The 53,177-nt window shown below is 51.5% G+C and overlaps 2 protein-coding genes across 2 annotated transcripts; both read left to right on the forward strand.

Annotated features, from left to right (window-relative positions):
• Positions 1-7,878: 7,878 nt before the first annotated feature.
• LOC119035590 (spondin-2) lies at positions 7,879-12,205 on the forward strand. Its single transcript, XM_037126984.2, has 6 exons — positions 7,879-8,123; positions 8,538-8,763; positions 9,056-9,279; positions 9,356-9,547; positions 9,896-10,070; positions 11,450-12,205. The coding sequence occupies exons 2-6, from the start codon at positions 8,541-8,543 to the stop codon at positions 11,632-11,634; spliced, it is 999 nt and encodes a 332-aa protein (XP_036982879.2). The 5' UTR covers positions 7,879-8,123; positions 8,538-8,540; the 3' UTR covers positions 11,635-12,205.
• A 6,281-nt stretch (positions 12,206-18,486) lies between these two features.
• Positions 18,487-39,533, forward strand: LOC128628443 (transmembrane emp24 domain-containing protein 11). Its single transcript, XM_053672317.1, has 5 exons — positions 18,487-18,618; positions 30,905-31,005; positions 37,609-37,734; positions 38,444-38,590; positions 39,384-39,533. The coding sequence occupies exons 1-5, from the start codon at positions 18,495-18,497 to the stop codon at positions 39,531-39,533; spliced, it is 648 nt and encodes a 215-aa protein (XP_053528292.1). The 5' UTR covers positions 18,487-18,494.
• Positions 39,534-53,177: the final 13,644 nt, after the last annotated feature.

The following is a 53,177-nucleotide window of genomic DNA, read 5'->3' on the forward strand; positions in this document are numbered from 1 at the left end:
TGTCCTCTCACGGTCAGAGGCCATGCCCCTTGTGCCGACAGGCACAGGAATCGCTGTGTGAAGACCTGGTGACAGGTCCTGGAGGTTGGCCGTGTGGGCCTGGAGCTGGCTGGAAGCAAACGGAGATGTGGGTGGGCGATCACTCTGGCTGCCACATAGAAGGAGCACAGCCCAGCTTCCCCAGGGCCTTCACAGGATGGCACTGTCCTGACTCTTTTCCTGGCTCCACCTGACTCTGCAGATCCTGCCATCCCTGCTTCAGAGGCCCATGGAGGCTGAGGCTGCCTACCCTCCCCCTTACCCACCATGCAATTCCCCAGCACAACTTCTGCCTTCTCAAGTCCAGACCGTGAAGCCTCGTGTAGACAGGAGCCTGGTGCCCAGCAAAGGCTCAGCTGGGGTTGTCTCGAGAAGCAGCCTTCTCCTACTAGGAGTCAGAGAGGCCAGGAGATTCCAGCTAATAACTCACCAGCTGTGTGGCCTTAGGAGGTTACTTGGCTTCTCTGGGCCTCAGCTCCTCCTCCTCTGCAGCACGGGTCTGACAGCGTGTCTCTAAAGGGCCATGTGCGCTGTCTCACCCCTCGCGTCTACTGTTACACCGTGAAAGAAGCCACAGGCTGGGTCCCACCACACCAGTGACCTGATGCGCCTGAGAAAGCCCGAGGTGGGCTGCGGGAGGCGAAGCTGCGAGTGCCGGTGGAGGGCTCACCGGTGCTATACCCTCCATGTGGGCCTCAACTCTCCCCTCCCCTCCCCTTCACAACTCTGTAAGCCCTCTGGGTGCACAGGGCAGCCAGGCCAGGGAAAAGCTACGCACTTGCTGATGGAAAGAGCACGTTACTTCAAGAGAGAAAACATCAACAAGGCCTGGAGTTGTCATCCGAAACTCTGGCCAGAGGACAGTGCAATGCCATCTGTGGGCCAGAGGGGCCCTCTGCCCCAAGGCAGCCCAGCTCAGCCCAGCAGCAGTCACTGGCAGCACAGAGGAATTAGTGCTCACATCCCCCACGTCCCCCAGGCAAGAAGAACACCAGGAAGAGGCCAGTGAGCTGACCGCAGCTCAGAGACAGGCTGCAGGACTGACGTCAAGGTGAGACTGAGCGCCAAGGAAATAGGAGGGTGAGGAGCGTGTGCTATTTCTGTGTGTGAAATAGTTAACGGCTGAGCTGTGGGTCATGAACGTCTGTGTGCCAAATACAGACGCCACACTCATAAAGCCAAGGTGAAGGTCAGGCCAGAGCCAACCAGTGCAGACCCAGGGACTCTCCCTGGGTCTCCTCACAGCCAGGCCCCTGGCAACTGAGCAACACAGAAACACAAAGAGACGTGGATGCAGATACTGATCTTCACATTCCTCAGAGGGAAAACGTAGTATTTTCTATTAGGCCACGATGTTATATACTTAATCTAAAAAAGTATATTAATGAAAATGATCTTATTCTAATCCAATAAAATTTTAAATAACAAAAAATGTGGTACACACGTCCCCCATATTAAGTCGGTAACTAAGAGACACATTCCACACTAAGCCTTCAATAAAACAGGAAACCATATCTGAACATGCGAGCTTTCCGAAAAGCCACAAAAATGTAAACACGTCTCAGCTGAGCCAGGGGCTCAATGACACGTTCTCAGAAGCTCAGGGAAAGGAGCAGCAGGAAGGGACTGTGTGCCCACTGTAGAAAGTCAGAGTGAGGACAATAAAAAAACGCTTTGAAAAGTAGAAAGGGAATAATGAAGATAAAACTAGAAATTAAGCAGAAAACAAGTAACTAAAAGGAGAAATGATAGTGTTCTTTATAAAAGCAAATCAGAGAGACACCCCTTGCCCTGCTGTGGATGGTTAAACAATGGCAGAGTCTATTGAGAATCTGTGTGTGTTGGAATTTGGAGACCCAACTGTGACTAGGAATGACAAATGCCCACGGAGAGAAAGGACAGAGAGAATGCCACAGTACCACAGCTTGAAAACCTGGGGCAACCCTTTGAAAATCAAGGGCAAACAGGTCATTTTATAGTGAGTATCAATTGCCAAAATAACCAAACAGGGGAAACATGAACAGGCAAACACAAGAAACTGAAAAGGGGACTGATGGTGGATGAGTAAAGGAAGCTCCGCAAGCAGATGTTTACAATGTAAGGTGACGATCTAACCCTAAACTGGAAGAGAAGTTATTCCAGTGTTACTTTAACTTTTCCAAGACAAATTTAAAAAGACAAAATACTTTTTAATTAATCTCAGGAAACTAGTACAATTTAATACAAAAACCACTGATAAGTATGACTTATAAATGAAGACGAGGGAAAAGATAAGGACAAAATGAGCAAAGAACCAGGCAGACACTTGCAGGTCTGCCCGCCAGGACTCCACAGGTCTGCACAGGTCCAAGGGCTGCTCCGTGACGGACTGACCTGACTTCAGAAACGGCACAGAAGCTCCGAACCAAACCCCTAAGTGCTGACAAGCAATGTGACAAAACTCAGCAGTCAGTCAGTGATACAAACTGAAATGGAGAAAGAAGTGACTCTGCATACGACAGGGGCCGAGGTCCTTCTGCACAGAAACACAAAACTGTTCCAAGGAAATCAAATAAATGAAATAAACATCAAGAAACAATGGATAAACTTTCTGTGCTGATGGCATGATTGCAAACCTAGACACTTCCCTTGACCCTAATTAAGTTAAAAACCAATGGGAAAATCTGACACGAGATGAACATACAAACATGAGTCACTCCCTACCACTCCGGCACCAGGCTCCCAGCAAACTGAAGCAACAAAGACACGTGTGCACAGCGGTGACTGCGCAGTGGGGGGGCAGAGGGGCTGTGACCAGCAGCCCCAACAATAGGGAGACGCCAAGGCCAGAGGCATCCCTAGTTCCTGCGCCCAGTAGCCGCTCTGCTCCCATGGCTCAGGTGCAGTGCCCTCCACCCGCCTCGCCTGCACCTCTAAGGGTTCAGAAGCACCCCACCCGGCCTGCCAGAGGGTGAAGCAGTGAAGAACGGGAGGGAGTGGCTGCCCCTTCTCCAAGGCCGCATCTTGAAAGTGGCCCACGCCACCCTGAGTGTCTTCTCTCAGGGAAAAAGCTTCCATACTGGCGAGCTCTGAATTGAGTCTACATACAGGCAGGCATGCACGTGGGGTCTTCCCAGAAACCGCCAGACGGGCCAGACAACTTTCCGGCAAGGCTTCTTTGAAAGAGTTCCAGCCCAATTCTGTTCCAGGCAGGGACAGACAGGCTGTTGGTGTTCACCGTGAATGTGTGCTGTGGATTTCCAAGGCTTCTGCAGAGCTGGATAGTGAGGATGAGCGTAGGGGAAATCCACACACCCCATAGCCGGTGAGGATGGGGAGAAACTGGACCTTTGTGCACTGTGGGCAGGAATGTGCGACAGCACAGTCACTGTGGAAAAGTGCAGGGTCCTCAGAAAACTAGAAGTACAAGTGCTGCATTAGAGAGAAAACACAGCATTCTCACCTCTGGGTACTCACCCAAAAGACGGCAGGCAGGGACTCAAACAGGTGTCTGCACAGCCACGCTCGCAGCAGCGCTATTCACGACAGACACAACGTGGAATCCACCCAAGTGTCAGTGGGCGAATGAATAGATAAGCAAGATGTGGTCCATGCATACAATGAGATATTATTCAGCCTCAGGAAGGAAGGAAATTCTGGCACATGCCACCACATGGGTGAACCTTGAAGATATTACTCTAAGGCTTCCAGTCACAAAGGACGAATACTGCTGATTTCACTTACGTGAAGTCTGTAGGGCTGCCAATTTCATAAAGAAAGGAGGATGGTGGGAGCCAGGGGCTGCGGGTAGAGGCAAGGGGTGGGTGTTCAGTGGGGACAGTTTCAGCTTCACAAGATGAAGACGGGAGGATGGGTGGTGGGAATGGCTGCCCGAAAGCATGGGCGCATCGACACTGCCGAGCTGTGCACTTGGAAATGGCTAAACTGGGGAAGAAAAACAAACAAACAAAAACACCTCACAACTGGCTGCTCTGTTCTTAGCAAGATTCAGACAGTTTTCTTGGTAAAAACCAAAAATCCTCTCTAAAAATGCAGCAAGCCTTTGGTTAATCGTATACAGCGGGTCCTGAGTCAAAGTTGGTTGTTCAAGTTGTTTTGTTAGAACGTAACGACATGCCTGCGAGAGAACTCACCCTTGTTTAACATCAGTGAGCCTGGGGTACAACTGGTTTTGTCTTTGCTTAAACCTGTAGAACCTATGGTGACGTTGAGGACTCACTGTACTGAGAAAGTTGATTTTCATTATTTCTGCCTGTTCTCTCTTTTATGAAGGACGGCATTTTCAGAACTCCTGGCTTCTCAACTGGGTGAAGATGCAGTGGTGACGGTGGCTGGGCAGAGACAGCTCTGTGTTCCTGGGAGGCCGCTGCACAGAGGCAGGCAGAGTTGCATTCACAGCCAGAGAGGCACGTGGGCCAGGTCTGCGGCTCTGCAGTTTGGCCCCGCCTCTTTGGAAAAGTGGAGCTGGAGATCAGCGCCATGCTTGGCCAGAGTCTGGGTCCTCTGACCCCAGCATGGTTGAAGGGGTCATGTTTACAGAGCAATCTTGCAGGCAAGGCCTCCACTGGGTATGAACTCTGGAGTGAGAGGAGAAGGGGTGTGGGTGGCATGGATATGGGGTGCCCTTGCTCAGCATCTCTCTGATCCTAGACAGCAGAGGCTGCAAAGCTAAGCCCAGGACCCAGGATTCCCGATGGGTCAGAAGTGCTCAGAGAAAAACCTGAGTCCAGTGGAGCTGACCTGGGAGCTGGAGGGAGGTTGGTAGGTTCCCGGGCAGCTGGTGGCTTTGGAAGCTCAGCCCAGTCTGTCCAGCCCCCCACAACTCTGCAAGCAGCTTACATGTGAGGCAAACACCTCTGCCTACACTAGGAGAGCTCCTGGTGTGACCAGGCACTCCTCTGGCCAGGGACTCTGGAGGTCTCCCTGAGACCTGTGAGGGAGGATGCAGTGGAGACTCCTTTGGGTGAGGAAACTGAGAGTGCCCCACCTCTGTGGGCACAGGAAGAGTAGCTGAGATGGAGGGGGGGCTAAGGCCAAGGCTGGGAAGCATAGCCTGCAGGACTGGAGCAGCCCTTGGGAAAGCTGTGTGCTGTCTGCGGTGTCTGGAAGGAACATCCCTGGTAAATGTCTGCTGAGTGTGTGAGTGAGCAGACAAATGGGTGCTTGTGTAGCTGGCAGGTCCCCTTGGGAAGCCAGACACCAGGCCTGAGTCTGTACACTTGGGAGGAGCCAGCCTGTCCCCATGCCCAAGCCAGTCTCAGGCAGTGCCCTGAAAAGAGCCCTTGTTAGTCAGACCTAGAAGGGCCTTTGGCCAGAACCCAAACAGAGAGGTAAGCAAGGTTTCCCTAGTCCAGCTGGAAGCTGAGCCCCCTGAGGCATCCTGGGTCCTAGGCTCCATGGCAGGGCCACAACACAGAGCTCCCCCAGAGCCCCCTGTATGGTAGGCCCCTCCTCAGCGACTCACGAACTCCAGCTCCTGGATGCCGCACAGCCCTGAGGCTAGTCTGAGCAGCACACCCCCCACTTCCCCCTTGGGAAGGACTTCACAGCTGCCCCACACCCACCATGGCAGCACCCCTGGGTTAAAGACACCTTTTAAAACTACAAATGTCCCTTGAGGCAGTTCCCGCAGAGCTCACCCTGTGCTCACACTCATGTGAGCTGCAGTAGGTGCTGGGGTCGGGGTCTGGGGTCTGGGGAGAAGGGGATGCCTGCTGCAGCTGTTAGAACCGTGGGGGAGCGGTGCAGGTAGGGAGAGTTGGGGTGAGGAGTCCTGGCCTACGGTCACACCTGGAGCCTCATTCTCCTACAAACACCTCAGGGGTGACTGACCACAGAGTGACTTACAGTAAAGGACCCTTGCATCAGTGTCACCAGTTCACAACGCACTGAATAGCGGAGTTCCATTTACAAAACACATGCTGTCCATCCACAGTTCCTTTGCCCAGAGCCTTGGGGAACAGGACTTTTGTCTACTGAGGTCACTTCTGTGTCCATGCTGCTCAGCCCAAAAGGTGCTCAACTTAATCCTCAGCAGGAGCAGAATGTAGCACCTTGGTTTGCAAGGGGGAGCCCAAGGGTCAGTGGTCAGCAGCAGAGTCCAGGAATCACGGAGTGAGCCTATTCCCTACCAGCCGGGCTCCCCACCTGAGGCCCGGCCCAGACCAGAGGGCCACAGGGAACCTGTCCCAGGGTCTTTCTCTGTGCCCCTTTCTGAGCACAGTGAATAATTGGGTCCCTTCCCCATCCCACTGTGTCCCAAGGTCAAGGCATGACCTTGAGGAGGGGCATTCCACCAGGAAGGGAAGCCCTGGCCACCCTCCTCCCAGGGCCCTCTCCACCACTTGTCTCTTGGTCCCCCCTGGCAGTACATCCCAGGTGGGGCCCCAAAGAGCTGCAGAGCCTTTCCATGTGGGTGTGGGAGCTGGCGGAGCAGCCTCCTGATGATGTTGGGCTACCTTCCTGCTGTCCTGGGCCTCCTGTAAAACTGGGAGAGCCACTGAGCAGCCGCTGAGACCTGGATGGAGCCCGAGTGAATGCAGAGAGAGGGAATGAGGTGTGCCAGGCACTCTGCTTCTGTCCTCAAACCCTGGACCCCCGCTTCTCCAAAGAGAACAAGACAAGAGCTGGAAGACGCCATTTGCTGCTTGATCGCACTCCTGCTGGTGGGCGGGGTTTCCCAGAGCCGGGGGCACATCCACACGACCTACCGGCCACGAGAGCACAGCCCTTCCCCAGCGAGGGCCGCACAGACGGCGACCAGCACCACACACCTGTCTGACAGGAACGGGAGAAGGGAGAGATGGGCTCGCGGGCAAAGCCAGGCCACTTTTCTCACAAAGGTCTTCTTTTGGAAAAATGTACCTGTTTTTGTAAAACATGCTATTTCTGTTCCCATGTGGCAGGTTTGCTCTCATTATTTTTAAGGGAGTTGAGTGTTCTGGATGGTGCTGCGTAACTCACGCAAACAAAGGTTCTGGGCATGAGGGTCCTCCGTCCACGTCTGAGAGCCGAGGAGTCAGGCTGTGTTTGCCCAAGGGCCCGTAGCGTCAACATGCCCCCAGTCATTTCTCTGAGCCTGTGCTGCCGATCTGAAACACAGGTGACAGCACTCACTTTGTTTGCATTCTATTCTGGTTGATTCTATTTATTTTTTCTCTGGTTTTGAACACACCAAACACAAACACGGCTCCAAAAGTCAGAATGCTTCTGTTTAATGCCTCCCTGGGGGGTTCTGAAGAGCAAGACCACCCTTTATCCTTCCTCCTAGTTCCCAGACCTCGTGACTCAGGTTCCAGGAACATGTTCCTGACAGTGAGCAGTGACAGACTGCAGAATCTGTCGGTAGTGTCCTGCGTGCCAAGCACTCTTGACACGGTGTGCCTCAGAGGGAAGTGGGTCCAGGACCGTGGCCTCCTGCTCTAAGGGAGCCTGGCAGTCTTTCAGGAGCGAGTTCATTGGGGGTGGGGCAGCCTTTCTGGGGCTCATCCCTGAGCACTGGCCACAGAGTTCGGACCCCCTCAGAGGCTGGCGGCAGCAGCCCTGGCCAGCAGTGTGGCTGGCATGTCTCTGTGCGGCACTGTGCTTTGAAGGAGGCAGCTGTGTTCGAAGCAACCAGAGCCCTGAGGCCCCACTTCCCAGCTGGGCTCCAACACTCACGCTACCGTCAGGCTGCGACTGTGGCTGTAACCCGCTGGCTTTGGCACCACCTCCAGGGAGACACTAGGAAGGCCTGATGGGAAAGCAGAGCAGGAGGGAGAGGAGAGGGAGGCGTGGGCGGGAGGGAGGAAAGACAAAGAAAGGGGTGCGGCGGCTGGCAGACACCCGACCAGGGAGGAGAGTGACCTCAGCGCTGGAGAAGCCTCTGCTCAGCCTCAGACGCAGGACGGCCGGGCAGCTCCAGGGCACCAAAGTCCCTCTCTCTCTCCAACATCCTACTGTCCGCGCTCTGCAGGCCACAGGGGAGGACCTGGGGTCTCCTTGACCAGCGGGGTGTCATCCTCAGCACAAACTAGAGCTCTGGGCTCTTGCTGGGACCGTCCCAGGCCACAGCCCAGCTGCCTGGTTTCCTGCTGCTCCACTGGGTGAGTACGTGTGTGCACCTCTGTCCCCAACCCCTATATCACCTGGGCCTTCTGGCACTTTGCCCCGCCAAGAAACCATGTAGTCCTGGGCATAATGAGTCCGTAAGTTTGCCCTCCAGAGTCTAGGTTTCCTCGGATGGCGGTGCCAGAATTGTGCTACCGGGGATGCCGTGCCTGGGCACCAAGGCCCTAAACCTGCTGGGCACCCTGGGGTTCTAGAGACATGCCTGCAAGTCTAGCTGTAACCTGACCAGTTCCACTTTCCGGAATGGAGATCAGGCCCAGCCTGAGCCCAGAGGTGGAGCAGGGAAGGGATATTCAGGGGCTGCCCCCCAGGTCCCTGGCCGGCAGGCACACTGTAGGGTGTCTGGGGACCAGTGGTGTCAGCACATGGCCCTCTCCCTCCCCCCCTAGGTGATGGGAATGCAGACCCTGGCCACCACCCAGGGCAGGGCCCTCTGGGCTCTCCTCCTGGCCACACTCAGCTCTGTGGCTGGCCAGCCGCTAAGAGGAGACTCCATGTGTACAGCCCGACCCCTGGCCAAGTACAGCATCACCTTCACGGGCAAATGGAGCCAGACGGCCTTTCCCAAGCAGTACCCACTCTATCGGCCACCTGCACAGTGGTCTTCCCTGCTGGGTAAGCACAGCCCCAGCCACCTGATAGCGGCACCACACTTCAGCTTGGAGGCCCCCTTATCCAATTCACTTCAGTGCAAGAAATATTTGCTGGGCACCTACTGCATGCTGGTCAGTGATTACCCGGGCTCTGGGGTGGGCAGGAGGCCAGAGTTGTGGGGAGGGCTTCTGAACACTGGTCACATCAGCAAGATGCCTGGGCAGCATGAGGCCACAGGACATCCACATGTAATGGGTGGGGAGGCGGGGTGTGTCCACTCAGGATGGCTGCTCACACGACAAGGGGCCCGCAGGGGCAGCACACAGCTCCGACTACAGCATGTGGCGGGAGAGCCAGTATGCCAGCAATGGGCTGAGGGACTTCGCAGAGCGTGGCGAGGCCTGGGCCCTGATGAAGGAGATCGAGGCAGCTGGGGAGAAGCTACAGAGTGTGCACGAGGTGTTCTCAGCACCTGCCGTGCCCAGCGGCACAGGACAGACCTCCACGGAGTTTGAGGCCCATGCCAGGCACTCGCTCGTGAGTAGCAGATGGCGGGAGGGTGGGCAGAGGCATGGGCCATGCTGGCCACCTTGCTGAGAGCCTGGTCCCCCAGGTGTCCTTTGTGGTCCGGATCGTGCCCAGCCCTGACTGGTTCGTGGGCATCGACAGTTTAAACCTGTGTGACGGGAACCACTGGAGGGAGCAGGTCACCATGGACCTTTATCCTCATGATGCTGGGACAGACAGTGGCTTCACCTTCTCCTCCCCCAACTTCGCAACCATCCCACAGGACACAGTGACCAAGGTGAGGGGACAATGGAAAGGCCACTCAGGGCAGCTCCCAATGCTCAACTTTGTCCCTTGTTTGGATGGCACCCCTTCTCTAGAGTCCCAGTGAGCAGGGGTGAGGCCCTGCTCAGGAGGGAGCTGGCTGTGCTATAGGATGGGGGACACAGCGGTGGCCTGGAGAAGGCTGGTCCCTTTCCCAGGCTGTGGGCCAGGCACCCCAGTGCATATGGAGGCCCAGGCTGGGATGTTTCCACACTGCCCTGCTGGCCTCCACTAGCTCTTGCCTGGGCCACGCACACAGCAGGTGCAGGGAGGCTCCTGGGTTCCCAGCCCATGCTGACATCCCTTTCCCCACCCCCCACAGATAACGTCCTCCTCTCCTAGCCACCCGGCAAACTCCTTCTATTACCCACGGCTGAAGGCCCTGCCCCCCATTGCCAGGGTGACCCTGGTACGTCTCCGGCAGAGCCCCAGAGCCTACGTTCCGCCGGCCATAGACCTGGCAGGCCAGAGCAACGAAATCGTGGACAGCCTCTCCGGTAAGCCCAGGTCCCACCCCCATGTGGCATCGTTCCCTGCCTTCAACAGTTCTAGGGCTAGGCAATCAGGCTCCAGGGAGCTGCCAAGTCCGCCACTGGTCAGTGTGTGCCAAGGCACCTGCTCGGCCTCCACTGCCACGGGCAGCTACCGATCCCCAGCCCCCTGCACCAGGCTCTTACTTCCTGGTCCTAGAATAACGTTGAAAGGGAGTGTCCCTAGAGGGACCATCTGTGAAGTGGCAGTACACCTGATATCCACCAATCTCCTGGAGGCCAAGCCAGTGGCCCACATGTGACCCCACAAGGGGCAATGGTCCAGGGACCAGGTCCTGTCACGTAGCCCCACAGTGTGCCCCTGCCGCAGCCCCAACTTGTCATCGAGATCACCCAATTCTAAACCAGGCTCTTTGGTGTGACATGTCCACCACCAGGCTGGGCCAGGCCACCAGGGTGTCAGGAAGGGAGTCAAACCAGCAAGAGGCCGCTGGTGCTCAGACAGCCTGGGGCCACACGAACCTGTGTCCCTGAGCAACTTCAGAAATGGGTTCGGTGCGAGACCTCGGAGATTCTGGGGACTCAAGCTATACAAGGTGACGTGGGCTCTAGGGATTCGGAGAGTTCTGTAAGGATGGCTAGAACTCTGGGAGCTTTGGCAGTTGGTTGACTCAAACTGTAAACTGTAAACTCTTGCCCAACACTTGTAAGTGACAGTTTTTACACATCTATGGTCCAGAAGTGAGGTGGGAAGGAGGCCCCAGCCTCCCATCAGAAGTGTGCCCACATGGCCTGTGTCACGGCTGACAGAAAGGGCTTCAACAAGTGGATTCCTCTGTGTCCTCCATGGCAAAGGGGATGGTGGGGGTGTTAGTTGAGGGAGCACTGCCCACCAGGGTGGGAACCTGTGTACCAGGTACTAGGCAAGCACGGGGGCTGAGCTCCTGGCACGGTCTGCTCCGAAGCACGACAGTGACTGGGTTTGTAGCAGGAAGGCGAGACCCTCGGCGTGGGCCTTGCTGCAGCGTGTTTCACAACAGGAGTACGCCCCTCGCTCCTCTGGGTGTGTGAACATGGCTGAGAGTCCCCTGGGGCACCCCCACCATGGCATCAGAGTTGGTCTCCAAAGCCCCACAAAGACTTGAGCACACAGCATCAGGCTCTTGGCATTGAAACACTAACTCAAATCATTTTAGTGGTTCCTTAGGAGGTGAGTTTGGTGGCATCTTCCTGTAGCCACCTCCGAGCCATGCCGAGAAAAGCAAGCGTTTCCTCTCCATTCCAAAGTTTGGAGCGGGTCTCATGGATGAACACAATCCAGGGGTCCCCTCTGCCACCAGCTCCTCCTCCACGTGGCTCACAGGTCTCTTCTGTGCTTGCTCCAGTTCCAGAAACGCCACTGGACTGCGAGGTCTCTCTTTGGTCATCCTGGGGGCTGTGCAGAGGTCCATGCGGGAAGCTGGGAGCCAAGACCAGGACACGCTATGTCCGTGTGCAGCCCGCCAACCATGGGGCACCCTGCCCTGAGCTGGAGGAGGAGGTGGAGTGCATTCCTGACAACTGTGTGTGAGCCTAGGCCCCACAGGCCCAGTTGTGGTGCTGGGGCCACACACTGAGCTGGCCAAGCTGGCAGCTTCATCACCTCTGAGCTCCACTGCTGACCGACCCTGCGCACAGACATGCTCACGGGCCACAGGGGATGTCATGAACAGGGGCTTCCTTTCTGCAAGTTGTCCCTTGAGGCACCTCGTCCTGAGGTGCACCCTCATGGAGACTCACAAGTCTGCTCTAAGTCAGGTCCAGTGTATTTATCACTGTGTGGGCCACTGTCCTCAATGCAGAGGATGTGAGCACAGAGCCTGGGAAGGTGCCCTACAGGACAGCCACACACCTCAGGTCCAGGAGCCCCTTGCCCCTTGCGCTGGCTGTGAAATACCTCGGTCCTGGTGCCCAGATGGCCACTGGCACAGGAGCCCTGCACCACACCTGCTGCTTGAAGCGAGGCTGCCACCAGATACCCGCTGCTCCTGGCATCCAAACAGGCCATACCATGGGAGATAAATAAAGGGGGCAGGCTGGGACACCTCACCTGGCACTGTCACATGACTGATCTGTGCACTTAAATAAAGACTATTTCCTGATGTTGGTGGCTATCGTCTCGCATTTCTCGAATGGGCACTGGGCGAGGGCAGAGTGAGCAGACACAGGGTTGCCCACCAGCCTCTGGTGTAGGGTCTTCCCACAGACTTCACGAAAGAGAACCTGGCACATGTCAGAATAGCGTAAAAATGGTGTGCAGACCCACTGCACACACCCAGCGCGCACCTGGCGGCTGCTGATGGGACAAGATCAGGGAGTGTAGATAGCACCCCAGGCTGCAGAGCACCAAGGCCCTGACCTCACAGACGATCCTGGCCCTTGTCTGAGGTCAGGATTCACAACCTCTTGTTTCCAGTATGGACCCTTCAGGGGCTCCTGTGTGAGCGGAGCAGAGGCTGGGCTGGGACCTCAGATGACAGCGGGAGATGGGACATTGTCAAGCCATTCTTCCTGTTGCTTAGGTTCCTACAGAATCAGATCCACCACCCTCCTCTGCCCTGCAGGCCCTGCTTTCTTGTCCATCCTGTGGCAACATGCCTGGAAAGGGTTCCCCAGGTCCTGGTTCCAGCCTCTGCCCTCCACGAAAGTTCCCCCTTCATGTTGTCGAGGGTCCAGTGCCCCACCTGCACCACTGCACCAGGGCCACATGCCTTGCCCATCCTCCTAGCTCTCTCAGAAACAGGGTTTTCAGCTCCCCTACCTGATGCATCAAGTTCCTTTGGCCCCCAGGCTCCCGCCCATCCCCCCACTGGCCGGGCGATGCCCTTCCCTTCCCTGACACGCCTCCCCGCAAACTCAGACTCCTCCATCTGCTACTGATGCTTCTTCGTTGGCCCCATTCCTCTCTGCCCAACAGATTCAGATCCCCAGTGGCTACTTTGACACTTGACCTTAGGAAGGAAGGAATGAAGGCAGTTGCCGGTGACCATTTCACCCATTGGGGGAGGGGGATGGGGGAGGCCCAATGAGTACCTTAAACACGCTGCTGCCTGGACCCGATGCTAAAACAGACTGGTGGCAGGCATTTCACCAGAGGAAGGGACTTTTCTTTGGAATGTTCTGGGCATGTAATCTTGGGCACAGTCCTAGGAGGGCCCAGGAAGAGCCTGCACTCCAGGTGCATGGCCCCTGCTGTCCTGCAAAGCATTGCACTGAGTCTGTCTGCTCATGGGTGCCCCTGCCCCAGGTGTAAGCCTTGAAGGATCCCACTGAGTGGCTTTAGGATACAGGGCACACGCATGATGAGAGCCACACAGCACAGCTCAGGCAAGTGGCAGAAACAGCAAATATTTGCTGAATGAGCAAGGAACTCAATACTCTTCATCTGTTTGCAGGAGCCTGGACAATGAGCACCTAAAATACTAGACAACATGAGATGTATCTCTTTTTAAAGTAAATAATGCACTGATGAAGTGGCAGAGGTGGGGAGTTTCTCCAAGGCCATAACGACAAGCAGCCCCTGGGTAAGTGGTACATGCAGGAGACAGACTCCACTCTGGATGCCCTGCTGACCTGGGGTATTGGAGGCCCTCACCTCGCAGGCACCACCCCCAGTGCAAGAGCATGTGAACAGCTGGTCCTACAAGGGTATAGCCTCTCTTGTACTTGGCTCTATAGAGAAGAAAAAAATAGTCCTTGAAAATTCCTGAATGCAAGCCCATGTTCACACATGGGATCTGAAAGCTCCTAGTTAAAAGTTTTGCTTGAAATTTCTGGGCTGGTGAGACCCCTGGAAGAAATGATCATTAAGTCCTCCCTGGAGACCCCAATGGATTTAGGACTCAAAGATTTCCACCGTGACATGAACTCACAATCAAAACCGACCAACACACAAGGAAATCAGCAGGACACCTCTAAGTCAGAGGAAACAGCAAACTACAAAGTCAGACCCAAGAAGCCACAGGTGCTGCAATCACCATGTGCAGGGTGTGACTGAGCATGCGCTGTATTAGTCAGCCTGAGCACAGACTCCAGAGCCCAGCACAGCAATGGCCACCGGTTCGAATGAGATCACACAGACTACACAATCCAGTCAAATGACACAGGACCACAGACACTGCGGTGGAGACTCCTGTGGACACCCATGTCCATGTGCCCCTCCTTCCTGGAACAAGGGGCAGGTGGGACCTTGGCAGGGGGCTGAAGTGACAAGTGTTATTTGGTGCCAGAACATTTACTGCAGACCCCAAAACACATGTCAACAGGGAGGTGCCTTCACAGACACCACCTGAGCCAACACTCTGCGACACCCGCCCTGGAGAGTACCTAGGACCTCAGCCCAGTTAGAAACAACCTCTGTGGTGCTGGTGATGCTGATGAAGGTGCTGGTGCTGGTGGTGGTGCAGCATGCTCTTTCAGGAGGGTGGCTGGGGTCACCCTCACTGATGAGCCCACCTCTGAGCAGAGCTCTGAATGAGAAGAGGGGAGTCTCTCTCTGGTGATGAGCATCCCAGCAGGGGAACAGCCAGAAGCATAGGCCCTGCTCTGCTGTGGGGACAGCTCGGAGATCTGTGTGACTGGCACAGAGTAGGGGTGGCCAGCAGGAGGCCTGGTCAGATGGGCTATGAGCTTCTCCCCCAGTGAGGTGAGGAGTGGGGTGGGGGTCATGGCAGGGCTGAGTGAGAGTGGCAGCTCCGGAGTATAAAGTATACAGTGTCAGCCTGTCATTCTGAGAGCTGAGTGCAGGGGTGGAGGCAGGGAGAGAGAGCAAGTTAGAGACCAGGGCACTAACTCACAGAAGCTTTCTAGAAGCGAGGCTCCTAGAGGCACGAGGACAGCAGTAGAAGTGAGTGAGTTCTGAGTTCGTGCCGACACAAAGGCCATCCAGACACACGCAGGCTGGTGTCCAACATGACTTCAGAGAAGTCGAAGCCGCCTTGTTCACAGCATCTAGTTCAGGAAGGTTCTGGCCATCCGGGTCATCCCAGGGAGAGTGAGGGGATGAGTGGGGACAGGCCCATTCCGGGGGCTCTGGTGGACTGTGTGGTGCCACCATACACTGAGTTGATGAGGAGCTCCGGGACAGAAGGGGTTGTTCTAGCACCTACACTCACCTGCGGCCTCTCACAAAGGCTGGAAACGTGCACTCGAGGTTCCCGGGGGTGGTGGCTGGGCCTGGCATTGGCAGGACCCAGAGTCAGCATGTTGCAGAGGCAGCGGCAGTGGTCTGCAGGGCCAGTGCTGGAGGAGGGGGGACCTTGGGCATGGTCCGCTGGGCTCAGCAACACCAAGCACATGACTGGGGGCAGGGTTGAGCAGCTGGTGGCACTGGGAGGGGGTGAAGGCAGTGGGTAGGACATTGAGAAGTAATGGGAGGGGCCTCCTGGCAGAGATGGTGGACCGCACACTCCCATCTCACCCCACTTCTGCCTGAATCCCACAGAAGCTACAGAAAAGGCTGTTTGGAGGACACACTCGGATGACTGCTTTGGACATAACGTCTGCCCCAAGGTCCTTTTCCACACACACAGCAGGCCCTCAACTCTGGGTGGGAACCCCGTCTGAGACACTGTCCTGTCCATGAGGCAGAGGTGAACTCTCACTTCCTCCCCCAACTTCCAAAAATAAGCAAACAAAAAAACTGAACTGGGGCTGGAGCAAAGTGGAGCTGGGATGAGGCCCAACTATGCGAGCAGCTGGGAAAGACAGGGCTCCCTGGGGGCTGCGGCTGAGCAGGGGCGGGCAGCAGAGTCCAGAAGACAAGCTGGCACCCCCTTGCTGAGCGGGCCCTCAAGGACAGTGGTGTCCCTCGTTATTGAGGAAGAACAGATTCAGTTCTCTCTGGAGGAAGCTCTTTCAATTCCCAATGTGGGACTCAGGCCTCCCACCCAATCAAAATCAAGCAATTAGTGCAATCCAAAAGTCACTAGTTAAACAAGAAAACAAGCCACTATAATTGATTGAATGTCGGCAGAAAAAAAAACAGCAGATTCAGAGGCCTGAGATAAGCAAGTTGTCAGAAAGGAACAGGCACGGCAGTGGCCAGGCAACAAGAGGTGTCAGGAATAAACGGGCACATTTGGGGAGGAAGACTGTGCATGGACAGGGCTCTCTCACTGCTGCAGGGAGAGTTACGGGGACTTTGCCCAGAGCACGCCCGGAGAGAGGCAAAAAGGCGGGACATTTCAAGAAGATATGGAAGATGACATGAGCAGTGTTAAAATGTTTTAAATTGGGCACTCTGAGGATTTAATAGGGATAATGGAGAGAGAAGGGAGTATTTAAATAGAATACAGTTCCGAAGTCACAGAACTGGCTAAAATAGAAAGGTGTCTTCAGAACCAGAATGCACATGATATCCCACACGGGACAGATAAAGGCCCCACAGCCGTGCATGTGACATGAGACTGCTTAGCACCAACCAGAGAGGAGACCTCTGAAGGGCCCAGAGGAGGGGCAGACCGCCCCCAAAGGAGCATCTAGTGGAAGGACGGCCATTTCCCAGAACCAGCCAAAGGCGTCAGAAGGCTGTCAACACTCTGAACACGTGGAGAGGCTACTGACCCAGACAGAGTTGTGAGCTCAACACTATCTTTCAAGGATGAAGGTCTTTACACGATTTCAGATGAACCAAAACTGAGTTTAATAGCAAGATGACTACCCTGAAGCACCTTTTGAGGATGTGCTTCAGAAAAGAGTACCTCCTCTCTGTCCTCCAGAAAGGCTTGAAGGCGAAGACTGTCCAGTGGAAACAAACACCCTTTATGTTCTTCCATCAAAGGAGCCAAGATTAGGGGCAGATGATGGAGCAGGGAGCACCTGTGTCCACCTGAACAACTGCCTGCTTTATCTGATAGAACTATTTGGGACTCTGGAATCTGTGGAAGTCTTGCAACTTTCCGGGGAAGACTAGGAGGGTCAACATCAGCTCCTAGCACAGCAGCAGCTACCCCGTCCCCCACCATGCCAGGGGGCTGCAGCTGGGCACAAGCCCCTGGAGCATCCCACACACAGCTCGCAGGAACCAAGGTGGGCAAACAGGACCCTGTGTCCCAAGCATTGGGGACCTGTGAGCTGATGTTGGTTGCTGCTCCTAATCACAGAAATGTAGACAAAGGGAGAGCAGCCATTGTCGATGCACCTCCAGCCGCCCCCACCCCCTGCAAGCCCTGCCCCCTCCAGCTGAAGTGACTTGCAGAAGATTTAAAAAGCTGGCACCCTTTCCCTTCCCCCTTAATTTCTCACTTTTTCCCCTTTCAGAGCCAAACATTTATGGGAAGGTATTCAAAAACAACTGCACATCTGGGGAGCACTAGAAAGCGACTACAGGCCCAGGGAATGTCTCAGGAAAGGCCTCAGAAGGCCTGGGGTTTACCCCTCTGGTGGAGCTCCACCGAGAAAACCTACAACAATCAAAATCAAACAGCAATAACACAGAACAGCAAACCCTGGGAAAGGGGGAGAGGGTGATTTCCAGAGACACACCATTGGATTCAAATGTCTAGTGTTCAACAACAAAAAATCAGAGGACTACAGAGAAATAAGAAAGTGTGGACTATTCAAAAATAAATAAATTAAGGAAGCTGTCCCTGAGAAAGATCCAATGGCAGAGCTGCTTGGCAGAGACCCTCTTTACAGATGCTCAGAGACAGCATCCACCTCCACTCCCACCATGTGGCTACACGGCCTCTCAGTTCTGAGAAATGTTGCCAGTTGGGGCGGCCAGGTGCTGGGCAAATGGGACCTCTCCGGACTGTTCCTGCAGCTTTTTGTGAGTCTATAAATATTTAGAAATAAAAACCTTAAAAAATCTATTGGCTGCCTAGACTGAAAGGACCCAATGGATCACACTGGGCAAGTTCAACTCCTTTCTCTAAAATGAGGAAACCAAGATTCAGAGAGTTGCGTTCAGGGCAGGCCTCTGTTGACCGGAGCTGTCAGTGCCTCCCAGTCTAGCATGTCCCATCTCAGCAACCTGCTTGCTCCTTGGCCGCACTTCCACACCCACCTCCCTCCTCTCATTTCTCAAGGCCAGGACACAGCCTTCACATCCTCCTTCCTACCTCCTGCCAAGTCACGGAGACCACTGGCCATGTAGGTTTGGTCACCAGCCATCTGCTGGGCTCAGTCCTTTGCGGTTTGCTCCAGGCCCACATTCTCCTTCATTCCATTAGCATTCTGACGTCAGCATGCCTCGGAAGGCCCTGAGGCCCAGATGTCTTGTTCCCTGAGACTTGCTGCAATACCTGCTCAAGGGCAGCCACCACATGTCACGTCCCACAAAAATCAATGTACAAACTTAGCCAGTGAAATACAAACACTCAATAAGCAGCATCACTTGCAACTGATCCATTTCACAGCAAGTGCCCAGGGGTGTCTAAAGCAGCAGAAATGCAAGTGCTAACGTTTCTCTTAGGTTTCTGTTTTTCACTTACAACTGCTTTTTATTTCCACACGGGGGAACGGGAGGAGAAATGCATCATAGAAGACATTCCGAGTGACACGCTGATCACAGGTAGGTGCAATGTGCTCTTCTGAGTGTAGAACTAAGGAAGCCGTGCTGTGGTTTCATGCCAACCACTGCTGTACATTTTGTTTGTCAGTATCGGGCTATGTGGTTTCCTCTTGAGACAGTTTATCAAGTCATGCAAACGCAACATGAACATGGCCTTTAGAGTAAGTTGCCTAATTCATAAACAGGAAACCCAGATGCAACACCACAGACTCCAAGCTTGACTTGTTTTTCTGGCTGTCAGGTTTCCCTCAGTAAAAGATTCTGATCCCATTCATTGTGCTAAGTGTGGCTGAATTCTGTGGAGATGTATGTTCCAGACAGGTCTAGTATAGCAGACGTTGATGCATCCTATGAGTGTCTGTGTCCCACAGGCTGGGGTGCTGAGGGGCCCTGTGGGTGCAAGCCTGACCCTGCCGCCTGAGCCAGCTGCACACACAACCTGCCACCGTCATGGTGACTTCCACTCTCCACCCAGTTGCCTCACATAGTGAGCGTCACGGGCCCGCTGAGAAAGAAGCAAGTGTCAGTGCCTCTGAATTGCATAGAAAATCCAGTGTGTTTAATATTCAAGTTAGAATCAACATTAAATGCCCTGGTTTTCATACACAAAAGGGAAAGAAGGAGCAGGATGTAAGCCCAGTCACTGTCTATCAGTGCCGAGGGTGGACTCGTATGGCAAGTTCAATCTCACAGAGGGTGCCCGGCTCCCCTCTATGTATCTTGGCTACCACACTGGAGAGTTCTGCAAAGACTAATGCCCACCCTGCAAAAAGTCAAATAACGCATCACGTGAGGAGGCAAAGGAAGAGACTGCAATGTGAGACAGACTTTAGGGTCGAGAAGACTGCCAGGAAGACGTACAGAAAAGCACTGGGTGGTGTCAGCGCCTCCTCACTGCTGTCATGGTCACTGTGGCAAGAGGCTATGCTTGGGCCTGCAGAGTGTGAACAAGACCACCCAGGTTTAGGTCCCAGCTCTGCCATCTAGTAACTGTGTGCCCTTGGGCAAGCGACTTAACCACTCTGCTTCATCTGTAAAACAGGATAAATTAGTAATGATACCTGTTTCTTTGGTTGTGATAATGACCAAATCAATATTCGTCAAGCCCATAGGACCCAGCCAGACCCGCAGAGTGTACTTTGAGGGTTTCCTTGTATCTCTGACCCCAGCTTTTCCTCTCAGGGGTATTCTGATCCCTGGGCATGTAGCTCTGCGTCAGGTGGTTGTTTTTCTAGTAACCTATGAACTTTTCTGCCTGCATTTGAAAGGACGGTGAAGGAATTAAGAGAAATAGGAATAGCCTTCCCCCACCCCCCACCTGCTGCCTGGAGGTCCACCAGCTGGATGGACCTGGCTTGGGACACACTCATTGGCAGTAAGCCTGAGAATCACCTGGCTGACTAGAGGGTCTGAGGCAGGAGGCGGATGTGGCCGGACGGTGATCAGCAGCTGTGAGAAAGACAGACCTCAGTCTGCCAGGTCCCTCATCCCCAGTCAGGAGCCTCTCTTAGTCCGTGTTCCCATGAACATTGAGTCTACCCCCTTGTCCTGCTCTGGTCCTTCCCTACCTCCACCTCTCCCCTCTCTCCTGCCTTCTCAAGCCTCCATCTCAGTTGTCTCCACTCTGTGGTCTCTGTAGTCATCACCCCGTACATTTATTCCTTCATTCATTTATAGAGAGGGGGAAAGGGAGGGAGAAAGAGAGGGAGAGAAACACTGACTGGCTGCCTCTTGTGCACATCCCAGCCAGAGACCAAACCTGCAACCCAGGCATGTGCCCTGAACCAGCGACCTTTTACTTTGCAGGCCGATGCCCAGCCAACTGAGCCACGTAAGTCAGACCACCCCATACAATTATGTAGGTTCAGAGCTCAGCTTCTAAAGCCTACTGCAACTACAGGGACAGTTGGAAACATGTCAGGGCACACACTTAAATTTCTCTTTAAAAGAGAATGTGGTCCTGAAGTCCCAGAATGTGTAATATGCAAACTGAGAAAAATATAAAAAAAGGCAAGAAGGAATGAAGAGGACAGACAGCACACAAGCAGCAGGAGAACAGGCACGAGCCCAGCAGCATTTCATGCCACACTGAGTGTGCGTGGACAAAGCTCCAAGGAAAAGACAAAGGTTGGCTGTAGTTAAAAACAGAGTAAGTGTATGCTGTTTCCAAATGAAACACTTACTGTAGGGAAAGGTTGGAAATAAAAGAATGGAAAGACAGACAGGCACATATGAACTGAAGACAAGTAGGCATCAAACATACTTTAAGGAAACCACTGTAATTAGAAGGATGCAGAGGTCACCACTGTCGGTGTCCAGTGATGAGAGAAAGATGTCCACGCGTGTTTCCCACCGGACTCTAGCGAACCTCTTCTACAGGAATTTGAGCACGATGACCATCAGTTAAGTCTCTACTCTTGTGATCATTTTCTTGAACTATAATCATGGCTTTAATAATTAGCCCAAATAACATAATAGTGTGCACGAAGATACAATTCTCAAACATGTCCTTTAAAAGTCCCTTTTTTGAAAAAAATTTCATTTCATGTTTATTGTACGCCCCTATGTCTGAGGCCGGGACTGCGGTCTGGCTCCTGCCTGCTGCGGGCCAGGAGCTCAGCCGCCTGTGCCGCCGGTGCCAGGCCACCTGTGAGACCCTCAACTTCCCCTCAGTGCACGCTCGATGGTGAACACACGTGTCAAACGCACATGATTAAGTGCTAATCCAGAGTATGCTTATATTTAATTTTTAGGTCCCCCCACCAACATAAAAAACAGATGAAGTTTTCCTGGGCATCTGTGGGGACCTGAGACTGTGCTGGATACCCCTCATTCACAAAGAGCACACACCAGCTACTCATTTCTCTCTTCAGAGTGCTGAGGTCCAATGGCGTCCCATGAAACACACTCCTCTAAAAAGTTCCAGAGACATCAAAATCTACCTGAAAGTGTAATTTTTCTCATTGGGACTAAAAACAAACTGCAAGGAATTCAAGGGCTTGGCCTCTTGCCCTCCCCTCTCTCACCGCCCCCCCCCCCATCAGAGGCAGCTCGTAGGCCACAAGGGACAGAAACCTGCTTTTGGAGTCAATAAGACATGCTTTGCACCTGCTTCTGTTGCCCAACAGCTGGTGACTGAGTTGTTTCCTTATCTGTAAGTTGAAGCTACACCTGCCCCTAAGCTACACCTGGAGCAGAGGTGACTAGCTGCAGGTGTTCATCAATATCAGTTCCCACTCTCTTGGACTCTGTTTCCAACTTTGTCACTTGGCGTCCCAGTGTCTGCCCTAAGCTCCCCCCTCCCCAAATGAAGTAAATTCCCTGAAAAGCAGAGAAGCAGCCAGAGTTCCCTTGCTCGGGGCTGAGAGGGAGATGATGAAACAGGACCTGGGCGCTGTGGCCAAACCTAGGATGAGAACTTGCTTGCTACTCGCTTAGAAGCTTCGAGTCAAATACAGTGTTTCTCTTCACTCTTTTAGTAATGTTCTTTAGTAACTAACTCCAGATTGTCTTCAGTGAAAAAAGGGGAGAGCTGGTTTGATTCCCAGTCAGAGCACATGCCTGGGTTGTGGGCCAGGTCCCCAGTAGGGGGTGTGTGTGAGAGGTAACCACACATTGGTGTTTTCCTCTCTCTCTCTTCCCCTCTCTCTATAAAAATAAATGAAACTTTTTTTTTTAAATGGGAGAGAGGTATTTCAGGGAGAGGAGGAGCAGGGAGAGGCCACGGTGTAACTTCCGGAGCCAGCCTGAGTTTTAAAACTACTTGCTGATCCTTGTAGATACTTTTTTAAAAAACAAGGCTGTTAGTCTTTTGTAAACAGCAGGCATTGAAAAAAATGGAGAGGTGTCATGGAGCACAGTGATCATTAAAAAGAAAATAATTAGAATTCTGCCCTGGCTGCTGTGGTTCAGTGGATTGAGTGTGGGCCTGTGAACCACAGGGTTGCCTGTTTGATTCCCACTCAGGGCACATGCCTGGGTTGCGGTTCCCAGTAGAAGGTGTACAAGAGGCAATCACACATTGATGTTTCTCTCCCTCTCTTTCTACTTCCTTTCCCCTCTCTAAAAACAAATAGATAAAATCTTTAAAAAATAATTAGAATTCTAAACCAATGAGTTTGCTTCTGGTTGCTCTCTTTCAAAAGTCCCAGATATGGCTCTTGCACTCTGCCAGGTACCCAGGTTACTGTGCCAGGTACTCAGGTTACTGCCATTTTTTTCTTCAGAGCAAAACTTATTAGGGACTAGGAGACAAGTTAAATTTGAGTGTCGTCCTTCATTGCCCTCATTCGTGCCTTCACAGAAGACCACACCGCACGTCAGGATGTCTGAAGCTGGGTGTTCTCTGGAGCACCTCCGAGACAAGGAGTGAAGTACAAATGATTCATTAAGAAGGTGCTCCCTGGAACCAGAGGGAAAGAAGCCAGGGGAGGTGAGATTTCTGGTGAAGCCCAGACTCAGACTGAGCCCAGGACCCTCAGGAACATAAGATAATAGTGCAGACACACGACCCAGCACTTGTGCTCTGAGTAGGTGCCTAGAAAAAGTGAAAGCAAAGCCTCAGCTATTGGCACACCTATGTCACAGCAGCACTGCCCACATCAGCCAAAAGGGGGAGCCACCCAAGTGTCCACTGAACAGATGAACAGATGAACACAACACGAGGAAACATTATTCAGCCTTAAAAGGACGGAATTCTAACACTTGGTTCAACATGGATGAACATTGAGGACATTATTCCCAGTGAAATAAACCAGTCGCTAAAGACAAATACTGTGTGATTCCACTTACGTGAGATCCCTAGCACAGGAAAATTCAAAAAGCAAAAAGTAGCACTGGCTGGTATGGCTCAATTGGTTGAAGCATTACCTGCAGCTGTAAGGTTGCAGGTTCAATCCCCAGTCCAGACGTGTACGATCCCTGGTCCAGGGATGTATGGGATGCAACCAATCGATGCTTCTCTCTCACATGGATGTTTCCCTTCCCCTTCTTCTCTCTCTAAAAGCAATGAAAAATGCCCTTGAGTGAAGAAGATTAAAAAAGAAAAGAAAAAAGCAGCCTAGAGCTTGCCTGGAGCTGGGGAGGTGGGGAGGTAAAACTGCAGTGGGGACAAGTGTCTGTTCGTGGTGATGGGAAAGCCCTGTGGACGGCGGTGGCGGCAGCGGCACAGCAATGTGATTGTGCTTGATGCGCCTGAACTGCACATGTGAAATGGTTCAGTTCAACTTTGTTATACATATTTTACCATGATTTTTTAAAACGTTAAAAAATAGTTGGATGAGATACCCACAGAGTTTGTCCTCCCTCCAGGCAAAGGAGTTGAGCATCTGCCCCTCACATGCCACTGGCTTCCAGCAGGGGCAGGTCTCAGGTCCCACCCAGCAAAGCATGCGATGCGGGCATACACAGTGCCCACCATGGCCATGTGAACACACGTCTTGGCTGAGGTTCCTCCCTGGACGGACAGTGCTTCTGCACCTGGGAGGTTTCTCAGTCTACTAACCGCTTGCCTGCACACACCTGTGGTTAAACCCCAGCAGAAGGGCCCTGGGTAGTGAGGCTGGCCTGCAAGCTGTGTAAGAACCACACTTGCTTTGAAGCACACACACAGTCCCTGGCTGTAGGGTAAGCATACTTCGTAGTGAGGTTACAGGGCCCTTGATTAGCGAATCAAGCTAAGTTTTAATCCTGCTCAGCCTTTTATTGTCTGGATGGTTCCAGAGAAGTCACTCAGCCCCTGGGGTCTCAGGCTCCTCCTCTGAGACACTGGGGGTTGTTGTACCAGTTTGAGAGGGTCGTGGGAGTCAGTGGGAACTGACAGAAAACACTGCAGTGAAAGCCCACAATAACTTCAAGAATCATTGATCAAGTGCTTGCATAGTGCTTCCAATGTGCCAAGTCAAATATTAACTCCCTCTTTGTACCCTAAGAAATATAACTTTACTATCCTGGTTTTACCCATGGGGAAACTGAGGCATGCACTTCAGTGACTTGCCCAAATACCTGTTTTTAGCCAGCATCCCTGCTGGTGTGTCACCAGCCTGTGGGAAGGAAGCCTGAGGGGGCAGCCTGACCCTGCTCGTACCAGTGCTGCTCCACCCAGACCCTAAGGAGGGCTGGCAGGCTGCGCCTCAGCGGTGCTTCTCTTCTGCCATCTGGTGGTAAATATGGGACATGACACCTCCATCCATGCTTCCCTTCTATAGAGGGGCTCAGGCAGGGTAGGGGTGATGGTCTGATAACTCAGGCGGTGCGCTAAGGACACTGTCATTTTAACCATGGGCCCACTGACACTCCTTCAAACCCTTCCCGAACATGTACTGAGGGGCACTTCCACTCATCCCAGACATCCTCATGGAGCCTCTGCTATGGAGCCCACAGGGCCCTCTGCTTACTGCCAGGCCCCAGGGCCCAGGAAAGCAGACACAGCACGTCCCTGGTGCCCCAGAAGGTTCAGAGTCCAGACATGGGATGACGAGCACAGCAGATGGCAGGCACCACAACAGGCACCAGGTGTGGGCAAGTATAGGAGAGTGACAAGAGCCAAGTCCCTGAGAAGTGGGAGGGTGGCCGCTGGTGGAGCAGGGACACCCCAACCCTTCCAGCCAGAGGCAGGCAGGAGGGGAGTGGGTTGCAAGGTGAGCACACTGTGTGGCGGAAAGATACTGTCTCTGCAGGAGGCAAGGTAGCCATGTCAGAGGTGGGGGTGGGCTGCAGGAGGGGCTCCCAGCTGTTGGGAGAGTGGAGAAAACACAGCTGAGGCTTCTGGGTGGCACATCTCTGGGAAGCCACCAGTCTGGGTGGCTGTGTGCTTTCCCCCAGAACATTCCAGCTGCTTCGGCCGAGGGGCCGATTCAGACGAGCCAGAGAGTGCTCCATGTGTTCTGCGGCTGTCGGTCCTGCTGGTCAGGCTGCCTTCAGTCTCCCTGCCAACTTCGCCTAGTGTTTCTGTCCACTCTGGGGAGCACTGAACCCCCAGCATCCACTGTCCATTTTTCTTTTCCATTGTTTTACTTCCTGTGTTTTGAATATCTGTTGTTTGATGCCTTTAGGATGGTGATGCATATCTTCCTAATGGACTGGCCCCTGTATCTTTGTGCAATTATGATGATTATCTTTGTCACTGGTAATTTTCTTTGCTCTGACATCTCATTTATCTGATTACTATAAAGCCACTCAAGCTTTCTTTTGACTCATGTCAGAATGGTGGACCTTTCTACTTTACTTTTAACCTGCCTGTAGCATTATATGCAAAGTGACTTTCCTGTAGACTGCAATATTGGATCATCAAAAACACCTATTCTACCATCTTAGTTACATAGAATTCTACCAGTTACATAGAATGTGATTATTGATATGCAGGATTTAGGTCTGGTTTCTGCTCCCATTTTCCACTTCCGCCTTCCTGCAGGTCACTGGAACATTTTGTAACATTGCATTTTGCATCATCTGCAGTGTTTTTCACTTCATCTCTTTGCACAGTTTTTATTGGTGGTTGCTCTTGGGATTACAACACACATATCTGACTTATCACAGTCTAGGAGGATCAATATTTTACCACTTCTAGCAGAATGTAGAACCTTATGATCCTATGCCCTCCCACACTTAACAATAATGGTTGTTTTAAATATCATGTCTATACACTTCGAGATTCACAATGGATATTATTTTTTTTGGCTTTCAATGATTATACATTTTAAAACTGTCAAACAACTATTTAAAAAGAGAATACCCTATTGCAGTTTCCCAAGATAGTCATCCTTTCCACTGTTCTCTCTTCATTCTGATATTCCAAGTTTCTTTATAATTTTCTTTCTGTTTGGAGAACTTCCTTTAGCCATTATTTTAAAGCAGGTATTCGAGTAAAAAAATTCTAGTTTCCCTTAATCTAAGAATCTTAGAATCTAAGAATCTAAGAAAATCTAAGAATATTTCATTTCATTCAAAGAATGAATGAAAAGATTTGACACTTCTTTCTAGCTTTCATGTGTTCTGATGAGAATCTGCTGTCACTCAAATTGCTGTTCTGCCAATACTATACTGCTCTGCTCTATTTTCCACACATGTATTTTTTGTTTTTAATTCTGAGAAATTTGATCATGATGTATCTGGTAATAGATTTGGGAGATCACTCAGCTCCTTAAATCTGTAGGCTTTTTTTCTTTTAAAAAATTTGGGAAATTTTCAGCCCTGGCTGGTGTAGCTCAGTGGATTGAGCACAGGCCTGCAAACCAAAGGGTCGCCGGTTCGATTCCAAGTCAGGACCCATGCCTGGATCAGGCCAGGTCCCCAGTTGGGGGTGCACAGGAGACAACCACACATTGATGCTTCTCTCCCTTTCTTTCTCCCTCCCTTCTCCTTTCTCTAAAAATAAAATCTTTAAAAAAAATTTAAAACTTTAAAAAAAAGTTTGGAAAGTTTTCAGCCATTTTTCTTTCAATGTTTATTCAGCCCTGTAGAGGCAGCCCTCACTTTGCTGAGCTTTGCTTCTTCACAGATGTTGCATGTTTTACAAATTGAAGGTAAAACTCCCCACCAGAAAAAGATTACAACTCGCTAGAGGCTCAGATGGTGCCAGCATCCGTTAGTGATGAAGTGTATTTACGGTAGGCACACTGTTTCTTAAGCATTAACGCTATTATGCACTTGGATGGCAGTGCACGCGGCTTCCAAGTGCACTGGGACCCCAAAGGTTCAGGCTGCTCGCTCTACTGCAGGGCCTGGCCCCCCCACAGCACCTCCAGGCACGGCTATCCCTCCCTCAGGCTTGGGAACTACAGACCTGTGATTACTGCCCTACAGGTTCCTGAGACTCTGTTTGAGGCTCATATTCCCCCACCTGCTTTCTTCCCATTGAATATATTTGATCATTTCTATTGATCTAATTTCAAGTTCATTGACTTTTCTGTTGCCTCCATTTTCTTACTGAGTCTATTCAGTAAGTTTTCCATTTCAAATACTGAATTTTTCCTGTCCTGATGAGTCCATTTTTTTTCTTTTTATACTTTCTACCCTTTTGCTAAGACTTTCTACCCTATTTTTCCATTATTTTAAGGATGATCCAACTTCTAGTTGATGCACTTTCATTATGGGTGTTTAAATTTGTCACATAATCCCAACCACGATGTCATTTCGATGTTGGCATCTGTTAACTGTCTTCTCATTCAAGATGAGATTTCCCTGGTTCTTGGTATGGTGAGTAATTCTGTAATGTATCCTGGACATTCTGAGTATTATGTATGACCCTGCATCCTACTTAATTATTCTATTTCAGTAGGCAGTCAACCCATGTATATTCAGAACACACCCTAATGTTAATTTACTTTTCCCAGACTTCGCACTACTGTTCTGATCTACCCTGCTTGTGTGTCACACACTGGCCAACCTGAAACCTGGGCAGTGTTCCGTAGCACAGGTGGGGTCTCCAAGCTTCTGCCATGTCGATTCTGGTTGGTGACATGCACAAGCTGCTCAGAAGTGTGCGCAGGACTTCAGACATGGTCTTAAAGATCCCTTGCAGCCCTGACTGGTGTCGCTCAGTGGTTTGGATGCCGCCCTGGGATCTAGAAGGTTACAGGTTCAATTCCTAGTCAGGGAACATGCCTGGGTTGCAGGCCAGGTCCGCATTTAGGGGCATGCAAGAGGCAACTGATAGATGTATCTCTTGCACATTGAGGTTCCTGCCCTCTTGGCCCTCCCTACCCCGTCTCTAAAAGTAAATAAATAAAATCGTTTTAAAAAAGATCCCTTCCACCAGCTCCCTCCTCTGTGTGATCCTCCCTCAGGTCTACAGGGTTGATGAAGAATGCTGCCTCTTCACTGTCCTCTTAGTGCAGGGCAGGCATCGTGACAGGCTCCACCCGTCTCCACATCTGAAGTGTCCAGTGGGGACCGGTGCAGCGTCTTTCACCTGGAGTGTGGCAGGTATAATTAGAGGGTTCCATCCTGCACGGCCACCCTATTCCAGACCCTTTGGCTAGAGAGACGGTTCTTGAGTTCTCTCCCTCACTTTGGCCTGCAATTGCAAATTGCTCTAACCTCCAGGTGAGGACATACAAATGTGGAACAAACCAAGAGGCACTGCTGGGTCATGCTCTGAGTCAAGGGGTCCTTAGCCAGTGAGTATGTTTCTCTGCCTTTCAGAGTCTTCTGACAGCTGCCCAAAGCTTTTAGCTGTAATTAGCAGGAGGAATAGGGTAGAATGGACTTGCCCCATCTTTTCCAGAGTCATCAATGATACTTTTAAAAGACCTTGAGGTGGACCATGCTGAAAAGTATAGTTAGCAAATTTCTGATGGGAAGAGGCCAAGTCCATTCAAAAGATGCTTATGACTATAGTCACTCCGGGTAAAGGTAGGCTTCAGAGTTTGCTGCAGCCTTCTGTCCCAAGAAATATTCTCTCGGTGTCCCTCAAAGAGTCCCTCACTTTCCAAGGCTGCCCTGACAGCTGGCATTGGGTGCAGCTCCCATCTCAGGTCCCTGCCAGGGGCTGTCCTCTCGCCTCCCAGGGAGGCGGTGTGCACTGGGTATAGTTCTAGGCTTTGGAAGCAGATGACTTTGGTGGTAATTCTGCCACTACAACTTATTACTAGGTGACCCTGGGCTGCAGCTTTATTTCTCTGATGCTCAGTTCACAACTGGTGAAGTAGGGATAATACAGAATCTGACACTTTTTACAGCCTCCACTACTAGCACACGGCCACCTCGATTATAACTATAGCCTCCCCGCTTCCACTCTTAATCCTCCTTTTTTCTTTTCTCCACATAATTAAAATTTCAAAATGCAAACCACATCATTTCACTCCTCCAACCAACTGCTTCCCCAAATCCTATGACAGATCTGTGGGCTCCCCTGGTCTGGCTCACGCTGTGCCTACAACCGCATCAAAGATTCCGCCCTTCTGACCTCGCCCCAGCCACTCCGCTGTTCCTGTAACAGCTGAGGATGCTCCTGTGTGAAAGGACCTTTCCCCAGTGGAGACGACATCGCATGGTGCTGCGATGGCACACACTGCCGGGTCTGAGCCCGGACTCTGCCACACGCCAGAAATGCGACCTTTGGCAAATTATTCAATACTTTTTCTGTGCATCAGTTTCATCACACATGAAATCGTCATAAAGACAGTATCCACCTACATAATGTTGTCACTAAAATTCAGATAAATTCCTTAGAATGATGCTTGGCACATAATTGGCACTGAATGTGAGAGGAACTTTTATATATGACATGTGTAAGTATAAATTTTCTAAAATTGTATAATATTTACTCCTCTATTACTTCCAGTCTTTTCTCAAATGTCAGTGAACCTTCCTAACTCCCGCATGGTACTCGAGTCCCCTAGCAGTCTACCCGTTGCCTGCTTCTTTTAGCCTCAACGCCTTCGACGTTGTATATGTGTTTGCTTGTTGCCTGCTTCTGACTGTAGGGAAGCTCCATGGGACAAGGACATTGTCTATTTTGTTCACTTCTGTCCTCAGCTTCTAGAACAGTGCTCCTGCCAAGGAAAGTCCTCATTATGTACATGTCAAATGGCTGGGTGAATGAGTAAATTTAAAAAAAAAATGCTTTCCTAAGAGCACGTTTGGAGAATAAATGAAATAATGAATGTTAAATGCTTAACACAGTACCTGGCCTACATAAGGTACTATCAGATATTTTTCAACAAACGTTAGCTATCTTTTCATTCTCACTGTACTTCTGGAGGCAACAAGGAGAAAGGGGAGCCCTGTGATGTTTCTCGGGTCCTAAAGGGAGATGGCGGGGCCCTTTCAGCAATCCAAACTTTAGCAGAAGCCTCTGGAGACAATGGGAGGGTTAGATATGAACACGCCTAAGCTTCAGGAAGGAATTATGCAGGAAGTGTTCAGAGTGAGTCCCAGGAGGGAGAAACTGGCGGCAGAACTACTACAGAGGCGCTAGAGTTGGTCCTGGCCAGAACCACGTGAGTAATGATCCGGGTAGAAAGCTTTCATGAGATTAGCTCATCTTCTTCCACAGTCCTCACAGCTCTGACATTTCAGAGGGATACGAACTGTCCCCTTTTCTGCATAGGAAACTGAGGCTCAGAGCAGTGAAGTAACATATAGATCGGAGTGAGACGGGACCAAGAGCTCTTACCTTCCTGCACATTCCAGCTTTCCAATTCTGCTACATGACCGAACTCCTAAGGTGTAAACCATTCAAAAGCAAAATTTTGTGAAAAATATAAGCACACTATCAGTAGTTGTATAGAACTATTTCCTGCATTTATTTAATAATGTGTCTCATCTTATACTTTTGGAACAGGGACTTTCAAGATACAGCGATGGGACATGGTCAGACATGACTTCCTCGAATCTGCTCCTGGTTTGGGGCTGTTTGTTACTGTTACAACTTATAATGAGGAGGTAAAGCATTGTTTTATGTTTTGTTACTAAAGTTTTTCACTTGCTAAAATTCCTGTGTCATGTACCACCACGAACTTTTAAAATCTGTGTAAGCACTCATGAACCAGCCTTTAAATTCTTAGTGTGTAGATCCCTGAACACAGGCACTGCACGAAGATGAAGAAGGTGCCTGCCTCCCAAGAGCCTCGTCCAGTGGATGCTGGATAGAAAAAGGTTGAAAACAACACAAACTTAAGTCTGCTGGTCCTGCTGAGCAGAGAGGACCACAGGGGGACCCACGGGGCCAAGGTATCCCAGCGATTCTGCAGGGACCAGGCTTCATCTGCTCTGCTGGTGCCACGACTCCCCGCTCCACAGCATGAGGACTGGACAGGCCGCCTCCACGTCTGGTCCTGGCTTTCTCTATACTTTACACCCAGAGGCAGCCTCTGGGTCTGTCTTTGTGCGAGTTAGCAAAGAAGTTGGAAAGGTACCAGGAGCAAGTGAAAAGAACATGGGTTTTGGAGTCAGAGCCAAGTTAAAGAGCAGACTATCATCCACCTACGAGCTAAAGCCTGGGCAGGTTATTTGCCTGCTTTGATCCTCCATTTTCCCATCTGTATGATGGGTGTAATAGATGTCTGTTCTTCAAAAACACAACTGCCTGAAACAGCACCCCCTTCGAGGAGGAAGGAGAGAGATTTCCATTCGTTCTGCAAACATCCAGCAAATTTTATCATGGGCCTAATATATACCCAATCCTCTTCTTGCCCTGGGAAAGACAAAACTCTCACTCACAGGCCTTATTTTCAGGAAAGCCCTCCCCATTAGAAAGATGACAAGAAATGGCTCTCATTTCAGCATTTCTTACAAGCTAAGATCCCTTTTTAAGATCCCTATCATCACCCCCACAAAGACTCTGTTCCCACTTGGGCCAGTGTGCCTGGGGACATGGGGCACTCTAAGTTGTCCCCTGATCATATGTCCATTTCTGTGCATGTGACTGACAGCCCAAGGGAACAGTAGCTGGTAGGAGAGGCAGGGTAGACCATATCAACAACACGCATGTACCACATAAACGTGTATTCTGCATCCCGATTTCCATTATTCCGTGGCCAATATTCCATGTCCTCAGAAATGGCGGTTCTGAGAGGTTAAATGACATACAAGATCTCACTGTCAGCAAGTGGCAACACATATTTAAACTTACATGTTTTTCCCCCAATACGCTAAACTAGTTGGCATTAAAAACGTGTGCTGACTAAAACAGCCACTGGAAGTAGACCATGCAGAGCACTGATATGAAACTAAAGCTCAGAGACAATTTAATAAATAACAAGCAGTCACTAAATAATTTTTCAGAGGAGAGGTCTTTGCTATTCATTTAAAAAATTTTTTAATTGTAAAATCTGACCCTTGAATGCAGTCTTACTTATTAAAATTTCCCATTCAACAGTCTGTTAAAGGAAATGAAGTATGTGGCATAGTCCTTTAATTTTCTGCAAATCAAAACTGAAAGACTTAAAACAGAATATTTATTGACTTTTTCTGTGTGATACACATCTGAGTTTCAATGATTAAATACATTATTTTTAGAGCAGTTTTATGTTCACGGCCAAATTCAGCAGAATGTAGAGTAACCATGTGCCCTCTGCCCCCAGAAACAGTTTCTCCCTCACCGCCAGCACCGATGGTGCATTTGTTAGAGCCCCCCACCCCCAGCAGCACCAGTGGTGCATCTGCTACACTGACACATCATCACCACTCACAGGCTTACACTGAAGTTCACTCATGGTGCTGTACCTTCTATGGGATTCCGTTACAGTGTTACACAGAGTGGTCTCATTGCCCTAAAAGTCCTGTGCTCCACCTACTCATCCCTCTCTCCCGCTAGCCTTTGACAACCACTGATCTTTTCCCTGTCCCCATAATTTTGCCTTTTCCAGGATGTCACACAGGTGGAAAAATGCAGTGTGGAGCCTTTTCAGATTGGCTTCTTTCACTTAGCACTATGCCCTCAAGTGTCTGCCAAGTCTTTTTGTAACCTGGTAGCTTATTTACTCCTAGCGCTGAGTACTGTTCCATTGTATGGATGGCTCACAGTGTGTGTGTCCATCTGTCTGGTGAGGGACATCTTGGCTGCTTCTAAATTTTGGCAATTGTGAATAAAGCTCCTATAAATATTCATGTGCAGATATTTTGTGTGGACCTATATTCCATCTTATTTGGGTAAATAACTAGCATATTTGCGGGATCATATGCTAAGAATATGTTTGATTTTATAAGAAACAGCCAAAATGTCTTCCAAAGTCTTTGCACCATTTTGATTACCACCAGCAGCGGATGAGAGTTCCTGTTCCTCCACATCCTCACCAGCGCCCGGCATTGGCACTGTGTCAGATTTCTGCCATTCTCATAGGTGTCTCACTTTGAATTTGTGATTCCCTTATGGCACGTGATGGGGAACATCTTTTCATATGCTTGTTTGCCCCTGTATGTCTTTGTTAATGAGGATATTCCAATCTTTTGCCCATTTTTTAATTGATTTATTAATTTCCTTATTGTGGTTTTCAGAGTTTTTTTGTATACTTTGGATAACAGTACTTTAATGGATGTCTTTTACAAATATTTCCACCTGATTTGTTATTCTCTTGATTGTGTATTTTGAAGAGCAGAAGTTTTAAATTTTAATAAAGTCCAGTTTCTTAATTATTTATTTCCTGGATCATGCCTTTGGTGTTACATGTAAGAAACCCAAGGTCATCTAGATTTTCTCCTATGTAATTTTCTAGGAGTTTTATAGCTTTGTGTTTTACATTTACACCTATGATGCATTTTAAGTTAACTTTTGTAAAAGGTGTAAGGTCTATGTCTACATCCATTTCCTTGCAGGGGGACGTCCAGTTGCTCCAGCACCATTTGTAGAGAAGACTGCCTTTGCAGTTGTGTCTAGACGAGGAAACATATTTCTGGTGCTTCGTACTCCATCTTCTCAGAATCCTCTCCTAATTAAAAATATTTTAAAATATCTTATTTCTTGACTCACGTGCTATTTAGAAGTATGCTTTCAATATCTAAGTATTTTGGGGTTCCCCAGCTACCTTTCTATTACTGAACCTTACTTGAATTCTATTCTGTTCTGGGAACTGTGTGTTTCAGTTATGTTCAGTGTGTTGTGGTTGCTTTATGGCCCGGAGTGGGGTCTGTCTTGGTGAAGGTTTCACGGGAGCTTGGAAGAATGCGGAATCTGCTGCTGGTGGACAAAGTGGTCTGCAAGTGCCAGTTACGTGCGGTTGGTTGGCGGTGCTGTTGAGTTCGACCACGTCCCCGCTGACCTGCTGCCTGCTGGGTCTGTCCGTTCTGACGGAGCAGTGTTGGCGTCTCCGACCATGATAGCGGACTCTTGTTTCTCCTCACAGTTCTAGCAATTTCTGCCCCACACGGTGTGATGCTTTCTCATTAGGGGCATACATGCTAAAGACTATTTCATTCCTTGGAAAACGGACTGGTGATGTTGCATGACTCCATTATCCCTGGCGGCTTCCCTTGTTTGGAAGTCCATGGAGCTGCTCTGGCTTCCTTCTGATTGAGATAAGCTTCCAGTCGGCTTGTCCACCCTTAACTTTTAATCTCTCCATGTCTTTATATTTAAAGTAGGTTTCTTGTAGACAATATGGAGTTGTCTCATTTTCTTTTATCCGCTCTTTTTCTAAAAAGTCAGTCTTTTTCTAAAAAGATTTATTTATTTTTTAGAGAGGGGAAAGGGAGGGAGAAAGAGAGGAAGAGAAACATCAATGTGAGAAACATTAATCAGTTGCCTCTCACACATGCCCTGACTGGGAACCAAACCCACAACCCAGGTATGTGCCCCACCCAGGAATCTAACTGGTGACCCTTTGCTTTGCAGGATGATATCCAACCAACTGAGCCCCACTGGTCAGGGCTTACAGTCTATCTTTTCATTGGTGCATTTAGTCCATTGATATTCAAAGAGAATACTGATACAGTTGGATTAACATCTACCATATGTTACCATATTCTATTCACTGCTCTTGTTCTCTGTCCTTGTTTTTGTCTCCTACTCTTTCTCTGTCTTCTGTGGTTTGAATTGAGTATTTTGTGATTCTACATTATCTCCTTTCATAGCATATCAGTTATACTTCATTTTTAAACTTTTTTTTAGTGCTTGCTCTAGTGTTTGCCGTATATATTTGCAACTAACCCAAGTCTACTTTCAAACAACATCCTACCACTTCACAGGTACAGTAAGTGCCTTCTAATACAGCATTTCCAATCCTTTCTTCCCATCCCTTGCATCATTGCTGCCCTTTATTTCACTTACACATAAACTATTGTATAATCATCAAATACATTGCTGCTATTTTTGAACAGACTATTATGTGTTAAATCAGTAGAGACAAATAAAGTTTTCATCTTTACCTTTACTTATTCCTCCTCTAATGCTCTGTTCTTTATATAAACTCAAGTTTCTAATCTATATTGTTTTCTTTCTCTCTGAAGAACTTCTTCTAACAGTTGTTGCATGGCAGGTATATCAGTGAAAAACTCCCTCAATTTCTCTTTGTATGAGAAAATATTTCTCCTTTACTTTTGAAGGAGAATTTTGCAGGATACAGAATTCTATGCTGGCAAAGTTTCTCTACCCCCTCCCCAAAACCATTTCACTCCACTCTCTTCATGCTTGGGGGTTGCTGAGAAGTCCAGTGTCATTCTTATTTTGGCTCCTCTAAAACAAGGGTTTTTCCTCTGGTTTCTTTCACAATTTTATCTCTGATATCTAGTTTCAATGTGAAATGTTTAGGTATAGTTTTTGGCATTTATGTTACTTGGTTTCCTCGGGCTCTGTGGCTTGGCATCTGACATAGATTTGGAAGAAGTTCTCAGTTATTGTTGCTTTAAATGTTTTTCTTCTGCCTTGCCTGGTGTGGCTCAGTGGATTGAACTCAGGCCCACAAAGCAATGGGTCACTGGTTAGATTCCCAGTCAGGGCGCGTGCCTGGGCTGCGGGCCACGTCCCCAGTAGAAGGTGTGTGAGAGGCCACCGATTGACGTATCTCTCCCTTTTCCCTTCCCTTCCCCTCTCTCTAAAAATAAGTACATAAAGTCTTTAAAAATACATATTTTTCTTCTGTTGCTTTTTCTTCTCCTTCTGGTATTCCAATTGTGTGTGTGCGCTGTATCTTCTCTAGTTGTCCCATGATTCTTAGACATTCTTTCCCATTTTTTTCAGTCTTCTTTCTCTTTGTTTTTCAGTTTGGGAAGTTTCTATTAACCTATCCTCAAGCTCAGAGATTCTTACCTCAGCCAGGTCTAGTCTGCCAAGGAGCCAATGAAAGGCATTCATATCTACTGCAGCATTTTTACTTCTAGCATTTCTTTTTGATTCTTTCTTAGGACTTTCATCTCTCTGCTTACAGTGCCCATCTGTTCTAGAATTGTGTCTAATTTTTCCATTAGAGCCTTCAGTGTGTTAACCACAGTTCTCCTAAATTCCTGCTCTGATAATTCCAATACCCCGGCATATCTGAGTCTGACTCTGATGCTGGCTGTCTCCTCAAACCGTGTCTTCCTGCTTTATAGTGTGCCTTGTAATTGTTCTCGTTCTGAAGAGCTGGACCTAATGTCCTTGGTAAAAAAGAGCCTAGTACTGGTTCCTACAGAGCTTCTTCTCTCATAAGTTGTGTTCTTTGTATTTGCTTATTTATTTGGAGGCAGTAGTGTGCCCTGTGACCTCAATTCTCTGACAGATCTAAGAAAAAGTGACTTTTTTCTGTTCAGCTTTTTATTTGTTGTTTGGACAGAGTGACAACTTCTAAACTCCTTGTATGCCTGACTTGAAGTCCTTTACTTATTTTTAAAACCCCAACGAATATAACCACCTAACAGTTTGATGTATATTCTTTAGAATCTTCTTGTAGGTGTACAGAAACATGTGCATTCATACTTTTATAAATGATATTTATTAAAAGAGGATCCTATACAGATGTTCTACCAGAGGATATGAGGAACACCTTCAGTAAAGAAATGGGTATAATATTCTCTTTTATTGCTGTGTAATGTATCTTTATTTGGCTTTGCTTAAATTTAATTACTCCCAACTGAAAGGTATTAACATTATTTCAAAAATGCAATTTTTTAAATCTAATGACTAAAAAATGCAATTTTGCTATTACAAATAACATCACACTGGATATCCTTTTATATATAACTTTATCTACTTGTGTATTTCTATGGGATAAATATCTATAAGTAGGACTGCTGGTCAATGGTTATATACATTTTAATTTTCAATACATATTGCCAAAATGCTCTCCAGAATGGTTGTTCCATTTGCACCTCCAAAACAGTGTTTGGAGATAGTATTCCTCAATACTATCCTTGGGTACTTAGAAATCCTTGCTGACCTGGTAACAAACAAGAGATATCCTACTGTGGTTTGTATTTTTTTTATCAGTAGCAAGTCTGAGTATTTTTCACATTTATTGGCCATTTGATTTCTTCTTTAGTAATTGCATCATTTTTTACTAGAAATGTAGGAGATTTATTTTTAAGAACAGAAACTAGAGAAAAACAAACTTAAACTATGGAAATCCTCCATCCTAGGTGTTGTTGTCAAAGTTATACGGCCCACAAGGAACATTCCATTTCACTTCACATTCACCCGGAGAACACATCATTTGCTTAGAATCTAATTCTACGAGGCTTGTGTCATTCGGAGGGAGTAAGCTGGTAAGTACCCGCCTCCGTGTCCCCGTTAATGAACACAATGTCAGCACTATTCAAGCGTGACATTGGTATGCAGAGCCATGCCACCCAGACTGGTTAGAAAGTTATTCAAGTCCTGCACCCAGATCTCAGCACAGCAACCAAAGAGGGAGCTGGAGAGCTTGGAAGAGGTTCAAAGGAGCGCCACAAAGTTGATTAAAGGGCTTGAAAAATAAGAACTATGAGGGAAGGTTAAAAGGGCTGTGATTATTCAGGCTTGAAAACAAGTGAGGGCTGAGGGTGAATTAATAATGGAATTCCAATAAGTAAAACTCTTCACAGTAGATGGTGATTGGCTGTTTTCTAAATGTGCTGAGAATGAAAAAGGAGAAGTTGTACTTTAGCATCAGAAACTCAGCTGTGTGTAAAGAAACTTTCCTGAGAGTAATCAGATTCTCAGGACCAAACACACTTGCCTGGTAGTATTTCTGATGTTCAGGAAGGTGTAAGTACCCTCATGTCTGGGGGTTACCATTTAGGACATTATCACAAAGATTGCCGAGCAAAAGAAGGAACAGAGTGGCAGTGAGGGGCAAAAAGAGATGGAAAATCAGGGCCTGCCTGCTCTAGTAAAGAGGAAAGGGGAGAGGAACTGAGGACACGGAGAGGGAAATTGAAGGAGAGAGGGGAGCCGTTTTAAAAACACGTTTCTTCCTTTTCACTGTTTGCACAGCGGATCCACTTAGACATTCGTGTTGGAGAACATGACCTTGATGCTGCCATTGCTCAAGCCAAGGACAAAGTTAATGAAGTTAGCTTCAAGCTTGAACATCTAATTGAGCAAATTGAGCAAATAGTCAAAGAACAAAACTATCAAAGGGTCAGTTTGCCTGTTCAGCTCATTTTATCTCTTCCTGCCAGGAATCTAATTCTGCAGACAAAGTTCCTGAACCAAGAAAAAGAATAATCTGCCTGTTCCTTGGTCTTTCTCTCTGAGCCAGACACGAGGGCTGTTTGTGGACACAGGGGTATGGGACAAGGGCAGTCCTGCCCTCTGCCCGCTGGACCGCAGGCTCCCCTAGGACAGGAGGCCATGGCCCATTCACTACTGGGATGTGAGCTTACGGAATGAACAAATAAGTGCTTCCAAACACAACCCATGTATTCAAAGAGGCTCGGTATGCTTACTTTCCAAATCACTATATTGTTCCCATGATGTTATGTGTTTTCTGGGTCACTGCACTCAGTGGACTCCGGTCATACCTGGGCTCAAACATGCTCCACCACTCACTAACCCTGTGTCATCTCTGGGCAGAAGTTTCCTTATCTGAAAAGTAAAAAGGGCAGGGGCTTGACACAGTGCTTAGCTTAAAGTAACAGAAGAATTCAAACCATGAAAATCTACGACTGGGTAACGTTCACTTTGCTTCAAAGTGACAAATGTACAAGGTAATAGATCAAACACCTAATACGTTTAGACCAAAACAGAAAAATATTTTACAAGGTTGATTTTTACTCTGTCTATGGTAATGACACTCCTGGCTTAGAAAAGCAGAGATGACTTTGGTGTAAGACGCTAACTGGGAAACATTCGACACCTTGAATGCATACAGCGCCGCCCCTTCAAATTCATGCTTTAAGAAACCAAACCTGCCTATTTCTCTTCTGTGCAGGACCGTGAGGAAAATTTCCGAGCGACTAGCGAAGACACTAACAGCAATGTGCTATGGTGGGCTTTCGCACAGACGTTAATCTTCATCTCAGTTGGAATTTTACAAATGAAGGACCTTAAAGACTTCTTTATAGCTAAGAAGCTTGTCTAAAATATTAACAAGGACAAATAACTACCTGCTAACTTGCATAATGGTTGAGTTAATAAGTGAAAATACATTCACAAATGTGTATTCCAGCAGATCACTGAACAACACTGTTTTGTTCAATGTCGTTTATTTTCCCACTGGGACCCCTGACTGTGGAATGTCCACGTTCTCTACGTGTGTGTGTGTGTGTGTGTGTGTGTGTGTGTGTGTTTCCCTCCACATCCCAACAACGTGCACAGACATGTCCTGGGCGTCCCAGTGTGGGCGGCCCTGCAAGCGTTAGCAGTGGGGGGAGGGGGCCCGCCCTGCACCCCGAGCGCTCTGCGCGGGAATCCGCGGGTATCCAGGGGTCAGAACAGGACACGCTCGTCCCACCAGCCTTCCTGGAACACTCGTACACGGCCAGCTCCCACCGCTGGTCTCTACCTCGTTGGCCGGGGCCTCCGCTACCGAGGGGGTCCCCGCTACCGACTCGCGCCTGGGGCTAGGCGCTCTCGCTGCGCTGGGAGGCTGCACCGATGGAGATCCATCGAAGGCCGCAGCTTTGACGACGCGGACGGACAGGTCTAAAGTCGGCCTCCTTGGCGGCCGGTGTGCCCCACGGAAGTCAAGGGTCGGCCACGTGCGCTCGGTGAGGCTTTCCGGTCGCCGCGGGAACGGGGTTTGAAAAGAGGTGAAATCGGCCCGAGCCACACATAGTTAACGCCGCACATCGCAAATGTGGCCCCCCGAACGTCCAGTCCAGTCGGCACAGAACCGGCAGCGCGCCCCCGTTCCCAGCTGCGGCCGGCCTCGCACTCACGCCCCGCACCTCCGGCCCGCGCGGCGGCGCCCTGCTCGCGAACGGCCGCCAGCGCCCCGCTTCCCGCGCTTCAGGGACACGTCCCCCTTCCCGCGCGGTGACCGCGCCCCCTGGGAGCTCCCTCAGCCCCCGGGCCCGGCCCGGCGGACACTGGGCGGACCCGAGCCCAGCCCGTCCCACGAGCCGTCAGGGGCGGCAGCGCGCGGGCGCCGGTCCCAGCTCCCCGCCCCCGCCCCTCCGGGCACTCGGTGCCCCCTCCCGGTCCGCAAGGCCGCCCGCCGTCACGGACGGAGAGCGGCGGGGCCATCGGGCCCACCCCAGCCAGTGCGCCCGGTGTCCTGGCGGTCGCAGCCTCACCTGACTCCGCGGCCGCCTCCCGCGGCCCGTGTCGCTGACGGGGACCCTCTCCAGGGCCTGGACTGGGACACACTGCCCCACAGGAGAGTCGCCGGGCCCGCAGCGATGGAAGGAGGATGGCAGGTCCTCGGTGCGCGTTCCTGCCCTCAGACGTGCAGCCGAAGCAGCCCGCGGGGACTCAGCGACCTCACACCGCCAGTTCGCCCGCGGGCTCCGTCGCGTGCAGATTTTGGCGGGAGCGGCGCGCGCTCTGGCGCGCAGGCGCGGGGGCTGCGCTCCTACGCGCAGGCGCGGACTCCCGCTCCCGGGCCGCCGCCGCCTGGGGGCCCTGTGGTGGCCTCGTGTGGGCATCTCGGAAGAGCGGCGGGAGCGGGGCATGGCCAGCTGGGTGGTCTGTAATCGCTGTTTCCAGCCGCCCTCGCGGACAGCGCGCTTCAGCCTGACCAGCTGCGGCCACGTGTACTGCGACGGGTGCCTGAGTAGAGGTGGGCGGGGCGCCGGGCCCTCGGTGGGGAGCGGGCGGTGCCGGGGGACAGAGAGGAAGGGGCCCGGCGGGAACGCCGAGACTGGCCACAGCTGGGGACCCCTCCCGTCTCAGTCTGTACGAACCCCGGGGAAGGAATGAGGGGTCACCCAGGGAGAGTGGGGCGTGCCTGCACAGCCGCGGGTGGCGTTGCGATCCACGTCTCAGCTGGGCGATGGCTGGCCTGGGTCTCAGCGTGGGGACAAGGACAGGGGACAACAGCTGGGTTTGTGCCGGGTGTGCAGCCCTGGGGACAAGGGACGCGGGGCTGTGGCGCTTTGGATGAGGAAGCAAAGCTGGCTGGGGAGGTGGTGCGGCGCTGGGGCCTGGGTGCCCGAGGACACCCGTGCTCCGGCTCCACGTGCAGACTAGGAGCTGCAGGCTGATGTTAACGCCAGCCACGTGCGGGGGGAGCAGGAATTTCAGGGGGTGAATAGGTGGTGCAATAGGTGCTAGGGTCCCTGGATTTGGGGCAAAGACCGGAGGAGGGCAGAGAGTTAGCTCGCTGCCAGCAGGTGGGGCACACGAACCTTTTGTCTTCAAGGGCTGCCATACAGATAGGAGCTCAGTGCATACTTAGAAAATACGGATCCAGAGAGTCGATGTGAGCTGCGCCTGGTGTGCAGAAGTGAGGTTGAGAGCATAGAGCAAAACTTACTTTATCTGTTAGGAGGAGTGGGAGGAGCTATTTGCAAATTAAGATATTGATATAAAATTAATTATAAGAAATATCTGGGATAGACAAGTTTAAGTATTACTGATTTATGGTCACTGTTTGGGGGCATATTTGCAAAACAGGGGGAAAAAAGGATTCATTCAATCTTAGAATGAATCCTAAAAGGAATTATAGTAGGAATCTTTTCAACTGTATCTGTACCCACAGTCTCTGCCTCTGCTTGAAGTGCTGCAATCCGGTATATTTTTGAAGAATCGTTGTAATTCAACGTCTGTATTTACACATTTGAAAGCACTCCTCACAATAATATAACATTTGCTTTTCTTTATAGGTAAAAAGGATGAATGCTTGATTTGTAAAGTTCCTTGCCATACAGTTTTACTTTCAAAACATGTAAGTTGAAATCTGTAGCATCTGAATATTGATTGCAGTGATTTCCTTTTAAATTTGAGACTCAATTTTTGGTTATTCGTGGTGTCTAAAAGTTTCTCTCATTTTGCTAGGTTAACTAGAGGAGCTCACAGGATTTCTGAGTAATGAGAGTACAGTTAGAATTTGGTTTCAAATACCTCATACAACTTTCTGAGCTGTAGATTGGCCTATCTGTAAGTCTGCTGACCATGTTCCTGAAAATGAAACTGTTGAATCGATTTCTTCAGTACAATATAAGCTCCTTAAAGGAGATGATAGAGTTTGGATTCTTATCCAGTAAAGAGGGTCAGAGGAAAGTAGGTTTAGAATTGATTGCTATTGCAATAGCTTAAAAGAGTGCCTTTTGTTCTTTCTATAAAGTATATCAGTTTAACCTGTTTGGTTTAAATGTGGTTACAAATAATTGTTCTTGTTACACTTAGACTCCAAGATGTGTCTTTGATCTGATATTGTAATCTATAACAATTGCTTTTCCTGATTACAAGTATAAAACGGTTACACATCATGCAGACGATACAGAAGATCACAGTGGAGGGCGTGGAAGCCCCGCCGTGCTGTTTCCCAAAGCAGCAGCCGGGAGTGGAGCCCCTGCTCTGTGTGGCTGTTGTGATTTGTCTTCTCACAAAAATGGTGTTTTCTCAGTTGACGTATTTAGGGGCACAGCCACACTCTCTAAAGATGACTGCATAGCCTTTTGATATTTCTACCTGGTAAACCTTGGGGTTTGGTTTTGTTTTGTTTTGTTTTTTCAGTTTTACACTATTTCAGACAACCTTACAGTGAACATTTTTAAACAATATCACTGCATACTTGTAAGAATACTTACACAGCAGACATTTCTAGAATGGGAACCTGCAGCCGGAGGAATCTGTATAAACGCAGGTCACAGGTCCCAGCTTTCTAGGAGCAAATCTCAGGCCCGTCTTGTGCACAGCTGTGGCCTGGGGTCTGGTGGATGCTTAGTCCTAGGCCAGGAACTCTGACCCGTCTCTGCCCTGGTTCTGTGTGGAAGTGGCTGCTTCAGCCTTTGGGCACAGTGTGTGCATTTGCATGTGTGTGCATATGCATGTGTGCATATGTTTGTGCGTACACGCATGAGGAAAGTTTCGCAAAACAGCACTTAACAACCCTTGCTAAATGCAGCACCCCTGGCAGCTTCTATTCAGAGCAGTTTTCTTTCATTGAAACACAGCACCATGTGACAGGCTAAGCCAGTCTCCCAGGTCCTGCTTGGGAAGTACCCCTGTACTGCTTCCTCTGCCTACACCCACTCCTTTTGCGGCATAGTGTGGCTGCCATGTGACATACATGTATTTGTTGATCGGTGCATAATTACAAATTATCACACCACCTTACCTGTCAGGTGGCAGATAGCAAGGGAACGGGGCAGTTGTGACAGGAGCCCGGGGGCTGGGCCGAGCCTGTGCAGGTGCTGGGCAGTCAGAGGGTGGTGTCCAGGCCAGGACTGGCTGGCTCTCCATAGACACAGACAAGTAGGATGGCTGCAGTGAGGGGGGGGTGCCCACAGAAGGAGGAGCCCTGTGCTTCTGGACAGAGTTGACCCCTGAGAAGGTCTGGAGTGACCAGGACACACTTCCTCACACCCACTTCACCTGTGGTCTTGGGGAGCCACAGACAAGGAAGAACCAGCAGGCAGAACCAGGGGCGGGGGCGGGGTGGGCCAGAAGATTCCCCTGGGTGACACAGGCCAGCCTAATCAGGATGGCCCAGGGTGCAAGCCCCAGGACACCCCCTTGCAGGGCCCTCCTGACTGCTGTGTCCTCCTACCTGTCCTCGTGCTGCCAGAGGTTGCGACCTTGTCCCCTCTGGTAGACTTTGGTCATGGTGGGGACTGGCTGAATTTATAGGTTTAAGAGAGAGGACCGCCCAAGGCCCTGGGCTGTGGTGTAGAGGCAGTGACAGGGGCATTTGGGACATTCCACGGGTGGAGGGTGACTTTTCTGTGTAGTGGAAGAAACAAGTGGACACCAGCAACTAGGAATGGCAGGCCCAGGTTGGGGGCTGTCTTCGGTCCCCCTCCCTGTCTTCCTGGACAACAGCACAACCTCCCGGACAGCCCTCAGCCCCTGCTCCCCTCCACCAGCTGGGTGGACCCATCACGGCAGAGCTGCTGACCAGAGGCTGGATCCCCTGAGAGGCCACCCCTGAGTGCCGGCAAGACAAATGCCCCCTTGGGCCCCTGCAGCTAGGGAGCTGTCGTAGCAGTGAGCACCCGTTAGCCTGGGCATGCTGCAGCAGCTTCCAAATCATTGTCAGTTCCCACACGCAAAATCAACGGTGCGGGTAAAGTTGGCGTCTGTGTAAGACTGGCTCTTCTGGTCTGTGAGCCTGGCTCACGCCTGCACTTACTGGGATGTGCCCTGGCCTCAGGGACTGAGGTTATTCTCAGGTGACAATTTGGATGCTGCTGTAGGAATTCACTTCACCTCCTAAGTGCCTGTTGCTGGTGTGAGAAATGCAATTGGTTTTTGTCTGTGACTTGAGTAGTGCCCTAAGTTCACCTGGTGATTCTGTAGACTTGGCCATAGGTTTTTCCAGACTGCACGGTCACCTCGACTCTGAACGTTTCTTTCTCTCAGCTGCGCGGCCTGGACGCTGTCACAGTGTGGAGCAGAGACGCCAGCCACAGCGGGTGGCCCGTCTCTCCTGACCCCGGGGCTGGTTGCGGTGTTTCCGGGAAGTGTGATGTGTGCCGCAGGTCTTTCACTAAAGGCTTTTGTCGGGAGTGGCATTGGACTTCATCAAGTGGCTTTTCTGTCACTGGTGAGATTATTGTTTGACTTCTACTTTCTTTCGTTCATGTGGTGAATCGCATTCGTTTTTAGAATTTTATGCCCACACTAGTTTCCAGGAGTAAACCCGACCAGGGGAGGCAGCCAGTGCGTGTCTGGATGAGCTCCATGTTCTGGCCCGGGCCCACACGGGACCTGGCCATGGGCCTCTCTCTCTGGCGGCCGTGTGCGGTGTGCGCTTCATGAGAGCAGGTGCTTCCGTTCTCGCCCCTGGGAGATGGGGGTCATTCGTAAAATGTGTGGTGGAATTCACAGGTGACACCACCTGGACCTAGGAGGGTTTTGGTGGGAAGGTATTTAGCAAGGGGTTTAATTTCTTTGGTAGACTTGTGACTGCTCAGTGTTCCGCGTTCTTCCCAGGCCAGCTTATGGAGGTTGTGTTTAGGAATTTGCGCACTTTGTCTGAATTGTTGGATGTCCTCTCACAAACGGTTTGCGGTCCTCGTTGTTGTCAGTGTCGGTGAGATCTGTATGATGTTTGTTTTTCGTTTTACTGGTGGTTATTGTGCCTTCTCTCTTTTTTCTTGAACAGTCTTGTCAAGTGTTTATTGACTTTTTAAAAACATGTTCTTCACTTATTTTTAGAGAGAGGGCAAGGGAGGGAGAGATGCATCAGTCAGCTGTGTCTCACAAACCCCCAGCTAGGAACCTGGTCCATAACCAGGTGTGCGTCCTGGCCAGGAATTGAACTGGCGACCTTTCCACTTTCGGGGCAGCACCAGCCCACTGAGCCACACCAGTCAGGGCAAGTGTTTGTTGACTTCTCTTAGTATTTTCAAAGAACTAATGTTGGCTGTTTGCCTTTATTTTACATTTCCTCTCTATTTTGTGTGTTCTCCCTATCACTTTGCTTTCTCTTTTCCCTTTGGTTCCGTTTGTTCTTCACGACGGGCCCTCAGTGTTGGTTTCCGACCTTTGCTTCCTAAAGTCGACGTCACAGGCGTGACTCTCCCTCTGGGCTCATCCTCTCCTGCAGCGTGTTTTCTTTATCTTCGCTTCACAATAATTTCCCATTTCTACTTGATTAGTTTTGCAACCCATGTGTACATTGACTGATTTAGAAACATTTGGGCATTTTAATGATCAATTTTACTAACTTTTATTGAAGTATAATGCAGAAGACGCGTAAGTAGAAAGTGTGTAACTCAGCGAGGTCTTCACGATCTGAACTCCGGTAGCAGCTCAGCTCCAGGAAGCTCGGCTGCAAGGCGACTCTAGTGACCACAGTGGGGGGCTTGCCTTCCGAGGTTTGCTGCCTCCCCCAGGGCCTCAGGTGCTTTGACTCCACCCCCACTCCCCCCGCCCTCCCACTCCCAGTGCTGTGCTTGCCTCTCACTCTGAACAGAAAGAAAACCCCACCACAGCCTTGCCTAGGTTCCCACAGCCCCGTTTCCTCCGCTTTTCACCTGTTCCCCGGCTCCTTGCCACCCCTGAGGGTCAGGTTCCACCCCAGGGGAGTTCCTTTTGCCTCATCCTTGAGTGAGGTCTGTTGGTGAGGCATGTTTCCACCGGGGTTAGAAGTTTCCCGTTGGTGGAACGCAGCCTTTCTTGCTTGGATAACATCACTCCCTGTTCTCTGGCTTTTCACAGCTTTTCTGTCCCCGTAGTGAGTGCCCTGCTGAGCTGCAGGAGACTCCACAGTCTGTGCAGGGGCTCAGTTACTGGAGTGGACGCTCTGGGCCACTCTGCTTCACACACTCCCCGTCCTACCCAGGGCCTCTGTCTACCCAGGGTCTCTCATGTGCAGACTTACTACCCTCACAGAGGCTGTAGATCTCATTTCATCAGTGACAGCATTTATTGTTGCTTCCTTTCTGGAGCGGAGCCCCTCCTCTTGTTCCAGGTTGTCTGCGGGCCGGGTAACCCGTGCGGAACGTCTGCTGCCTCCCAGGCCAGCCGCGCTCCGTGGAGGCGCTCTCCCATCTTCTGCGACCTGGGCTCCCAGACCTTCGGGGAGGCACTGTCTCCATCTCTCGTTGCACAGGGAGCAGCTCTGAGCTGTGCAGCGGTGGGCCAGGTGGCAGGTCACAAGTTGGTGCCCAGCAGGGCTCACAGGGACCTGGCACCCGTCCACAGTCCACATTGCTGGGGCTTTACAGAGGTCAGGCCCTAGGACCCTGCTGTCCAGAGGGCCTGCACGGGCTCTCCCCCCAAGGTTGCCTGGCCCACCCGGAGGGCTGGGCCTGTCGCAGCACCCTGCCTGTCCCCCAGGAGTCCCTCTGAGGCACTGCCTTCAAGGGGCATTTTCCAGTTCCTACCGGATCCAGTTTCCTCCCTACGCCTAGTTTTACTGTCATTTCAGAGGAATTTGGGGAGTTGTTTAAATGGAAGGGCTCAGGTTCCCACTCTCATGCCTGTGTCTTGCTGATGGTTGCGAAGCAGAGACCAGGCTGAGGAGGGAGCATGGGAGGAGGGGCGTCTTCCGAGTGCAGCGGTCCATAGCCAGGGCCCGGCTGTGTTCGTCGCTGCTTTGTGCCTGGTTCAGGGCAGCTCCGCCCGTGCCTGTCCCCTGGGGCAGCGGTTGCTATGGGCTTGCTGTGGGTGCTGGTGTGGCCCAGGGAGCGGCGGGCCGTGTCTGTATGGGGTGTAGCAGAGGGCTGACACTACCTGGGAAGCCCTGCTTTTCCTCAGACACCTCCTGTTCGAGCTGGACCTTAACTCGGGGCTCCTCTGCCATCATAGCAGCTCTTCTTAGCGGGCACGGGTCCTGCCTGACAGATGGGGACATGTGGCCCCAAGGGCTCTGCCAGCTGCCGGGCATGCTGCCCTGCTGTCCTCGGAAGCGGTAGTGGCACGGCCCTCAACCCACAGCCCTGTGCGGGGCAGGGATGGGGGGAGGACTGGCCCCGTGCACCCCTGCGGATCATTCTGGATCTGCAGTTTGCTTTGCACTTGTGGTTGTGAGCACACCCCGCGCAGCACACGGGTCAGCCATTCACTCTCTTCCAGACAGACTTGGGCATCCAGGCGCTCTTCATGGGCATAGACGACCTGTGCAGGAAGTACTCCAAAGAGACCACCCAGGTGAGTGTGTGTATGCAGTGCACACCAGCTGTGGGAGCCAGCGCTGTGAGGTCTCACACCCTGGAGAGCAGACCCCAGCGGCTCAGGGTGTGGTCAGTTGGAGCTTCCTGCCCCTGTGCCGTCTATGCTGCGTTGCTACTGTTCACTCTTCCCTCCCCCCCCCTCCGTGGCTGCTGCTAAGATGAGGTGCTATCTGGTCAGGATGCCCAGCTGATCTTCACACGCCCAGCACGGACCTTAGACTCAAGGGTTTGGGCAGGGCCCTGGGTTGCCCGGCTGCAGCATTTGACTCTGGAGACCTTTCTGCGCCAGCTTGCTGCCCAGTGCCAGCCTCTGATATTGTGAATCCGCACCCTCCCCGGCTCCACTGCACCTCCGACTCCCAGGCCTGCAGGACTGGGAGAGGAGCCTGCCCCTGCCCAGCCCATCCTGCCCTCCCCTTCTGTCAGCAGCGTCCCCTGTAGGCTGGTGCCTCCCACCTGCCCCTCCCCTGCGGAGGCCCAGCAGCAGCTGAGGGGCAGCACTGCCTGCCCGGCTCCACCATTCCCAGCCTGGCTCGTCCTCATGGAGACCCTGGTCAGCCCACCCACCAAGACTGACCACTGGTCGGCAGGCTGCTTTCTGGCTTTGGGCCCAAAGTCATGGCTGCCCCATCAGCTACAGGCTCCTGGGGACACATGGGTGTCCCAGCACACAGCGTCTGTGGGAGGTGAGAGCCTACAGGACATGGGCCTACCTCATCTTCCCACTGACAGCGGGACCCTCTTTTGGGCCAGGTCCTCTGAGGCCCAGAAGCTGCCCGTGTTTGCAAATTGGGGGAGGCCCTCCCCATGACACTCAGAACCACAGGGAGCCCTGCGGTTCTGGAAGAGAACTTGGAAAAGTCTCGCCACAGACAGCCATTTCAGACAGCCCCACAGAGCTTCCTGTGGCTTCAGGAGGAGGCAGGGTGACTGTCCGCCATCAGGGGCATGGAGAGGAGGTGGAGACGCTGGCTGCCCCTCCACCCCTGTGCCTCTGGGTCACACCATCTCATCCGTCCCAGGTGCCGAAGGGTGCTTCCACAGGCCTCGGGACAGGAGGGATGGCAGCTCCCCGTCAATGCCAACATGCTGGGCTTATTGTTCTCTTAAAGTAATGGATAGCTTAAATGTCTCCCAGCACTCCTGGGAGTTCTAGTGGGGTAAACGCGGACAGCTGGAGCCCACAGAGACCGAGCTCAGTGGGGTCCTCCGTGACCTCAAGGGTGCAGAGCCAGCCCTGGGCCAGACTGGTGAGCCTGGGCCCGGCCCTGCATCTGTCGACCCTCTGGATTCCTCGGAAGATGCAGGAGCCGGGGATTGGGAAACGTGAGGGGCTGTCAGCCACTCCGACACAGTCATGTCTTCTGAGGTGGCCGTGACCGTGGAGGTGCTAGAGGACACGGGGGCTGGCCCTGCTCCGTGTCACGGAGGAGCCTTCTCACTGCCTTGTCAGAACTTCCCTAGCACGAACTACTGCTGCCCCCACCCTGAGTCCGTTGGCACAGTTGGTGACTCTCCTGCGAGGTGGGCTCGCACAAAGAGTGGAGATGCAGCTGCGAGCCCAGGCGCAGTGGCTGGCGCGGGGCAGCTCAAGTTGGCTCCACCTGGGCTCGTCCTGCCTACTGACCCTGGTCTGCGTAGCAGTGTTGGGGTGTTCCTGATTGGACATGTGGTCAGGAAGCCATGGTGATCCAGTCACTATTGCCAAAGAGACAGTGCACTATGGTTGGCCCCCTGGGGTCATGTCGCACGGGAGGGAGACAGCGCCCTAGAGTCTCCACCACCCACAGTGGGACACGCTCCCAGGATGCAAGTGCACCTGCTGCATCTCCCCCAGGACCGTGCGATGGCCCCTGGCTTGTGTGGACGCAGGTGGCGCCTGTGTCCAGGCAGGTGGGCAGGGGTGTCTAGGGATGCACAGCGCTACCCTGCACAGAGGCATGTCAGCCACTGGCGTGTGCTCTCCTCTCAGATTTCAGAATTTCAAGAAAGACACAGGAGGAGACTGCTGGCCTTCTACAGAGAGAAGGTAAGCCCTGTGCCTGTGTGGCCTGCACGGCCGCCTTCCGACTCCATGTCAGCGGCTGACTAGTCGGCCTGTCTCAAGGCGGAGGGCCAGGGGAGGGCCAGGGGGGTGCTGTCCTGCAGACTCAGCCTGCCGCATGGTGCCTGTCTGCCACGCTACTGCTCAGGGCCAGTTGGGGTCACCCCTTCTGACCCATGGTGTCCCCCAGACTCGAGGGGCAGCTTTCCGTGAACAGCAGCTCTAAAGAGCTCTGGCAGATCCTCACACGGGAAGCTGGAAACACCCGCTGGTTTGCCCGACAAATGTCCTCCTTCCTTGATTTCTACACTTAATCAGGGAAAGTGAAGCTTCGGGGAAACGGTCATTTGTGGGAGCCTCAGCTGACTCAGACTAAGGCCTCCTGCAGGGACCGTGGACCGTAGACCCAGAGAGGCGGGGAGAGCGTGGAGCAGCCAGCACGGGGAGGGGGGAGGCAAGGAGCACGGTCAGCTTCGTGTGCCTGGGGCTACAACCCTGGGGACTTGGGTCATGCTCACAGGCCATACTTCAAGGACCCTCCTCACCTCGCAGGGAGTGACATCAGGGCCTATAGATCAGCTCAGACCCTTCTCTAGTCCATCATTCACACCATCGTGTTTGTTTTTCATACAAGTCTTTTAAAAAAAACCTTTGCCCTGACTGGTGTGTCTCAGTGGGTTGAGCACCAGCCTGCAAACCACAGGTTTGACCGTTCGATTCCCAGTCGGGGCACGTGCCTGGGTTGGGGGCCAAGTCCTCAGTAGGGCGCACACGAGAGGCAACCACACATTGGTGTTTCTCTCCCTCTCTTTTCCCCTCCCTTCCCCTTTCTGAAAATAAACAAAACAAACAAAAAAACCCCAAACCTTTGAAGGTTATAGAGTAATAAGGGTAAGGGGCCTGGTTTCAAAGGCACATGTCCTGTGGCCACCTCCTTGGGTGTGGAAGCCACATGGTATCTGTCCTGGGGCCCCCGCCAGTTCCCTGTGTGGGTGTCACTGCCCTTGGGCTTGGTGCTCCCTGCTGTTTCCCTTCCTCACACGCCCCAGGCCAGCCCTGCGTGGGTCTGCACAGAGATTCGCTAGGGGAGTCGACTCCCTGCCCAGCCCTGACCCCATGAGTAGTGTCTGCAGAGCTGTCCAGCCCCCTACACCTGGCCAAGCCCCGTCTGTCCCCTGGACCCTGCCCGGGTGCCCAGTCAGCTCCCACGGGGCTCACGTTCTGACTCAGGAAGGGAGAATTAGCAGGTCTGCGTGCTGTCTCTGCACTGGTCCCTGGCACAGCCAGTCTGGTCACCGAAGTCCTGCATTGTGTCAGATCGCCAGGCTGGAGGAGTCCCTCAGGAAGTCCGTGCTGCGTGTGGAGCAGCTGCAAAGGTAGGTCCCCTCAGAGCCCAGCCTGTGTCCACTCACCACCTCTGAGCCCTCGGCCACCGACAGCCAGAGAAGGCGTGTCTGGCTCCCAGATGCTTCTGTCAGAATGTGGCCAGAAGTCAGGGGATGGAGCAGTGGCAAGGAGAGGAAGTGATTCCCGGGGCAGGGAGGGCTGGGGAGCAGAGGCAGCACCCTACTGGAGAGTAGAAGTTACAGAAGGTGCGTGCAAGCCGCCAGTCTGCTTACTGGTCTGCGCACGTCCATTTAAGGTCATAGATTGATGTTCCTGAGGGGCTGCTGTTCAGCTGGGGACATGTGTGGGTGACCCACCCAGTGCCGCCTGGAGCAGGCCACAGAAGGAGCTGGTGACTCTGGTCCCTGCTCTGCCTGTGTTTACCAGCCGCGACCATCTCAGGCTGCTTCCTGAAGGTGCATCCCAGGGGGCAGATTCACCTGGTGAGGGGCCAAGGGGCGCAGTGCTGGGTGGGGCATGCACTGCCTCCTGCGGCCCTTCCAGTTGGAATGAGTGGATTGGAAGTAAGTGTTCATGGGTTAATTAGGACCTTTTTCTGTCGGTTCAGTGTGAGATCGTCCCAGCATACAGCTTTCAGCATGACAAAAAAACCAGTCTCAAGTAAGTGAAGGCACACTGGCCAGGGGACGGGCCCAAGGACGGAGCCCAGGGCACACTTGGGCTGACGCCTGGTATTCTGTCACAGCTCCTTCAGCGACGCCCAGCACCCCGCTGCTCCTGCCCGCCAGCAGTGCCGTGACCGAAAGGTGTGTGTGCCCACAGAGCAGGGTGGGTGGTCCGTGACAGTCACTGGGCGACGTTCACAGGTCATACACGTCCGTTGACACCCTATGTTTCTTTCTCCTGCCATTCCATTCCTTCACCCCTCCCAGCCCCAGAGTCTGGTGCTGAGTGACCCCTAGCACAGCCCCCAGAAGCTCACTGCCCCCCATTCTTACTTGTCAGGGATGCGGGCCAGGCTGGCCAGTCACAGCTCCTTTCCCTGTGGCCTCATGGCTGGTGTCAGAGTAGTCATGTGACTCGGGCTGGGCTTTGTCCCCCATCCAGGTGGTTCAGAAGCAAGTCAGCACAGGGTCAGAACAAGAGAGGGTGACCCTACTGGGGGTCCCACTGGGGCCCCGACCCACCCCTGGCTGCCATTCCTTGCAGAGTATCCCTCCTCCACCTGTTTTTCTTGAAATGCCAGGAGTTGGGTTTGCACACAGCTCAGAAGGTCCTGGGGGCATCCAGGCCCGCACACTCCTGGCCCTGTGTCCTGCTGGTGGCTGGGCTCCCATGCTGAGTGTGCAGCCAGGAAGTGAGGAAGCAGTTGATTCCCGCCCTCTGCGCCTTTTCCTCCTGTGGGGAAGTTCTCTGGGCCAGTAAGTGAAGGAGCTGCTGCATACTAACTATGTGCAGTGGGTGGACCAGGCAGCTGAGGTGGTGCTGCCCCAGGAGGTCAGGTAGGACTTGGAGGAGCCAGACGGTGGCCATGGAGGGCCACCCAGGAGCGAAGGCGTGCGGGCTGCCGTACCCGGGCGTAGCCATTCCTCTGGCACTCAGTAGG

Source organism: Artibeus jamaicensis, unplaced genomic scaffold (genome assembly GCF_021234435.1).
Source record: "Artibeus jamaicensis isolate MK-2021 breed Jamaican fruit bat unplaced genomic scaffold, CSHL_Jam_final contig_76, whole genome shotgun sequence".
Classification (NCBI taxonomy): domain Eukaryota; kingdom Metazoa; phylum Chordata; class Mammalia; order Chiroptera; family Phyllostomidae; genus Artibeus; species Artibeus jamaicensis.

Bases quoted from the DNA above. Each gene is read 5' to 3' on its own strand.
- LOC119035590 (XM_037126984.2), top strand. From the start codon at position 8,541: ATGGGAATGCAGACCCTGGCCACCACCCAGGGCAGGGCCCTCTGGGCT. The intron at 8,764-9,055 runs GTAAGCACAGCC...AGGGGCCCGCAG, and splicing joins ACAGTGGTCTTCCCTGCTGG to GGGCAGCACACAGCTCCGAC. The intron at 9,548-9,895 runs GTGAGGGGACAA...CACCCCCCACAG, and splicing joins CACAGGACACAGTGACCAAG to ATAACGTCCTCCTCTCCTAG.
- LOC128628443 (XM_053672317.1), top strand. From the start codon at position 18,495: ATGCAAGTGCTAACGTTTCTCTTAGGTTTCTGTTTTTCACTTACAACT. The intron at 31,006-37,608 runs GTAAAGCATTGT...CCTCCATCCTAG, and splicing joins TTACAACTTATAATGAGGAG to GTGTTGTTGTCAAAGTTATA. The intron at 37,735-38,443 runs GTAAGTACCCGC...CTGTTTGCACAG, and splicing joins CATTCGGAGGGAGTAAGCTG to CGGATCCACTTAGACATTCG.